The following is a 72,089-nucleotide window of genomic DNA, read 5'->3' on the forward strand; positions in this document are numbered from 1 at the left end:
GCTAAGGGACCCTTTTATAGTGGCTGGCCAAGCAACGTTCGGGGGCCGAACGTGCCTCCGCATGCATGCCATGTTCGGCGGCCGAACTTGAGGTTCGGCGGCCGAACTTGGAATTTCCTCAACCTATGCCTTCGGGGGCCTAAGGCACACCCGAAATGCATGCATGTTCGGCGGCCGAACTTGAGGTTCGGCGGCCGAACTTGGGTTTTCCTCCAAGGGTGTTTTATTCCAAAAACTCATTTCCTCTTTACTTAAAATCATCAAAACATTAAAACATTTCATGAAAACATGGTTTTACCCTTCTAGAGGTCTCCGACATCCGAGATTCCACCGGACGGTAGGAATTTCGATACCGGAGTCTAGCCGGGTATTACAGATCAAATGTTGGTACAATTTTTGAGCCAAACCTGTAAGGGTGGACGGGAACACTCGGCGCAACACAAAATCTTTGACATCCTGAAACTGCATTGTTGTTCTGAAAATCGCCAGGTGACTCTTGAGATTTACTGTCCCGTCATATTTGTTCAAACTTAAGGGTTTGAACTTGGCAGTAAAAGTCTATGCTGGGATCTCTTCTAACAGAGGCGAGGCATCTTCTAGGCCAAAGTCTTCTTCCTGCTCCTTCTAGTATCTTTGAACAGCCCGTACCAGCTTCCAGTCGACGTCCTTTGAAGCATCGTCTGATGACTCTTCTTTCTTAAACTTGACCTTCCCTTTGGATGGCGTCTAGGTCGCCTCTGTCCGAGTCCTTAGGGTATCAATGGAGGCTTCCTCCTTTCCCCTAGGAACTCTCCCCCCGAGTTTTGTATTACTCGAGAGTAGTCTACAACATTTTGATGTATTGGAGTATTTGCTCATTATCAGATTGTTGAGATCTACTTCATTGACTATAGAGGATATGTTTCATCCACTGCTAAGAGTGGAAGAAATGATAACGCCCTTATTGATAGCAACCTTAGCAGTAACTCGTGAACTGTCGGCCATTTCGAGAGAGAGAAAAGAAAGATTTCTTTTTAAGAGAAAGGGGATAAGAGATCGGCTTTAATCCAAATGAACAGAGAGAATTCAATGGATTTCTTGATAATGGAACCAAATGATGTGGCTAAAACAAAGCTATGTCGCGATTGGTCACTTTGCAAGAAAGATAACGTGAGGTGGTTGGTGTTTATGGCAGCCATTCCGACGCTCAAGTTAGTAAACTGTTATCGGTAATTTTAGGTGAAGACTCGACCTATTCAGGAGACGACGAGTTTTGATGAAGAATCAGGTGCTATGATGTTTGGGTCTTCCTTTTTATGGGTGTGACACCGTATCAATTTATTAGACTCTTGTCACGTTACCCTATTTTATGGTAACAACTCATATTTTAATTTGAGCGATTCTTGTATTTCATCAAATAAAAAATATTTTTCTAATAAAAAGTGATGTATCGTCATGTTAAGAAAAATAATTCATTTTTTAGAAAAAGTTATTTTTTGAAATTTATGAATCTTATAGCACTTATTTATAAATTTATTAATATTTTTATTTTTTAAATTATAATAAAAATAAGTTATTTTTTTAAAAAAGTTTCATAAGCAAATTATTTTCTGCAAACTAATGAACTCTAAGACTTCATTTGTTTCACAAAATATTGCAGAAAATATTTTTCATAATTTTTAATATTTAAGATATTTTTAAAAATTAGTTAACAGAATTTTTTTTTAATAAATACAAAAATTAAGTAATTTTTTAAAAAAATGAGTTTCTCTTGAGATAATTTTTTTTCATTTTAAAATTTTATTGATACCATATATATAAAAAAATATTTTTTAAATATAAATTATTTCTTACAATGGAACATAAGTTAGAATTCATTCCAATAATTTCATGCTCAAAGAAATTTTGACTTTTAATTTAAAATCGATCTACAAATACTGTACAAAATTTATACTATTTGTTGATTAGAATTGAAAGGGTGTCTTAATTCTATTTTTAAACTATATTTTTTATAAAAAAAAAAACTAAAATTTGATGAAATGAATGGAACGTATATTTTGAATTGATTTCTAAAAGCTTACGACATTTCCTTTCATGACATGAGGCTTGTCCTTTGGAAAAAAAAAAAAGACATGAGGCTTGAAGTTGCAAGAAGCTGAAGCCTGAAGAGAACCGAAGATGACTCTGCTCCCCTGGAGTCCGAAAGAAGAGACTTTGGCTATCACTACGCTAAAATAATGGGCATTTACTAACGTGTGTGTGCATGATTAATTCAGCATTATTATCTTTTAAATAAGATCAAAATTTTAATTTTTTATAAATAAAATAAATAAACATTATAAATATTTATTTTTTAATAAACTGACTCAATACAAACAAAATAATATCAGATTTATAATTTAATATCTCAAAAAATATAATAAAAATTTGAAAAATAAAATAAAACAAACACATTTTTATTGAAATAAAAAAAAATTATATTGATAATCTTAAAATCTCCCAATATAAAATATATAGATTTTTATAAGTCAAGAATAAATAATTCATTGGTGACACATAGTTGTATAAGATATTGATTTTTTTTTTTACTATAATAGGAAATATAGTCATTTCACCTCTCTTTTTGGGTGTGGGAGTTTCTCCCGCTCCTCTTCAAGAAAGAAAACAATATTTGGATTGTAGCAGTCGGGTAGGCCTGGCCATCCCGCTATGATCCTTCCACTTTCAATTAGTCTTACACTCTCTTTGTTTCAAAAAAATTTGAATTTTTTTAAATATTTTTTAATATTTAAAAAATTTAATTAACAAAAAATATTTTTTAATAAAAAAATAATTTTATAGAAAATGACTTTCTTTTAAAATTCATTTTTTGTCTTAAAATTTTTATTAATATATTTATATATAAATTATAAAAAATAAATTATTTTGTTGAAAATATTTTTTAAATATAAATATTTTTGAAACAAACGTTCTTCTTTTTCTTTTTTTTTTTTTCTTTCTTTTTAATTAGTTGTTAGTTTTGTCTCCTTCTATAAAGAGGTAGTCCTTTCTCTTGGGGGAGGGTTGTGTTTTCCTTCTGTCAGCTCTTAGTTCTCCCGAGATTGTATGCAGGTTGTGGTTGTTAAGGTTTTGGTATTGCCATGTCTATTGTTTTGGGTCACCTCGAAAAAATGTCACATCTGTTTTTGACATATTGAAAGGTAGGGATGAACAATATTGATTTAAATTGAAAAAAAATTAAAAAATTTAAATCTTTTAATGATAATAATAATAATATAAAATAAAATATTTCAATTAAATTTTAATTTATTTAATTCAGCGAATACTTAACGTATTAATAGATTTATCTCTTATTAACAGATTTATCTCTGGAGTTTTACGGTCGGTCACTATGTTTTGACTGCTTGACCTTGTGAAGGTACAGCAGCTGTATGAGATCTGGATGCGACTTTTTCGATGAGTTTTGGAGATGGTGCTTCTAGGTTGAGGGGCCTTCTTGTGCTGGTGTTGATTACTGGAAGGGGGGGTAAAGGGCTTGGAACTGATGTGGCGCTGCTACCTCCTCTCCTCCTTGTTAGCTCTAAGGTTATCAGTAGACTTAATTAGGTTATTTTTTGTTAATAAAGCTTAAGGCATGTTTGTATTTCTATAACTTTGGCCAATACTTGAGTTGCTTCCGATAACGAAATTCATATTCTAGTGATACATTTAAATTTTTTTTTATTTTTCTCGAGTCTAAGCTGCTGAAATTTGAGTGTTTGACACTATATTAATTCCATGTACGATCGTCATGATTAAAAAGAAGATTAACTAAAAAGGAGAAGTAATGATGAAGGAAAGAAAAAAACGCAGTACTTTTCACCAAACAACCAAAACAAACAATGTATTCAAATACATTCATGCATACGTATTCTACACTGTATCGTAGTCGGCAGAGGCATTGATTAAACAGCATATAAAATAATTAACAAAAATAAATAATTAAAATCCGTCCATCCACCGTAGAAGATTAATTTAAACGTATAAACTTGAACGCAGTGTCATTTGTCAAAGGAGAAGGGTGTCGAGTCAAGTTTCTCACCTCTCCAGGAGGAAGTGCCATTTGTCTTCATACCCCCCTAGCCCACGTTCTCCTTCTCAGTTTTCTATAAATATGGCTGCTTTCTTCTCTACTTTAACCCACCATTTTCACTAACTTTGAAGCTCTGGTTCGTGAAGAAAAGTATGGAAGAATCTGTTAAGCTCAGGAGGGATAGCGCCATGGATGTTTTTGTAATCGATCATGTCTCTAGATTCCTGGGTTTTGATCCTTCTGTAGCGCTATCCATCCTGAGTTCAATAGGTTCTTCTTGCTCTGCATCTCCCGCTTGCTTGCTGGTTTCTGCCATTAAAGGCTCTTTCAAAAGGTGATTTTTTGATCTGGGTACGCAATGTTATTCGAGTTTTTAGGTTTGTTTATTCTTGAATTTCATGTTGGTTTTGTTTTGTAGTTCTCCCAGCTGATCCTGCAGTTTCTTTTCTTCTTCTTCTTCTTCGTCGTCTTCTTCTTGATGGAAGAAGGAAAAGCAGAAGAAAAATCTTAAAATAATGATATGCTTCCTTTCGAGAGGACCATAATGAGACGAGGACAAACATTATTATTAGGTTTTTATTTAATTTAGATATTTGGTTCCCTGTTCATGCAACCTTGCAATCTCTGAGTGTCGCAGATTTTTCTTTTCATTATTTGTTTTTTCTTTCCATATTGGTCAAGGTGTTAGGAATCTAATTATGGATGGAAATGGCAGTTCACGTTTGCCCCATTATCTACCTCATATGTAATATAAATCAGAAAATGGCCGGTAATGATTATAAATTTATTATATAAAAAAAGCAAAAAAAAAAAAAAAAAGATATTATGAATAGTAGTAGGATAGTGCTTATCCAGTAGATTTATATTTAATTTTTATTAACTATGTATTAACTGCTAAAACAGTTAATACGGACAAGTGTCCTAGAGTTAAGTGTCTTTTTCTCTCTGGATCTCCTAAATTTGAAGGGTGTTGTGATATTTTGGCTCTTTTCAGGTGACTCTAATTCCACGCTTACCCTCTTGCTTCCACTAAAATATCTGGTATAGTGACCTTCTTTTGTTTTTATTCTCATTTCCATCCCCTTCTCTTCAGGAAAACTCTTTTTTTTTTTTTTTTTTTTTTTTTTTTTTTGAAATGGAATTTAATATTTAATTGCATTGCTATAAATAATGTTAGGTTAATAGAGTAAAGCGTTGCTTCAGCATGAGAGAATCGTACACATAAATAATAGGATTTCAGTCAGAAATGTAAAATAAATTCTGCAGTTTTATTTTTCTGTGTTTTTGAAATGAGAATGAGAATTTAGGGGTAAAACTTAAAATTTTTTAAATTTATTTAAATATATTTATCAATATCAAATTAAATCTGTGAGTGTAATATTTATAATTTAATTTATTGGGAATATTACTTCAAAATGTTGATTTCAACTGTATGGTCAACTCTTTTAATGAAATGATGATCTAATTTAATGCCTTTGTTATAATGTAAAGTGGCAAAGAAATGCAATGTTTGATTGCATATTTGTAAGGCTATAAATAAAGGGGTTAGAATTTAACCTTTGTCTCCATCTTTTTCCTGATATCCTTTTCGTCTAAATTTCAGCTCTCTTTTCAGTTGGGGTCTTCTTCGCTTTCAATATATTCTCGGATTTTTGTTTGATTGTCTTTTGAAAAATAAATATTATTTAGATTTTATGATCGATTAATATTTAAATTTTAAAAATATATTAAAATATTTTTATTTTTAAAAATTTTATTAATTAATATTTTTATTAATTTTTATTGTTGAACGCATAGAAAAAATTAAAACATTTTCGATTGAAGGAATTAATTAATTTAAATTTTTATAAATTTGAGAATTAATTAATAATTTTTTTATATTATAAAAATTAAATAGTAAAATAGTTAATGTTTAAAATTAATAAACAATCTATTAATAAATTTTTTTAATATTTTATAAATATTTTAATATATTTTTTAAAATTAAGTAACTAATTAATAATATCACTAATTTTATGGTTTATTTCATATGAAATTATTTAATTTTAATTTATTTAAGAAAAATAAAATTAACTGACTATAAATAAAAAATGATCACTTTTTTTTTATTAATTTTAAATTTATGAGCAAGTAATATAAATCACACCTAAATTTAGGAATATATAATAGTACGATATATAAATTTTAATTTGTAATATAAATATATTTAATTTAATTTAAGTAATAAAATATACCTTTAGCTTCAATAATATGTTTTTTTTTTATCATTTTTATTGATGTTATCATATAAAGAAGATTTTTTTGTCTTAATTTAACACTTGTCAAGAAAAAAAAATTAATTAATTTAAAAATTAATCCCATATAATTTGTTCACTCTCAAAACATGTGGGTTTTCTTTCAAACTAATTTCATCGTATAAAAAAAATAAATTTATATTTAAAATTTATTTTCTATGTTTTGATTGTAATTTAAAAAATAGAACATATAAAAAATGATTTTCTTAAAAAAAAAATCATTACACTTAATTTTCTCAGATTTTAAAATTATTTTTGTTAACATTTTTTAGCACCTTAACCATTAGAAAATGTCAAGAATATTTTCATTAACAAATGAAACCACTCTGTACTGCTTTCTCTCTCAATGGTTCCACATGGTTTGACTGAAGATTTGGACATATATCTCCTTCCCCACGGATCCAAAAATCAAACCACGACTGAGTGAAGAAGGAGAAGTTCCTTGCGGGGTATGTTTTGTCAATTGGGTTAGCCATTTTAGAGCTAAGGATTCATGTTAGAGCAGAGAAGAAATGGAGCTGTTAGGTGAGCACCTTAGCTTGCATGTGGAAATTTGTATTATGCTTTTGCATGTTAAACATGGTTGTTAAAAAGGCCGGAATTCAACTTTGGGGGCCGATTAAAATATACAATTTATAAAAATAATATACATACAATAAATAAATATATTTAATAATAATACTTTATAAACATTAATATAATAGTAAATCACCCATATATATATTTTTTCTTTTTCAAAATGAGATTAAGAGAGTAAAACTTGAAACTCAAATTTACTCAGATGTGTTTATCACCAGATTAAGACGCGCATGACTTCGAAAGTCATGATGATATTACGGAGGAACGTCTTTATCAGAATATTTTTGCTTCTCACTTCGGGCAATTAGCAATAATTTTTCTGTGGACTTCCGGAAATCTCTTTCATGTAGCTTGGCAAAGAAATTTTGAAGCATGGGTACAGGACCCTTTACATGTAAGACCTGCACCATCAATATAATTTTATAAGTGAGATCTATTTTATAAGTAAGATCTATCGTGATTTTAATATATATGACATGTTTGGGTTATACATTCGGTGAGAATAGAATTTCTCTCGAACAAAATGTACTTCGGCCTTAAAAGTCCCTTAAGACAAATATTGATATACAATTCATTCTAGCCTCCTTTCCCTACAATCTGCTGCGTCTAAATGTAGTGAGCTCTGTCAGTTGCCCTACAAACGCCACTCACCAATGAATCCTGCTATTCTCAAGGGCAAGATCAAATTTTGATGAACATGAGGATGCTTTGAATGAAGAGGTAATGAAGGTTATCAATTGGCTTTAATATGTTGAGCACTTCATCATGCTACGTCTTATGACCCTGCCCTCATTGAGTTATGAGCAGACTATATTAGCAAAATCAGTGTATCACTCACTTAGATCTCTTTCCTGTTCCCCTTTGGCCCAAACCAGTTTCCATGGACCAGTTTTTGTGCCCAACCTGGAAGAAAAATAAAGCATTTAGAGGAACCGGTGCAAGGTTGGAAAAATTGCAGTTCAATAGGTACATATGTAAGAAATTTCACACATCATATAATTCTAGCAAATGACTCAGCAAAATCTAAAAGTAAGCCAATAAGGAAGAGTGAGTGAGGAAATCCATGCAGTACAAGTGATGGAAGATGCTAAGGAGGGGAGCTTTAGCGTTGGCTCAAATGACATGGAATTGTTATTAGCATGGGCTGAATTAAAATCTTGATATATTTGGGCATGACCAAGAATAGTAGTATTATCATCTGCTATTGTTTAGGTTGGATAATTCTACCCATAAATATAGTCGAAATTCATTGGATATGTAATGAACTCACAAACTTTCTTCCAATTATATCAGATAAGGACATCTTCCAAGCCAAAAGAAAGTTCAGAATATAGAGGTAGAGATCTTCAATCACGATCTCAAGACAGAAACATATACCACTCTGTCTCACCTTGAAGCCATCAATGTCATCTTTGAAGGGGAAAAAGAAACGAAATGGCCTGGGAAGAAGATGCTGTATTTTGACATACAGCAGCTCATCAAACTTGGACTTGTGCTGATAACAGTGCCTATCATGCCACATTAAGATGGATACGTTGATATGGTGATGATTGGTGATTCCATATATGCACTGGAGTTGAAAAAAGGTTGGACAAGGATGTAGGATGTACATTCTACATACAGGCATCCCAGTTCATGGCAATTAATTGATAATTTAATAAAGTTAATCGGACCCCCACAAAGAGGGAAGGAATCGACTGAACATCTCAGCCATTGGCGGGACATTTGCCCGCATCCGATCCCCAATCCTTGTTCACCCCACATGATCGTGTTGGGTGAATTCTGACGTCGTACAATGTGTCGGGTGAGCAACAGCCGCTTTGTCACGGTACTTGTGGGCTAATGGGTCACATTTTGGCCAAGTATCCTACAGAGAAATATATATCCTCCTACAGAACCAAAAGTATTACCTCCACATTCCAGCCGCCACCCTCAAGGTCATGAAGAGAAACAACCCTGTCCAGACTCCAGCAAGACCAAATACAGGTGCAGCCGCAAGGATGAACAAAGAAGAGATGAGTCCTACTAGTAGCTGTGTGCATTACAAACAAGGAGCTGAGCAAGGGAATAGCACATAATATTATCATAACTACTATAACAGGAGCAAGAACACACCATAGAGTAGGCAGCAAATCCGAAGTCTGAAACGCCATAGTAAAGCCCATCAAGAACAAATGCAAGAGCATTCATTGGTTGAGACCCGGCAACAAACTGCAAAAATAGTGAACTTTTATTAAGGAAATGTTTGGTTTAGCTGTTTGAATGTAGCTTATTGTTATACTATAAATAATAAATTAAATATACTATAAATAATAATTAAGATATTTACACTATTTATATTATGTATATACATGATAAATAATTATGTTTTTAAATATTTTGTTTATTGTACAATAAAGTAATATTTTTATATTTACTTCATTAATATAATAAAGTAATAATGACCTTATTAATCATTTTACATACTGTAACAAGTAGATATAATTTGCAAAACACCTAAGTTATACTAGCTAGAATCAGTTATCAGCTATCTATTATAATTAATTATCTACTATCAGCTACCAGTAACAATTATCAGCTGCATTCAATAGCTAAATCCAACAGGCACTAAATCAACATTATACATTACAATAACCTGTTGAAATATGGTACAAAGGAGTAAAAGATGCATGTCCAAAAAAGATTGCAAAAATTACTTGATCTGCATCAGGAGACCTATTAAAGAAATCAACTCAACTATATGAAGTCTATGCAGTCTTCTAATAGCATCACTTTCTCGAGTCAAAGGATTATCAAATAATTGATACAAGATGGAAGAAAAAACAATGTGGAGGGAAAGATACCAGAAATTGACTAAACCTTAATCCCAAACTAGGTGGGATCAGCTATGCAGATATGTTTCCTCCATTCCACCCAGATTAGAGCTACATAATTAAAAAGGTATTGGGATGTTAAGTCGTTACTACTTTCCCCACAGTATCTTATGTTTTGCTCCCCCCTTATTTCCTAACACTTTAATATGCTCAGCCTTTGACATTGAACCATTTCCTAGTCTACAGTGCATGAGGAATAAACACAAATTTAAATCTAATTCACCTAACATCAAACACAATAAGTGAAACCATCATTCAACTGGAAAAACGAGTGGTTAATTACATAGCCTGAAACAGACTCCCAGATGGAAATGAGTAAAAAGTATGCTTGACACACTGTTATGCATGATCAATTCTTTGAAACTTTATTAGCAAATCCTTGTCTTGATTATTAATATTTCCTTTTGCCCAAGTACCACTTCAAATTTAAAGCTCTTGCAGCTTTCTTTTAAACCACTGTTGACAGCCACAAATGCCAATTAGTTGCCACTGTGCAAATAAAGGGAGAAAAAATATATATACAAAACAACTTGGTGCAAAAAATATACAGATGCAACAGCCTACATCTTTAGCATAAAATAAATTGAGAAGAAATTAAAAAAAAAAAAACTATGGATCCCACAAAGTGCTAGGAAAACTAATCCCACTTCCAATCCTTCCCTACCACTCCACCCCATCTTTTAGCAGTTATCTCTGTGTTAGGAGCTCTCCGTTCCTGAGTCCTGACCCTTTTTTTGGGGACCATAGCTACATAATTTGTCCTTCATCCCACATATTGATTTTAAACTTTACAAATTAAATGCTTGGAGCCTTTTCACCTTCACAACCAAGATACAACTACCACCATCCGGACTTGAAATGAGGTGTCCAGCAGTTTGTGTTTCAAACCTTATTCTGGCCTGACCATAAAGCCAAAACTGTAAGCTTTTAAAGATGGTGTAGAAGGATAATATTTGTTGTATTTCACAATAGAGATTACAATCTATTTATACATGAGAGAGGGTATCTAAATAGGAAGGAAAATCAAGTCTATGATTATACAATCCCTAGGATTAAGCAACTGACCCATCTATCAATATTTACTTCCTATATTAACATATTTACTTTCTATAACTTATAACACTCCCCCTCAAGTTGGATCATAAATGTTAATCATGCCCAACTTGTTACATATATAATCGACTCGAGTCCCATTTAGAGCTTTAGTGAAAATATCTCCTAATTGTTCTCCAGTTCGGATATGTTCTGTTGATATTATCTTTTGTTGAACCTTTTCACGAACAAAATGACAATCAATCTCGATGTGTTTGGTCCTCTCGTGAAATACTGGATTGGAGGCAATGTGGATAGCTGCTTGATTATCACACCACAACTTAGCAGGCACCGAATTTGAAAACCCAACTTCTTCCAACAGTTGACGTACCCACAAAATTTCACAAACGGCTTGTGCCATGGCTCGATATTCAGATTCAGCACTAGAACGGGAGACCACATTTTGCTTCTTACTTTTCCATGAGACCAAGTTACCTCCCACAAAAACACAATACCCAGTAGTCGACCTCCTATCAACTTTCGAACCTGCCCAATCAGCATCAGAAAAGCATTCAATATTTAAGTGCCCATGGTTACCATAGAATAGGCCTCGCCCTGGGGCCCTTTTAAGGTAACAAAGAATCTGTCCCAGAGCATCCCACTGGGCAACAGTAGGAGAGGACATAAACTGACTTACCACACTCACTGAATATGCAATATCAGGACGAGTCACAGTCAAATAATTCAGCTTACCAACTAATCTTCTGTACCTTCCAGGATTTGCAAATGGCTCACTGTCTTCTGTGGTAAGTTGAAGGTTAGGGGTCATTGGGGTACTACAAGGCTTAGCACCCAATTTTCCTGTTTCTGCCAACAAATCAAGAACATATTTTCTTTGAGATAAGAAGATGCCTTTCTTACACCGCATAACTTCAATTCCCAAGAAATATTTCAAGGAACCCAAATCCTTTGTATGAAACTGTGTTTTAAGAAATTCTTTTAGGGATGTGATGCCAGCAATGTCATTTCCTGTAATAACGATATCATCCACATATACTACAAGCAGAATTACTCCACTATCAGAATTTCTATAAAACACTGAGTGATCACACTTACTCATCTTCATTCCAAACTGTTGGACCACCTCACTAAACCTGCCAAACCATGCTCGAGGACTCTGTTTCAAGCCATAAAGGGATTTTCGAAGTCTACAAACCTTACCTGACTCCCCCTGAGCAACAAAACCAGGTGGTTGCTCAATATAAACCTCCTCCTGAAGATCACCATGAAGAAAAGTATTTTTAATATCCAGGTGATGCAAGGGCCAATCATGAGTAGCCGCCAAGGAAATAAACAATCGGACAGATGCGAGCTTGGCAACTGGAGAGAATGTATCAGAATAGTCAACTCCATAAGTTTGTGCATAACCTTTGGCCACTAAACGGGCCTTGAGGCGAGCAATAGATCCATCAGGGTTTACTTTTACTGCAAACACCCATTTGCACCCAATAGCCCACTTTCCTGGGGGCAAGGACATCAACTCCCAAGTACCATTAGTGTCAAGGGCCATCATTTCCTCTTCCATTGCAGCACGCCAACCAGGATGGGACAAAGCCTCAATAACAGTTTTGGGAATTGAAATAGAATCTAAAGCAGTGACAAAACAACGAGAAGAGGAGGATAATTGATCATAAGAGACACAAGATGAAATAGGATAAGTGTAAGTACGTTTACCTTTGCGAAGAGCAATGGGCAAATCCAAATCAGACGGTGAAGGATCAGTGGGAGCAGGATCTGTCGACGAAGAAGCAGGTAGCGGAACGGAGTCAGAGTCCTCTAAGCGTCTGGAATACACATGAAAGATGGGAGGGCGACCTGGCACATGAGCGAAAGGTGTAGGAGTAGTCTGAGGAGACAAAGAGCGAACAGTGTATAACAAGAGGTCATCTTCCTCCCCCTCGGTGTTATAAACAGATGATGGCGGAAAAAATGGAGTGGACTCAAAGAATGTTACATCCGCAGACACAAGATACCGATTCAGATCAGGAGAAAAACAACGATACCCTTTCTGACATCGAGAGTAGCCAAGGAAGACACATTTGAGTGATTTAGGATCCAATTTAGTAACCTGTGGACGAACATCACGAACAAAACATGTACAACCAAACATACGTGGCTCAATAGGAAACAAAGATTTAGTGGAAAACAAAATGTTATAAGGGATATCACCATGAAGGATGGAGGAAGGCATGCGATTGATCAAAAAACAAGCAGTGGATACAGTATCAGCCCAAAAACATTTAGGTACCTTCATTTGGAATAAGAGAGCTCTGGCTACTTCAAGAAGATGTCGATTTTTTCTTTCAGCAACTCCATTTTGTGAAGGAGTGGCAACACAAGATGACTGATGAAGAATCCCTTTTTGTAACAAATAAGATTGAAATTCCCCAGAGAGATACTCTTTAGCATTATCACTTTGCAATATACGGATGGAAGTATTGAATTGGGTTTGGATTTCAGCATAAAATGCACAAAAAACAGAAAATAATTCTGAACGACTCTTCATTAAAAATAACCAAGTAGTACGAGAGAAATCATCAACAAAAGTAACAAAATACTTAAAGCCAGACTTAGACACAACAGGACAAGGACCCCAAACATCTGAATGTACTAACTCAAAGGGGGACGAAGCCCGTTTATTGACTCGAGGCAGTGTAGGTAAACGATGATGTTTGGCAAATTGACAAGACTCACAATCTAGAGTAGACAAAGAATGAAACTGTGGATATAACTTCTTTAAAACTGAGAGAGAAGGATGCCCCAAACGACAATGAACATCAAAAGGTGTTAAACGCGTGGAGCATACCAGAGATCGAGGAGATCGAGGTAGTTGCTGATCCAAGACGTAAAGACCCTCTGACTCACTCCCTCTACCAATAATCTGCTTCGTCGAAAGATCCTGAAAAACACAGTGATCAGGAAAAAATGAGACACAACAATTCAATGCACGAGTGAGTTTACTAACGGAAAGCAAATTAAATGCGAACTTAGGGAGACATAACACAGAGGATACAGAAAGAGAAGGGGTTAAGTTGACATGACCAGAACCAATGACAGAAGATTTAGTGCCATCAGCAAGAGTAACATAAGAAGGTGATGTACGAGACTCAAGATTGGACAAAAGGGTAGAATTACCTGACATATGATCGGTAGCACCAGAATCAATAACCCATTTTGAGGATGAAGACACAAGACATGTAGTAGAGTTACCTGACTCGGCAAGTGCAGTGATAGAGGAGGAATTAGAGGATTTTAGAGATGCCTGGTATTGGACGAATTGTGCATACTCATCTGCAGATATCAAAATTCCTTGATTGGAAGATCCATTCAATTTGTGTTCCGTGATTTTAGTCATCATAGGAATCACATCAGTTACGGTGGTGGTTTTCACTTCAACCATGACAACAAACCCAAAACGACAGCAACAAAAGAAACACAGAATCAGAAAACAGTACCCGGCGTGAACAGTACCACGTGAACAGTACCGATGAACAGTACCACGTGAACAGTACCGATGAACAGTACCACGTGAACAGTGTCGATGAACAGTACTCATGAACAGTACTCATAAACAGTTCCGATGAACAGTACCGATAAAAAACACCTCCCCCAAAACCCGAACGGCAAATAAACCTCAGATCTGACAAGGGAACGATGTGGTGACTCCAGCGATGGTGAGATCCAAATAATACCCGTTATGGGTAACCCAAATAAACAGAGCCCTAAGTCTCCAAAAAAAAATTTTATTTTTTTTTTCTTAAAAAAACTTTGACGGGAGAGAAAAATTAAATCTCTACAAGAAAGGCTCTGATACCATGTAGAAGGATAATATTTGTTGTATTTCACAATAGAGATTACAATCTATTTATACATGAGAGAGGGTATCTAAATAGGAAGGAAAATCAAGTCTATGATTATACAATCCCTAGGATTAAGCAACTGACCTATCTATCAATATTTACTTCCTATATTAACATATTTACTTTCTATAACTTATAACAGTCCTAACCCTGTCTTTTTGGATTACGGTGCCCTATTTACAGTACACATTATCTTAATCATAGATAAAATAGTTCTAAGGCAGCTTGAACCAATCGTAAGATGACTGAGCAGAGGCACTAAATAACTTTCTAGAAGTACAAGCAATAACCCAAGCATGTGCTTTCACAGCAGCATTGGATTTCAAACGTGCAATACCATGAGGTGCAAGTATTTTGTACTCGAATGTCTTACCATTTTGGCAAAAGCCTGTGTGTGCAGTTTGGGTGTTGAGTGGCTGCAATTTAATTAAGGAGCTGCAAGACAGATATCAACCTAGTTGCATATTTTTCCTTGCCAGGAAGGTTTATCTTTGTTTTCTTTTTCTTCCCTCATTTTCTTTGCCATCTATGATGAATAATTTGCCTTCTCATCAAGCCACAGATTACCTCTTCTACATTTAAAGAGTAGAAATTCTAATTTTTATGGAACTCAGGATAATTTACTATTTGTCCCTAGGTATTGCTACTATTAACAATGTCATCCCTCTAGTTTGGATTAAAAAAATCTCTACAAATAGGAGTCATGTACAAAGTCCCTCTGTCCATTTTTAGTCCATTCAACCATTAGTCACATGACAACTCTAAAATAAAATCACTATTAAAAAGGATAAAATATTATTTCATCCTGAGGTTTGCCAGAATTAATATTTTTGTCTCTCTATTTTAGAAAATAAAGTAAAATATCTCTAAAGTTTGCTCTCATCTAATGGTTCCTTCACCCATTTTTAGCCCATTTAACCATTAGTGCATAATTTCATCTAATTTCAGACATAAAAATCAAATAACAAGATTGAATTATTGATTAGAAGATTTGATTGTTGATTGTAATTATTGAGAGAGTGGTGAAAGGACAAAATATATAGAGGGAGAAGGGAGAAGAGAGAAGAGAGGAGAGAGAGAGAGAGAGAGAAGAATGTGATAAAGAGATATATGGTGGGACGGAGGGAGAGAGAGAGACGAGGGAGATAGAAATAGAGAGGGAAGAAATTGTATATAATGGCAATATCTAGAGACCAAATAGTAAATCACTTTTAATGTTATAAGAACTGAGGATAAAGTAGGAATTATTAGATTTTTTTTCTCTTGAGACCTAGAGTAGACTTAAAATGGATAGAGGTACCATTTTATAAACAGAATCAAATCTTAGATGTTTTAATTTATCCTCCTAAAAACAGTGATGAAAGTAGTAATAATAACAAACCTCAGGGATGAAATAGTAATTCACCCAAGTTTTTTAAAAAGCAATTATGTTATCTGCAAATTTTGATATTACTGCTTTTTAAGTTTTTTATCAGAATTATCAGGGGCAACACCTCGCTATCAAGACTTCTGCCAAGTCTCACAAAATATTTGAATGTCTTTTTTTTACAACAACATGGACCAACCATGCTGTCTTATAACAGGATATACAAAATTCTCAAACAAGAAAAGACAAATAGAGGAATAGTCTTTACCAGAACACCAGACCAAGCAATCTCCAAAACTTCTGAATCTGTACTGAACAAGCTAGAAAATGCTCCAAATCCGATGAATAATATTGCCCCCAAACCAATTCCGGTTATTATACCGATCTGCACGACAACACCATAGAAAAAACAATTCCATTAGTTAAATTTTCCAACAGTGATAAAAACACTAACCTAACTGGAATTGCGTAAAAATTAGTGATACCATATACCTCTAAAACTCTATATGTCACTTGACGTGCTTGTTCATAATTTCCTTGGGAGTATCCACCGGCTAGAAGAGCCTGTAACATAATATCAAATTAACATGACAACAGAATCACAAAAGTTTGAATGGGAAAATTTGGCAATTGCCGCAGCATAACTTCCATCTTCTTAATAAGAAGTCAGTTACAGATTAGTCATTATATCATTTCCTTCTTAATTGTTATAGATTATAGGAAGTAAATATATTAATATAGGAAGTAAATATGGATAGATGGGTTAGTTGCTTAATCTTAGGGATTGTATAATCATAGACTTGATTTTCCTTCCTGTTTAGATACCGTCTTTTATATATAAATAGATTGTAATCTTTATTATGAAATACAACAATAAAATATTATATTTCTACATGGTATCAGAGCCAGGTTCGTAGAGATTTATTTTTTTCTCTCTCGTCAAGTCTTAAATTTTTGGAGACTCAGGACTCCTGTTTTTTTGTGTTATCCATTTAGGATAATATTTGTCTCTCACCGTTCACCTAAAGAGGATGCCAAAGTCGCCTTGCAGCTCCCTTGTCAGATTTGCAGTTCGTTTGCCGTTTGGGTGTTGGGTGGAGGCTTTTTTTGATACTATTCATTTGGGTTACCCATAAAGAGTAACTTTTGAAGACTTAGGGCTCTATTTATTTGGGTTACCCAAGAGTAACATTTGGAGACTTAGAGCTCTGTTCATTTGAGTTACTCATAAAGGGTAACATTTGGAGACCCAAGGCTCTGTTCATTTGGGTTACTCATAAAGGGTAATATTTGGAGACTTAGAGCTCTGTTCATTTGGTTTACTAATAAAGGGTAACATTTGGAGACTTAGGGCTCTATTAATTTGGGTTACTTATAAAGTGTAACATTTGGAGACTTAGGGAGAGTTCATTTGGTTATTCATAAAGGGTAACATTTGGAGACTCAGGACTCTGTTCATCAGGTATTGTTCACGGAAATTATTTATCGGGTACTGTTCACGAGTACTGTTCATCGGGTACTGTTCACGAGTACTGTTCATCGGGTACTGTTCACGAGTCACTAGTACTGTTCACGGATTCAAAATTCTATTCACAGTAAGGTGATTAGTCTTATTAATCATTCTGAATTTGTTAAAGAATTAATGGAGTATTTGAAATTTCTATATTCTGGTAAATGGAATATTTCTCGTATTTATGATGTGTGTAAGGCGTTTTACCAAACTGAGAAAATGTGGTCTCCCATTCTAGTGCTAAACCTGAATGTCGAGTCATGGCAAAAACCGTTTATGAAGTTTTGTGGGTACGTCAATTATTAGAAGAAGTTGGGTTCACAAATTCGGTGTCTGCTAAGTTGTATAGAACAAGTTGATTATATATGTAACAAGTTGGACATGATTAACATTTATTCTCCAACTTGAGGGGGAGTATTATAGATTATAGGAAGTAAATATATTAATATAGGAAGTAAATATTGATAGATGGGTTAGTTGCTTAATCTTAGGGATTGTATAATCATAGACTTGATTTTCCTTCCTGTTTAGATACCGTCTTTTATATATAAATAGATTGTAATATTTATTATGAAATACAACAATAAAATATTATATTTCTACACTAATTAATTAGTATAATTATAGAGATTTATACTATTAATTAGTTAGCACAATCAGAGAAATAGTTTTATATAAATGTGTATCCCTTTTCACTAGTAGATTATACTAAATAAATTCTCTACATGGTATCAGAGCATCATAGCAGAGAAAATTATCATTATTTTTTTTTTCATTCCATTGGAGACTCAGCTCTTTGTTCTTGCAAAATCCACTACTGTGGTTTTAGACCACTATAGGATGATGTTTGATTCTCATTGCCCACCTAGGAACACCGACAGACTAACAGTGACACTGTGCCAGTAGTTCGATCACCAAAAGACCGGCAAGTGAGCCTGACGTGCTGATCCAAAGTTCTACGACCGTCCCACTTGCCGGTGCTTGGAGGCACGTCCGAAGCCACCTGCTGCTCCAATTGCTCTCACTAGCATCGCTCTAAGCTGTACTCTCCATCCTTTGTCGTCTGTCTTACATTTGGGTGTTCGTGGAGGTATTGGATATACCTTATTATTAGTTGTTTTCTTTTGTTTAACCATGTATTTAGGAATTTTGTGACCTATTGTTAGGAGTGTACACTTTGGACAAGTGCTAATGGTTTCTTTTGTTTAATTGTGTTACATTTGGGTGTTCTAACATAATGTAGGAAGTGGAAGAAAAGAATAGAAGAAAAATAGAAAGCAACAAAAGAGAGAATTTAGTTCAAGAATTTACAGAACAACAACAAAAGGAAAAAGAAATTTCTAGAAAAGAAGGGAAGAAAATTCAAGGAAAGAAAGAATAAATAATAGAGGATGAAGGGGAAGAAATCTCATGAAGAAGGGAAAGAAATTTTTGGCAGCCACATATTATTGGCCCTTGCACCAACTGCATATCAAAAATACTTTTCTCCATGGTTTATATTGAGCAACCACTTGGTTTTATTGCTCAAGAGGAATTGGAAAATATTTGCAGACTAAAATCTCTCCATAGTTTAATACAAATCCCCAATCTTGGTTTGGCAAGTTTAATGAGGTAGGGCAAAAGTTGGCGTGTAAAAAAGTAAAAAAGTAAAAGTAATCATTTAGCATTTTATAAGAATTTTTGATGTTGGTTTAATCTTGTTAGTAGTATATATGCATGACATTATTACAACTGGCAGTGATGTTGTAGGCATTGCATCTCTAAAATTGTTTATTTAATTACAATTTCATACGAAGGACTTTGGCTCCTTAGGAATTTTATGATTACAAGATATAAAAAATGTACTTTTTCATCTCAAAGAAAATATGTTTTTGATTTATTGACAAAAATAAGAAAATTGGGCGTTAAGCTTTGCAGCGCATCAATACCCCCCGAATCTCCAATTTACTGCAAAGGACGAGGCATTTACAGATCCTAAAATGTATGGGAAGGTCGGTAAGTTTGAACTATTCATTAATATGATGTAAAACAAAAACGAACAAAGGACAACAAGGAAGAATTCCTTTAAAAGGAAAAGGAGAGAGAGAACTTGTTAACATATTAAAATATTTTATATTTATTATATTCTTCTTGTATTTAAATGATTTTTAATCTTTTATTTTATAAATCAAATATTATAATATCTCACTAGTACCGTTCTCAAAGAATTATCATGATCTAAAGCTGCCAAAGGAGTCTTAAATTAGCTCTATTAATAATGCTCAAAACCTAATCAAATTAGGAATACACACCCTAAATAATTAGAAATACTAAAAAATCCCAATCATAATAAAATTAGGAATAATAAATAACTTAAAATAAGATGAGGAAAAAAGATTTGTAAAATATATTAGGATCCTTATCTTCCCATACTGCATTATTCTTTCCTGGTTGGTGAAAACTTGACCACGAATTTTAAACTGCAGTAGCAGAAACCAAGCAAGAAGAATACATAATTTTGTTTCCTTGGAAGATAAAGTAAAGTTGAAATGAAGAATTTTGCATTTTTCTTTGCATTCATGAAAACATTTGAACCTATACAATCAACCATAATTAAGGTCATATAGGTCCACAAATTATTAGGAAGAGCTTGAAATTCTTCAATCTCTAGTCAAGTTTCCATGGCTTGAGTAAATTCATCAGCTTCTTCCCTTAGAATCGGCTCTTCAATAGGTAAAGACTCCTCAATGCGAGCTTTGGATGATTCTTCAAGATTGGGTTTCTCATGGTTCTTCTTTTGTTCAGCCCAATTGTCAAGATATTCTTTAATATTATCTTCAACTTCATGCTCAAGTTGCTTGTTAGATTCAAGCTGCTCTTGTTAGTCTTAAATTTTGAAGACTTCTCTTTTTATTGTATTTAAAATTTTTAATTGAAACATATGCGTTGTGTTCCATGCTTGAAATTCTCCAAGTTCTTTCTCCTTAACTTGTTATTGTGTTTGTTGAGTCTGATACTCATTCTTACATTGTTCCAAGGCTTTCTCCCTATATTGTAAGATCAACCGGATATCTCCATACTCATCAAATAGATCACGAGGGCATAGTTAGTACCACCATATAAATCAATCAAATAACATATTTCATCAAGTTGATAAGTACAATCATTGATTTCAGCTTGTATATTTTGAATGGTAACCCATTGTTCGTCTAATTGTACCTCATCATTGTCAACCCACAATATAGTTTTCAAATTAAAAATACTAAATTGAAGAAAACTTGAGTTTCACTTTTTCGTAGTTGTTTTTATGTGATATGAAGGCTTAAAATCGGACTCATAATGTTGAAATTAGCTAGAACACTGTCCAACTCTTTTTTTTTTTTTTTAAAGATGTGGCAAAGGATGATTTGGCAATCTGATAACATAGCAGTGACTCAACAATGACGTGGAAGCTAACATGTTGAAGGTTGAAAGAAAGATTTGATGGAACCAAGGTCACATTAACCTTTGTGAGCTTGTCTAAGTATGGGCACAAATCTGAGGCCCGACCTAACAGGTTCTTAGAGCTGGAGAATTGAAAGAAAGTTTTTAATGATAGGAATGGGAAGATCAACATTCGATAATAGGGAGATTGGGCCTAGATGCCAAAAAGAGACAAGGCATAGTTAAATTTGAGTGGGGTCATTTTTTGAGCTGATGAGATGGCACTCTTCCAGACTAGACTAGGTGTTCTAGAGTTGCTTATGGCTAGGGAGGTGATCTTGGCTGCGGCGGGTCCATTTTGGTTATTGGACGTTGACATTTGGTGAGGAACAGTGGCTAGCCTTGAGGTACGAAGCATCTTTGTCCTTTTTTAGCAACTAACGCAGAAAAGTTTTGAGGGTTAGTATAATTTTAAAGGCATTGATAAAGGTGGGTTGAAAGCTTTGATACAACTAGATGTAGAACATGGAAGAACAAAGAAAATAAGAAATCCTCGTAGAAAAAGAGAACTCATTCTCACTGGTATTTATTCAAAATAGTTATCATAATCCAAAGCTACAAAAAAAAAAAAATCTAAAATTAGCCCTGTTTATATATACAAACCTTATCAAATTAGGAATGGAAAACCTAACTAATTAGGAATACTAAAAAATCCCAACCCTAACCAACTTAGGAAAGAAATCTTAACTAATCAGAAATATTAAATAACTTATTCGGAAATAATAATAAGAAGAAGAAGACACAAACAAAGGTTAAAAATAGTAAACTTCCTATATAACTAAACCCTGCATTTCCTAATTTAAAATAAATAAAATTTCTAAATTATATTAGGAATTAGGATCCTTATCTTCTTATAAGACATCATAGTGGCTTGTTCTGATATTGTGTACTCTATAAACATCATAAGTGAGTTTATGTCATCCGCTACCGTTGCTCTTTGAAAAGCTTTGGGACAGACATTGCATTCCTTGAAGGCAGCCCAGGGCTTGGTCTCGCATACAGTGATCATGGAATTCAAACAGTAATGGCTTTTTTGAAGCAAATTGAGCAGGTTTGGAAATTGATAGGAAACGACTATAAAATATTGTATTTTTTGGGAGGCGAGTATGGTTTCTCGCTTGAGCGTTCAATTTAAATATGAAATTAAGGCACAAGCTTTGTGTGAAGTATAATGGGTACATTAATTATTAGATGAAGTTGGTTTCAATACCTCTGTTATAGGTTATAGGAGGTAAATATGTTAATATAGGAAGTAAATATTGATAGATGGGTCAGTTGCTTAATCTTAGGGATTGTATAATTATAAACTTGATTTTCATTCCTGTTTAGATACGCCTCTCATGTATAAATAGGTTGTAGTCTCTATTATGAAATACAATAACAAATATTATCTTTCTACATGGTATCAGAGCCTCACCCATACAGATTTAAATTTTTTTTTATGAGACTTAGGACTCTGTTCATTTGGGTTACCCATAAAAGGTAACATTTGGAGACTTAGGGCTCTATTCATTTGGGTTATCTATAAAGGATAACATTTGGAGGCTTAGGGCTCTTCATTTGGATTACCCATAAAGGGTAACATTTGGAGACTTAGGGCTCTGCTAATTGGGTTACCCATGAAGGGTAACATTTGGAGACTTAGAACTTTATTCATCGGGTAGTGTTCATGGGAACGGTCCACGGGTACTGTTCATCGGGTACTATTCACGGGAACTGTCCATGGGTACTGTTCATCGGGTACTGTTCTTTTGATCCTTTGTTTATTTTGATTGTTTGTTAAAACCACCGATGTGATTCTTGTAATGACTAAAATCACGGAACACAAATTAAATAGATCTAATTTTTTGGATTGGAGTAAGACCATCCGTATTTATTTACGAAGTATTAAAATGGATGATCATCTTACCAAGAATCCTCAAACTGATGAAACTCGTAGAGATTGGATGAGAGATGATGCTCGTTTGTTTCTGTAGATTCGAAATTCTATTCATAGTGAGGTGATTAGTTTTATTAATCACTGTAAATTTGTTAAAGAATTAATGGAGTATTTGGAATTTCTATATTTTGGCAAAGAGAATATTTCCCGTATTTATGATGTGTGTAAGGCGTTTTACCGAACTGAGAAAATGTGGTCTCCCGTTCCAGTACTGAACCTGAATGTCGAGCCATGGCATAAGCCGTTTGTGAAGTCTTGTGGGTACGTCAACTATTGGAAGAAGTTGGGTTCACAAATTTGGTACCTGCTAAGCTGTAGTGTGATAATCAAGCAGCTATCCACATTGCCTCCAATCCAGTATTTCACGAGAGGACTAAACACATTGTCATTTTATTTGTAAAAAAGTCTAACAAAAGATAATATCAACAGGGCATATCTGAACTAGAGAACAGTGAGAAGATATATTCACTAAAGCTCTAAATAGGATTCGAGTTGAATATATATGTAACAAGTTGGGCATGATTAACATTTATGCTCCAACTTGAAGGGGAGTGTTATAGGTTATAGGAAGTAAATATGTTAATATAGGAAGTAAATATTGATAGATGGATTAGTTGTTTAATCTTAAGGATTGTATAATTATAGACTTGATTTTCCTTTCTGTTTAGATACCGTCTCTCATGTATAAATAGGTTGTAATCTCTATTATGAAATACAATAGCAAATATTATCTTTCTACATGGTATCAGAGCCTCACCCATAGAGATTTAAATTTTTTTTTTGAGACTTAGGGCTCTGTTCATTTGGGTTACTCATAAAAGGTAACATTTGGAGACTTAGGCCTCTATTCATTTGGGTTACCCATAAAGGGTAATATTTGGAGACTTAGAGTTCTGTTCATTTGGATTACCCATAAAACGTAACATTTGGAGATCTAGGGCTCTATTCATCGGGTAGTGTTCATGGGAACTGTCCACGGGTACGGTTCATCGGGTGCTGTTCATGAGTACTATTCACGGGGTACTGTTCACAGATACTGTTCTTCTGATCCTTTGTTTATTTTGATTGTTTGTTAAAACCACCGTAACTGATGTGATTCTTGTGATGACTAAAATCACAAAACACAAATTAAATAGATCTAATTTTTTGGATTGGAGTAAGACTATCCATATTTATTTACGAAGTATTAAAATGGATGATCATCTTACCAAGGATCTTCCAACTGATGAAACTCGTAGAGATTGAATGAGGGATGATGCTCGTTTGTTTCTGCAAATTCGAAATTCTATTCATAGTGAGGTGATTAGCCTTATTAATTAATGTGAATTTGTTAAATAATTAATGGAGTATTTAGAATTTCTATATTCTGGCAAAGGGAATATTTCTCATATTTATGATGTGTAAGGTGTTTTACCGAGCTAAGAAAATATGGTCTCCCGTTCTAGTACTGAACCTGAATGTCGAGCCATGGAATAAGCCGTTTGTGAAGTCTTGTGGGTACGTCAACTATTGGAAGAAGTTGGGTTCACAAATTTGGTGCCTGCTAAGTTGTGGTGTGATAATCAAGCAGCTATCCACATTGCCTCCAATTCAGTATTTCACGAGAGGACTAAACATATCGAGATTGATTGTCATTTTATTCGTAAAAAGGTCTAACAAAAGATAATATCAACAGGACATATTTGAACTGGAGAACAATGAGGAGATATCTTCACTAAAACTCTAAAAATAGAACTCGAGTTGATTATATATATAACAAGTTGGGCATGATTAACATTTATACTCCAACTTGAAGGGGAGTGTTATAGGTTATAGGAAGTAAATATGTTACTATAGGAAGTAAATATTGATAGATGGGTCAGTTGCTTAATTTTAGGGATTGTATAATTATAGAGATTGTATAATTATAGACTTGATTTTCCTTCCTGTTTAGATACCGTCTCTCATGTATAAATAGGTTGTAATCTCTGTTATGAAATACAATAACAAATATTATCTTTCTACAACATCATTGGTTACTAAGTTGTGGTATGATAATAGGCAGCTATCCATATTACATTTAGTCAAGTATTTCATGAACTAAACATATTGAAATTGACTATTATTTTGTTCATGAAAAGATTCAATAGAAAATCATCTCAACAATACATGTCAATATTAGAAAATAATTAGCAGATATTTTTACAAAAACTATGAGTAGAGCACGGATTAATGATATTTTAACAAGTTAGACATGATTAACATATATACTCCAACTTGAGGAAAATTGTTATGAAAGTCAACTATAGTTTAGATGTTGTATTATTCTATTTCTAATTAATTAGCATAATTATAAGGTTCCATATTCCTATTTCGTTAGCCTAATTATAGGAATACTTGTTTATAAATATGAATACTTGTAGATAAATATGAACTCCTTTTCACTATTGGAATATATTAAATACATTTCCTACGCATCTATAATATGGAATATGAAGGAAATTCAACTCTTTGCCAGACAGACAATACAACCAATATTATATTTTCTGAAGGATAATAATAACATTAAATTGTGCACCTAGATATTCAAGAGCGGCAAAACAACCTTCTTTTTTGAACAGTTCTAAGCGTTGCTAAGCTATTTAGCAAATCTCTTTGTTTGTTTTTTTCTATTTTTTGCGTGTCAAACATGCTGTAAAGAGAAAATTCCCATATTTACCTGACCAGCCAGAGCTAAAGCATCATTGAGCAAAGATACAGCCAACCAAACTTGCATGCATATTTGATGACCAGCCATTGGTATGGGGCCCTCCCTAGCTGCCATGGATGTGGCTAGTGTCATTGTTAAAAGCACAGCTATGGTTCTGCCAATAAGGAGACCACCTGCAAGTTCAATAGCACATATTACCCAGTTAATTGAAAATTGAAGTTAGAGCATTCCTCAGCCAACTTTTCTATATAGCTTTTCCATGAAAATAAAATCTAATAATAAACATGAGATCAGAATATTAAAAAGACTAAAATATGTAGCATTCAGAAGAAAAACCTCAACATAGGTAAATGGATCCATCTGAAGATGAAATTCATATGAAAAGTTCATGTGATAGGGGTGAAAACAACCCAATCCAGACCCATATTTAAGGTATTCAAGCTTGCTTCAGTTTATTTTCGGCAAGCTTGAACTTACTTTTGACTGTTGAAGCTTCGTTTTGGACAAAAGTTTCTTGAGTTCAATTCCTTACTAAAGCCTAAAGCTAAAGTAATTTTTTCTGTTTCTAAATAATGTTTTTACAATATTTTTATATTTGATAAACGAAAAAAATAATATTTAACCTCCAACAGGCCCTATCACAAGTGGGTGCACCCACAAAATTCCACCAGTCTAAGATGTTCAAATGAAAGGACAGCTTATGTCCTCTTTACATCAAAGAGGCAGCTCCCTCCTTACGTGACTCACTGTTCAAGTGGGATGAATCAACATCTTCCTCACCTATTTCTTTCCTCTATTCCTTACTTGTATGCCAATATGCATTATAAGCTCTGGTAAGAGTCTATAATTGAAAGGCCAACCAATTTTCACTAAGTTCATTGTTGAAAGAGCAATTTTAATAATGTTACCAAATATTTATCAACTTTTAAATGAGTAGTTAAAGCATAGATCAGCCTACTCAGGTTAGTTCATTTGTATTCATTTGTTTACTATGGAAGCACACTAGTTTTCTTACGATTGTACATGTAAAGCATGAGGTAATCATGGATGTAGAAAGTATGCTAAGTGAACTTCTGACCTCGGCCAAAAAAAAAACTTCTGACCCGCAGAAAGAGGAAAAAAAAAGTGCAATTGTCCCTTCAAACTCCATTTATCTAAGCTGAATAACTTTTAGGAATTATTGACCAGTGAACAGAGTGTTTCTTTTTTTTTTTTGACAAAGTCCAACTGAATAATGTTTTATTCAACTACAGATGTCATATCTATCTACTATAGGCATAGGGCATGCTTAACAACTTGCTCTACCTGTGTGAAACTCACAAAACATGAGACTTCTCCAATCATCAATGATAGTAACATATCTATATCTGCATATATCTGCATAAAGTTTTCCATTGTGATACCCGGGACTTTCCTAATTGGACCAGGTACAAACCCATCATATTGCCCGAACAATTTACTAAACCAAATAAGAATTCTTGATAAATCCAATAGATGTCTTATTAATTGATGTGACACCCAACAATATTTCCTCTAAATTCCACTTTGTGCATCAGAAACCTGGATTTTTTTTACTTCAGTGTATTATTGTGAATTTTTTTCTTGGCATGCAATCAACTCGATGGCCATCAAGCTTTCCATGGTTAGAACTTTTCTAATAACCTCACTTGGATCATTGCCTTCTAAAATAACTGTCAAATTATAGAACTCAGCAAGAAAAAGTACCAGAATTTAGATAGCGGACAACTCTGCTACCATCAATATTTGGAGAAATCAAGGTCACTTCGCTATTCAACTTCCACAGAAGGATAAAAGCAATAAAATATCTGGAGCAAAATGAGCATGTATAAATTGAATGGGATTGAAAGCTCACCAAGTTCCTGAAATCAAGGCTTATCATGCATAAAGGGAATTCATATTATAAGTTTACCACATCACTTACGTACTCAGAAATAACAGTGGAAATTGCAGCACCACCAATGCCAAAACCAAACACAAAAATCAGTATTGGATCCAGTACTGCATTGAGCAAGTTGCCAGCACCTGATAATCCAGGTAATGCTACAGTTAATTCATCATATGCATGGTTTGCAATTGAACAATAGAGTCTATAGTTGGAACTTTTTCATTTCAAGCATGAAATGAATTATCAGAACAATATGATGGCATTATTAATCTTCTTGTTGAAATCGTAGCCACAAAAAAAGTCCTTTATGTAATATTGATGCACAAGTATTAACTGTGCACATTTTGACCATAACCTGTTGCAGTGTTTCGCAATAACCAAATATGAATGATCACCTGTTACCTAATGTTGACTTAGTTTCATTTGGAACTATTTATTTAACAAGAAAGAATTCAAATGAATTCTTACAAAATCATGCATGATCCCAATTTCTTTTAAAGTGAAATTTTTTTTCAAGCTGAAAAGAATTGAATTTTTTCATTCCAAACAAGAGAATTGATAGAAAAGAAGTCGATTGAGTTGAATTATTGCAAACTTCTTGATTCCAAACAGGGGGAAAGTCATACTAAAAAGAAAAAGATATTTATAGGATGTCCTCATGATAAGATATGTGGTGAGTGAAAGAGGCAAAGAAACTTTATAAGATATGCAGAGTCTTGGTTCCCAATAATGCTAATAATCATGCAGTGAGATACAAGAGGACAGTTGAATATATGGGCTTTCTGTTCCAGGCAACTCATTGGGTATCAAATTTAATAGAGCAACATAAAAACACACCAAAAAGAGAAACATCGGCTGTTAACTATAGATATAACCTGATAGCTGGATAAGTTTGTACATATAAGCATAAGGGCGAAAGAAAGAGAAAGACAGTGCTATAATACTTGCCAATGGCATATAGAGGTGTCTTTGTATCCTTAAATCCACGAAAAGTGCCTTGTGCAGCAAGTGCAATTACAATGGGTGGAGCACCAAATGCCCTCCAAGAAAGAAAATTCTCAGCTGGTACTCGCATAGGTGAATCCTATAACATAGCAAATTCCCAAGAATTCTCAGGTGACATTCTTTATCACTACTAAAATATTTCAACCAAAAATGTAGCATATATCCACAACAATTCACAATATACAATGCACATGCCCAATAATAAAGAAAAGAAGAGGGCAAGGTGCATAACCAACAATTCTATTGCTCAGGGAAAAGACGCATCAGCCTTGATAGCTAAACTTTTTCTTCTTAGGATTAACCATCTTAAATGTCAAAAATTTAAAGTGGTAAAAACTCAAACCAAAATGCAGGTCTTTCCCAACAAAATTCAAGGGTAATTAGATGTGAAGAGTACATATCCAGTCCTCAAAAGATAATCTATTTCACTCACGGACACCACATCCATATGACAGCACAACCAACTCTGGCTGGCAGACCTAGCAGAAATTTTACTGAGTGAGCGGTCACCTTAGCAAGTACTATTGTCTTGATAACCTTACATTAGATTTTAAAACAACTAGATACAAGTAAAACAAAATTAATTGTGGACCAAATTGACAAAAATAAAAGGCAGTAGAATACAATAGGGAAAATGTGTGAAGTTTAGGATATTAAGGGATTACTCCCTTATAAGTATTGTGGGAAACATAAGTGGCTGACCATCAAGATAATTTAGTATAAACAAATGATCTACTGAGCCATAACAGATGCAGAAAATTCAAAAAAGATATCATCTTTTCAAAACATTCATTTTTTAACAAAAAACAAACGCATACAAAATTCACAAATAAGAAGACATACAGCAGTTATACCCATGATATTCATTAAGAATCCTGAGCCAAGAAAGAGTGCAACAGCTTCAGCAATGCCAACAGCAGCAGCAAGTGCTAAAGAAGTAGACACAGCTGGTAAATATGTCTTGCCTTGGGGCTCATTCACACAATCTAAATACAACAAACACGAGTTAAAAACCCCAATCGCAGCAAAACGCACATTTCTCAAATAAATTTTCACGTTATCCAAATACAAATTGTTACCATCACAAATTCCACTAGGACCATTGTTACCTTTCTCTTTACTAATCAATGCCTGCTCTTCAGCAACAAATGATGTTGTGACGTTGAGCAATGGAACATTAAACAACTTTGAAACCAGATTGAATGCAGAAACGGATACCCCAACTGCCGCCAATTCAACCGGTCCTATCATGAATAAACAAAACCTTTAATGAGATTAACAAGCTCAAGGTTCAAGCCAATCAATTTTTATAGTAATACATTGTATTAAACTAAACTAAGTACGACCCACATATTTATCGTATGAAATGAAAGTACCTATATGACCAACAAAAGCTGTATCGACGAGTGACGTAATGGGGTCAGCAGCGAGAGCCAATGCAGCAGGCAATGCAATTGACAAAATTTCAAAACCAAGCTCATCAATCTTAAACCCATTTCTGCAATTAAAACATCAAAAAATTCCAATAACCTCAAAATCAAAAGGTCAAGCTATTAGCCCATTTACAGTGAACAACATGAACCATAGTAATGCACCTCAAACGGCCGGCAAGACCAGAGAACGAATTTAATAAAGATGGAGAGGAAGGCGCGCTTGGCTCGGGAGAATCAACCAGTGAGGATTTTGGTTTGGGTTTCGGTGGCGAATTCTCAAGCGAAGTGATGTCGGTGCTCTTTTGAGGGGATGATTTGGGAGCAGCGGCCAGAGAACGAACAGAGAAATTGGGGTTTGCAGTGAAAGATTGAGATTTAGGAAATGGATTAGTATGGAAAGAGTGTGTGCTTAGAAGCTTGAGAGATTGAACAGTGGCCATGCTCAGAGCAGGCGTATGTTTTGTTGAATAGCAGAGCAAAAGTCCTTCAAGCTCCTAAAAAAATCAAAGGAACAAAGCTCAGAAGCCATAGGTTTGGTATTTTGGTTTCTTCCGATCTGTATCACAACTGCATTAACGGATAGATTGCGCGCTCAGTGTTTTGGGGCCCAGCGGCTTCGATAGCTTTCATTATTTTATTTTTAATTTTTAAAGACATTCTTAGTTAAATTTAAAATGAATATATATTCTTTTTATTTCTAAAAAAAATTAATAATTTAGTTCTATTAAATTGAAATTTCTATATTTATATTTGAAAATATATATATTTTTCAATTTGATAAAATTAAATATAAATTAAATTATTTATTTGAAAAAATAAGAGATATCAGTATTAATTTTTTTTACATTATTTAATGATAAATTGTATTTCAGTTTTTTTCTCAAAACAATAAAAAATTGAAGGAAGATTGGATAAAAAAAATATTAAGTTTGATTAGTGAAAATATATTAATTTTGAGAATTTATTCAATCAAATGAATCGAGACGAGCAGTATTTTAAAGAATTTAAGTTTGTTTTATTAAATATTTTTAACTCTAAGTTAAATTTAAATTTTATTCATTTTAAAAATAAACCGAATTTAAATTTAATTCGTTTAGCAAACAAGTTTAAATGAGTTGAACACATTATCTAGTTTAATTTCGAATAGTTTATAATAAGTTTTAGTTTAAAACTAATAAGTTTAAAACTAAACAATTTTATTAACTCTCAAATTTATACAAAATGAGCTCCTAAATTTTCACAATCCGAATATTTACAAGTTTTAAAAATGTACAATGAATGTCGAAAATATGAAAAATAATACATCTAAATCCAACAAATATAATTTGTGTATAGAGTAAATAAAATTGAATTTACAAGAAATTGATGTTAAAAATCTTTAATCAATAACTATGAAAATAAACAAGAAAGTAAAAAAGGAGTTTTTGATAAGATTCAAGTAAGTTAAAAATCAAGATAATTAAAGGAAGCAATGATGAAGAGAAAATGAAATAAAAGACTTGAGAGAAAATCAATGAATATAAATTCTAGTTGAAGATTATGATCCATTTCAATTGTGAGAATTGATCATAGAAATAAAAATATCTTTATTCATTTCAATAAATTAGTTCCATTTATGAAAGACGCTCCTCATAACCAAGATAATTAATAATTTATGAAAGACGCTCCTCATAACCAATTTCTCTTTAGGTGTAAATTAATTAGAAAATATTCGCTAGTTAACCCTAGTCAATGAACAACTCAAAGAAAATTTATTGGATTTAATTTATCAACCACTTTAAGAATTAGAGAGACCTAATTCTAACCAACAATTAAACTGTGTGGTGAGTTAAAACTAGATCATGCAACTCCTTAATGGGTTACACTAATTATTAATTATTATTGAATAATTCAAGTAATTACGAATTTCAAGTATCCAAACTTACAATATAATATTTTGAAAATATGAACAACGACCCTATTGATCAATTAACAAAGTAATAATAATAGTAATAACTAAAGTTGTATAAATATTGGAATAATAAAAATGAACAATAATGTTTAGATCTCACAATCCATGAAGAAACTGAAACTTTAACCTATCTCCAACTAGAACTAAAAAAGTTAGCCACACATGACTGAAAGAAAGTATAAAAAGAAAGAAAAAAATTCAACAGAAGTGAAGATGATTGCTGCAGTCGATAAGCATGGTATTTATAGTAGTTGAACCCTAGCAGAACCCTCACTAATCTTTCCTAAAAAACTTGATTTGAATATCTTTAATGAAATAACTCCTTTGATTTGTTTTCTTGAGGGGTGGAGATTCCTTCACTTTTGGAGAGATCATGCCGCACTTTCTAGGGTGACATCGCATGGAATTTTGCATCTTTAAATGAGTAGATCTAATTTTTTTTTCTTTTCCAAGTCAGTCGCGCTTTCTATTATAGACTGGCGGTTTGCCTAAAGGTTTGGGCAAGATTTAGGTCCAATATTGATTGGGTCATTCAGCAGCTTCTACCTAGAGCCTTTGGGCAAATTTTGACTCTGGGGGAACAGGATCAGAAATCGCAGGTCAAGCCTTGTCCAGCAAATTTTCTCAGGATGTTCGTTCAGTTAGCTATTCTTATGTTTTTCTGTGAAAATATGAAAAAAGGCATAAGATTAATAAGAAAATACTCAGATTAGTGTTAAAGATATAGTATAATGTGTGCTAAAATTGTGTTTTATCAAATACCCCTACACTTAAATATTTACTTGTCCTCAATTATAGAATAATTTAGACCATCAATATCTTCCTTTTTGTTCCCACATTCCACTTAATCTACCAATCAAGACTCCAAGATTGAAGCATTACAGTGTAACCAGCATGCACCAAGATGATTCTTCCTAAGTTCCTTTTGCAAACCGTGGCTCAAAGGCGCTTTCCTCACAAGAGAGAGAGCTTGTTGTTATTCATTCAAGCATTTAAATTTTGGGGCAACTACATAGCAATTACTACACCCTGCCCTTACCATTTCCAGTGCATATTTAACTGGTTTCCTGGGTACTTTTATTTAAAGCACTTTTTCTTGCTTAAAATTTCATCAACCTTTTTACTCGAAGGTGCAAATTGTGATACCCATCCCCGGTTACTTGGTTAGTCATAATTTTCAAGTGGCTACTAGCTCTGCTCATAGTCTTAAACTAGCATAGCAAGTTTAATTTGTATTGCACACCGCCATTTTTTTTTATTCCCTTCCATGGTTTGAGAAAATTTCAGCAGCATTTACCGAGCAAGTTGCACCTATCACATAATTATAAGTTTTACTCATCTCAATTATAATTTAAGACAACCATCTAAACCACTATGAGCAAAAAGAGACTTCAAAAGAAGCACCCACTATAAGTTATACAATCAAGGTTTCGAGAGTAAGCAAATAAATGAGGTCATAAGAATGGTGTTGATGATCTAATTATCATGCTTTGGTGTTTGTGTGTGCAAAGAAAAATGTGTAAAAAGTAGTAATGGTGCAAAAAATGCACAGCATGTGCTAGTTACTATGATCCCTCATTCCCTCACCCCCACACCTAGCCTAAACATCCCTCAACAGAAAGATATAATGAGTAAGATAGTAACTTCCCTAGGCATGTTGATTTGGGCAAGCCTGTGGTGCAATCTCAAGGCTGTTGTCCTGGTTTAGGGAAAAATATTAATCAAAAGCTGTAGCAAGCCCTTCATACGTTGCATACATTCGTCTATCCTATCTAAATGGGCAACCAAGTGGGATTCTGGAGAGGGGTGCAATTTAGCAGGGTCTGTTGTAGGTGCTTTAGCATGGTCTGCAGCAGGTTGAGGAGAGGGTGGGCGATCCTAATGAAACACATGCTCGTGGCATGGAATAATTAGAACTACAGGAGTCAAAAAGTAAACGACACTAACCCTACGAAGTAACCCTATATCATCTAAGACACGTAAATCTAGAGGGGTTGATTTGCTGGCTTTGTGAAGGTCAGTATGTTCTGGGTCAAAAAGATGCAAATTTATAGCCAAAAGGGTAATCACGGGGCCAAGGATGAGAAGGCAGCAGAAGGATAGGATATTAGAGAATTGAGCTGCAACACAAAATTCAAAATTAAACTTATGCTTAGACACCATGAACCACAAGAAAAATAGCTCTGTTTTGGTGAGAATATTAGACACATCCTTATGACCAAAAAATGAGTAGGCTAAGAACCTATGTAAATAAGTGAGGTAGGGGTTCCGTAAAAATAAATCTTTGGACTTGTTTGGGCAATATGCATCAGGGGGATGGTTACAGAAATCAGCATATACAAAGGTTGTATCAAAGTCAAAAGGAAAGTCACAGGTGGGAACTTGGAGGTCAAAACCTAATGCAGAGTTAATTCAGCTATTAACATACGAAAACGGTGACCTAAAAGCCTAAAATTGACTGTGTTAGGCATGTTGATTGTGAGCATGGCATTTTTGTGAAAGAAAAATGTGCAATAAAATTTATGGGTAACCTCAATGAAAGCAGGCAACCATAAGTGAAAGAATATGTCCCATCCAATGCCACTAATCAAATCAGAGACTTCATCTCGAATTCATAGTTCATTCAGTATGTCAAGATGAAGGGACTTACCTTCCATGTAGGGGAGGGAGGAGATAGCATCATATTGGGTGCACTTAGTAAGCTTGTTGAATATTAGGGTTCACGAGGAGTCATGGACAGGCAGGGATGTGGGAAAATCCTTACCAAAGTCAGGAGTGGTGTGATCATTAGAGGATGTAGAAGAACTACTCGTTGTGAATCTATCGTGCACCTGACTAGAACGTCAGGTGGTAGGACACTGGAGAGAAGATGCAGCAGTAGGCCATTTCCGCCCGTGAGGAGATAAGGAGGAGAAAGACTTCGAGGATGTTCTGTAGTGGCTGGTGCTTGGTTCAACAATCAGTGACCTAGGTGGGGCATGCGGACGGCTCTAATAGGTAAGCACAACAGGAGGTCGTGGCCAAAGGGTCAGTGATGGTGGGGTAGACGGTGACTGGGCAATAGTGGTGGTGTCCTCGATTGGTGGTGGGTTGTTGATTGGTTCGCTGTCACTGTCGTTGTACACACTTGTACTGGTCTTGGGAGGCCGAGACAACAACAAAGGTCAGGCCTAGTGATGGCTACCATCTTCTGTCAGACTATGCTATCAGCGATAGTGAGGACCTGCAATGTGAAATTGAGAGAAAAGGCACTGAAAGTGAAAGTAAAATAAAATTAGGGTAAAAAGTGTAATAATAAAAAAATTAATCGGCGATAAAATAGGGTGATCGATTTTCCTAAGACCCTGCAAAACAGTTAATGAAGATAAACAATAAAGCATCAAGATGCTAGGATGTGAGTTGAGATTTGGGCAAATCTTCACAACTGGGTTGCCTCCCAATTAGTGCCCCAGTTTAATGTCATGGTTGGACACTCTAGACTTGGTCAAATCTCAAGACTGGGACTATCTAGTAGGATGTCCTTAATAATTTGAACCTCGCATCCTTCATAAAATAGTTTCAAACGATGTCTATTAACTTTGAAAACTTTTTCACTGTCCAGATTTTGAATCTCTACTGCACTATGAGGGAAAATGTTGGTGACGACAAAGGGACCTATCCAGTGGGACTTTAATATTTCTGGAAACATTTTAATCGTGAATCAAAAAGTAAAACTTTATAGCCAATAGTGAACTATTTTTTGGAGATCAGGCTGTCATGCAAAGCTTTGGTTTTTTCTTTGTAGATTCTGGAATTCTCGTATATTTCAAGTCTCAATTTCTCTAATTCTTACAGTTGTAACCTTTTGTGTGCACCTGTTTCATCCATGCTGAAGTTGTAGCGTTTAATAGCCTAATAAGCTTTATGTTCTAACTCAATAGGAAGGTGGAAAATTTTGCCATAAACTAGGCGATAAAGGGACATCTCAATAAGTGTTCTGTAGGCTATTCAGAAAGCCCACAGAGCATCGTCCAAGCGAAAACTCTAGTTTTTCATACTCGGGTTGACTATTTTTTCTAAGATGGCCTTGTTTTCTTTGTTGGAAACTTCAGTTTGCCTGTTTGTTAGGGGGTGGTAGGCAATGTAAGTTTTTATGAAGGATATGATATCGCTTGAAGAGCGTTTCTACGACCTTGTTGCAGAAGTGCATCCCTTGGTCATTAATGATGGCTATGGGAATTCCACACTTAGAAAAAATGTGACCCTTAACAAAATTAACTACAATTGCAGCATTGTCAGTTCGGATGGCCTTAGCTTCCACCCATTTTGACAAATAATCCATAGCAAGTATAATTTAAGTATATCCAAAAGAAAGGGGAAAGACTTCTATGAAATCTATTCCCCATATATCAAAGATCTCACAAACGAGAATAGGTGTTTGAGGCATCTAGTTTCTTTTGCCTAAATTTCCTACCTTCTGACAGTTAGAACATGACTTGCAAAACAGATATGCATCACGAGAAATGGTAGGCTAAAACAAACCACATTTAAGGATTTTGTGGGTCATCCTTCAAGGACCAAAATTTCCTTCGCATGGATGAAAATGGCAAAAAGTCATGACAAAAGTTATCTCATGGTCTGGAACATATCTTCTTATTATCTCGTTAGAACAATGTTTCCACAAGTATGGCTCATCCTAAACGTAGTACTTGAAATCACTTTTCACTTTGTCCTTCTTATGTCTAGACAACTCTTTGAGCAGCTCACCGGTCATCAAGTAATTCACAATATCAGCATACCATGGAGAAATTTGCTTGACCGAGAGTAGATGTTTATCTGGAAATTCATCATTGATTGGCCTAAGTTCTTTTGGCGAGAGGATGCAGCTTAAGTGGTCAGCTACCAGATTTTCACTCCCCTTTTATCATGAAATTCTATATTGAACTCTTGCAAGAGCATAATCCAATGAATTAGCCTTGGTTTTGCTTCCTTCTTCTTTATAAGTATTTTAATGTTGCATGGTTAGAATAAATGATCATTTTAGTTCCAATAAGATAAGAACGAAATTTTTCTAGAGCAAACACTACAGCAAGAAGTTCTTTTTCTGTTGTGGAGTAATTACATTGTGCATTGTACAAGCTATGGGAGGCATAATCTATGACATGAGAATATTTTCCAACCCTTTATCCTAAAACAGCTCCAACTATATAGTTGCTTGCATCACATATAATTTTGAAGGGCAAATCCTAGTTTGGAGCTCAGATTATGGGAGCTGTCACGAGCATTTCCTTGATTGTGTCAAAGGCTAGTTTGCACTTCTCATCAAAGTCAAAGTGTACATCCTTTTGTAGAAGTTTGCATAGGGGCTGTATAATTTTGAAAAAATCTTTGATGAATCTTCTATGGAACCCTGAATTACTAAGAAAAGGATGCATTCAATTTTCTATAATCCATGCACACTCTCTAACCATTCTGAACTTGAGTAGGAACAAACTCACCATCAGAATTTTGGACAATAGTAATTCCTGTTTTCTTGGGTACCGCATTGATTGGACTTACCTATTCGCAGTCTGATATGGGATAGATTACCCCAACGTCTAAGAATTAGACTATCTCCTTCTTGAAAACCTCCATCATTGATGGATTAAGTCTCCTTTGAGCTTCACGAACATGCTTGCAATTATCCTACATGAGAATTCGATCCATATAAGTTTATGAGAATATACCTTTTATGTCAGCGATGGTTCATCCTATTGCTTCCTTGTGTTTTTTGAGCACTTGTGGCAGTCTCTCCTCTTCATGGTGGTTTAGCATATTAGACACTATGATAGGTGGTGTATTTTCAGCCCTAAATAGGCATATTTTAAGTGATCGGGAAACTGTTTTAATTCTAGCTTTGGTGCCTTCAAGACAGATGGTGGCAATTAAGAGCTGGATTTAGGCAAATCACAAGTCAAAGTTGTATGGGTTAGATCTTGCACATATTCGAGGCTACAGACAGTTTCTCAAATTTCAACATCTACCATCGCATCCTTAGCCTCTACACTTCCAGTGTTGATGTTTCTGCATAAAACAATATTTAGTTTATCATCATGGCTCATCTCAAAGATTCTTTGACTCAAAGAATAAAAAACATCCAACCCATAAATAGGAGAATATCACAAGGGTATTTTATAGCATCATAAACATTAAATTTAATTACTTCCTCTTCAAACTCCATGGTCAATGTGCCATCATGTACATCAATTTTTATCCTCGTTGTGCTGAGAAAATACCTTCCCAAGAGGACATCAGATGTTGTATTAGTCTTATCTTCCTCCATATCGATAACGTAGAAATCTGCAAGGAAGACTAGCCCGTCGACCTTGACCAATACATCTTCAAGAACACCCTTTGGATAAATAACTGATCTGTCAACAAGCTGAATGACAATACTAGTTTTCTTCAATTTGCTAGCATTCAATGAATCATAAATGGACAAAGGCATGACATTGATCGAAGCCTAAGATCGCACATAGCTTTTTTTATGCCAATATTGTCGATTTTGCAAGAGACAGCAAATATATCTCGGTCTTTGCATTTGGTTGGCAGTTTTCTATGGATAACGACGGAGACACTCTCCTCTACACTCACCTTTTCATGCTCAGCTAATTTTCTTCAGTTGGTACACAATTCCTTCAAAAACTTTACATAATGAGGTATTTGCTTAATAGCATCGAATAAGGGAATGTTTATCTCAATTTTTCGAAAAGTTTCAAGAATTTCCTTTTCTTCTTTTTCTTTCTTGGTTTTGGCCAATCTTTCTAGAAATGGTGGATGAACTTTAAACTAATTTAGTTGTTTATTCTTGTTTGCCTTGTCTTCTTTTTGTTGCTGGTGAACTGCTTCTTTAATTTGCAGTTCCTTTTCAGTGGTTTGCCCAAGTCTCTGCTCAAATCTATCGTCTTCCAATACTTGTCCAATACTCAAAGTGATAGCACTGGTATTCTGTTTTGAATTGACCACCATTTGTAAAAGTAATTTTTCTTGAGACTCCAACCTACTCACTGATGTAGCTACTTGGCTTACCTGTTGTTCTAATTCTGAACTGAGTTAGTGAGAGACTTCATAATATCTTCAAAGGGCATACCTTATTTTTGAGGAGCTGCTTGGGGAGGATGCCTTAGCTGAAAATTTTGAAAATCATTGGATTTGGCATAGCTGAAGTTTGGGTGATCTCTCCATCCATGATTGTACATATTGGAGTATGGATCATACTTTCTTTGGCCAACGAACTCTCCAAGTGCATTGACTTGTTATTCATCCTCTTGAAAGGTAGGACACATATCTGTTGGGTGTCCCATTATGGCGTAGATTCCACAAGTTTTGATTTGTTCAACTTGCTCTACAATAAGACTTTACACTGCAGATGTCAGATCAGAAATCTTTTATTCAAGGGAGGATGTACTTACAATGTTTAGGTTGCTCTTTTTAGTCTCTAAATTGCTTTGAGGCGGCTGTCATGGTAGAGATCAACTCTCCTATGGCTTGAGGTGTTTTATCTTCAATGGATCCTTCACATGCTGCATTAATTAGCCTTGGTCAGAGATATCATGTTGCAGGCAACTTGTACATAATCTTTTAAACTTCTTTCAATATTCGTACAATTCTTTAGAATATTTATGTTTGATACCATTAATTTCTGCTCTAATGCCAATGGCCTTTGAGGTTGAGAAATATTTGCTCAAGAAGGCTTTCACCATTTCAGCCTGTGTAGTGATGGATCCAGGTGCTAAGTAAAGCAATCAATGTTTTGTGAATTCATCTAGTGAAAAGGGAAAGGCTCTCAGTTTTATTCAGTTATTCCTTGACATCTCATGCTTGAGCACTAATATGGAATTCCTTAAGGTGCTTATGTGGAACTTCATTCTTTTTCCCTCTGAACTTCTTTTTCCCTCTGAACTTCTTTTTCCCTCTGAACTTGGGAAACAAGTGGATCAGTCTGGTTTTTAGCTCAAAAGGTACTACTAGAGGTGGGTATGTAATGGATAGTGGTGCTTGATTGCCAACAGGTGCTGCCAGTTCATGCAGGGTCCTTTCTTGCACCAAGAGGGCTCTTTCTTCAATGGCGATTGGTTTAGCTACTGTAACAAGGGCTGTTTCTGAAGCTTTTTGTGCAGCGGTCTTCAATTCTTGAGTTGTTTCCTTACAAATAATAGAAGTGGATGCTAATACAGCTTGTTTTCTCAAGTTTGCGTGTTTTTGCAAGTTCTTGGCTATTCTTTCAATTTCTAAGTTGCAAAGCAAATCTTCTTCACAACCAAACCTAGTCATGAAAAGGAATAAATTAGTCTAAATCAACTCCCCCGCAACGGTGCCAATTTTTTATGGGTGTTGAAACCATAAAAAATAACCTATTGAAATCCAACAAATATAAATTGTGTATAGGATCGAATCTACAAGGAATTGATACTAAAAATCTCCAATCAATAACTAGGACAACAAACAAAAAAGTAAAAATGGAGGTTTTGATCAAGATTTAAGTAAGTTAAAAATCAAGACTATTAAAGAAAGCAATAATAAAGAGAATAAAATAAAACAATTGAGTTAATCAATGAAAATAAATTCTAGTTGAAAATTAAGATTCATTTTAATTGTGCGAATTAATCATAGAAATAAAAATATTTTTATTCATTCCAATAAATTAGTTCTAGTTATGTAAGATACTCCTCATAACCAATCTCTCCTTAGATCTAAATTAATTAGAAAACGTTCACTAGTTAACCCTAGTCAACAAATAATTTAAAAAATGTCCATTGGATTTAATTTATCAACTGTCTTAAGAATTAGAGAGACTAAATTCTAACCAATAAATCAAACAACGTGGTGAGTTTAAGCTAGATCATGCAATCCTTTAGTGGGTTACATTAATTGTTACTTATTGTTGAATAATTCAAGCAATTACGGATTTCAAGCATTCAAACTAACAATATAATACCTTAAAAATATGAACAGCGGGCCCTATTGATCAATTAACAAAGTAATAATAATAAGAAGAACTGAAATTTGTATAACAATTGGAAGAATAAAGATGAACAATAATGTTTAGATCTCACAATCCATGAAGAAACTTCAACTTCAACCTATCTCTAACTAGAACTAAAAAAGTTAACCACATATGGTTGAAAGAAAATACAAAAAGAAAGAAAAGAATTCGGCAGAAGAGAGGATGATTGCTACCGTCGACAAGCATGGTATTTATAGTAGCTGAACCCTAGCAGAACCCTCACTGATCTTTTCTAAAAAACATGATTTGAATATCTTCAATGAAATAAATTCTTTAATTTGTTTTCTTGAGGGGTAGACATTCCTTGATTTTTGAGAGAGATCATGCTGCACTTTCTGAGATGAAATCGCATGGGATTTTGCATCTTTAAATAAGTAGATTTATTTTATTTTTTCTTTTTTGAGTCAATCGCACTTTTTGTCGTGGACTAACAATTTGCTTGAAGGTTTGGGCAAAGCTCAGGTCCAATATTGACTGGGTCATTCAGTAGCCTCTGCCTGGAACCTTTGAGCAAATTTTGACTCTGGAGGAACTGGATCAACTAGCAGGTTTGCGTAAATCACAGGTCAAAGCTTATTCAATAATTTTTCTCAGGATGAATTAGATGTTCTTACGCTTTTCTATAAAAATACAACAAAAGGCATAAGATTAATAAGAAAATCCTCAGATCAATATTAAAGATAGAGTAGAATGTGTGCTAAAATTGTACCTTATCAATGCAATTAAACTATATAGGCTGAATTTTAGAAAATTTAGGTTTAACTCATGAAAGTGTATGTAAGATTTGAGTTGATTTCTGTTATGATATTAATCTTAGCTTGTTTAACAAGACTATTCACGAACTTATTTGGGAGCTTGCTCATGAGCTAAAAAACAAATCGAACTTACGAGTCTTAACGAGTCAAATATTTTAGAACTCAAATTTGATCTATTTACTAAACGAAACTAAAAATTAAACTCGAACTTAACTTGTTTAAAAATCGAATCGAGTTCGATTTAACTTTTATCGAGTTAAACTTCGAGTAGCTCACGAACAAAACCGTAGAGTAATATACCGTTTTAAACAGAACTCATTTGCCCAACCAATGTCATTCGAGTAATTTTCCATTCTAAAAATAAAAATGATTATCTCAATAATTTATGATACGCAACATATAGCAACAACGAAAGAAATGAAACTATAAATAGACAAAAATAACAGTAATTTTCTATATTATAAAAAAAAAGTCTTGATCTTATACACACCTTTACAAAGATTGATATATGGTAAAATTATGTATAAATTTTAATTTAAATAAAATTTATTTATATGAAAAAATATTTTAAATCATATGAATGCACATTCGAAATTCTATATTATATCCCCATGGATAACATAGAAATTGGAAAAAAAAATGTTAGCTGCTTTTTTTAAAGTTAGAATATTATGTGCGTTTAAATTTATAGGATGTAGATTATAAAAGGTCAAGAAATTTCTATTTAAATTCAAATATTATTTATTCTATATTTTCATTATTACCAATAGGCTAAGTATTCGGTCGGTTTGATTTTAAATCGAATCGAATCAAATAAATCAAAAATTAAAATTTTAATATTTATGAAAATCAAATCGAATCGATTTTAGTTAGAAATCGAATCGAACTGGTTTGATTCAGTTCGATTCAATTTGATTTGATCGGTTTGAAATTTTAATAAATTTTTTATTTTTACACTTTATTTTTAGTATTTTAAAATTTAATTAGAATATTTTAACCTTAATATGATATAATTTCTTTATATTATTGAAAATAATATACTATTATCACTGTAACGACCCGAAAATCGGACCGCTATCGGCGCTAGGATCCATATCGACTTAAGGTCGCTAGGACCCATAGCAAGCCTGACATACAACCTGTCATACCTGATAAAATCTCATACATGATCATAGATTTTCATAAAAACTTTAACTTTTCATACACCAAGCTTGACCTGAGCATGCACCATACAGTAAACATAAAACCCCTTACTGGAGCCCTCATCAAATGCTCCAGTTGGGTCCACATTACATACGTCAAGCTTGGTTCAACATAACTCAACATTAAAATATTTCATATAGATCATGTACAAAAGGGAATTAATATTACATTAGGGCCAAGCACAATACTAAACCTCATAACATCAATGTACAATACTTTACATCACATTATCTTTTATGTCCACAACTAACTATTACATACACTATGCCTTTACTCTTGCTGACCTCCTGATCTATCCTGAACCTGCAAGTCTGGGGGTTAAGGGAAAAGGGTGAGCTACTAAAGCCCAGTGAGCAGAACAATAAAACAATTCAATAATTATATGCTTTATGAAATGCATTACATCACAAATAATTCACATCACGGATAGATTTGTCGCCACTAACCCTCTACAAATCCAACCATGCCAGGGGCGTAGAATAGGCCTCACTGGTGTTTTTCTTATCATAACATAACATAACATATCCAATATGCCAGGGGCGTAGAATGGGCCTCACTGGACTTCCATACCGTACCGTAACATATCATCTCGAGAGCTAGTGGGTCATCCAAAATCCATCCACAACAACAACATATTATGCAATGCATCATATTCGTGAATTCTAATGCAAAACAACCTAGTACATATCATGACATTCGTGATGCATGAACATACTAAAAATTTCATTTACTTTAAAACATAGTTTTTAGTTCTACTCACCTCTGGCTGACTCTGAGACAGCTAACTCTGCTGGCCTCCTCGGTTCCTCGGGTCCGATCCTACACAGGTGGACTCAAATGAGGTACCAAATAAACTCTAACATAACTCTAAACATCTCCCCAAAAACCCTCTAAAATATCATAAACATGCAAGGAAAAATAGGCAAAGGAAGGCTGAACAGGGGACTTTCGGCGGCAAGTTCGGCGGCCGAAAGTCCTCCCAGAGCCGAAACTCAGGCACTTTCGGCGGCAGGTTCGGCGGCCAAAAGTCACCAACCTTCGGGGGCAAGTTCGGCGGCCGAAACTCCCCTCCAAAGCCGAAAGTCCAAGCTTTCGGGGGCAGGGTTCAGCAGCCAAAACTGCCTTTCCAGGCAGGTTTGGCGGCCGAACATGGTTTCGGCAGCCGAACCTGGATTCTCCAGAATGGCAGAACCCGACTCTGCTTCCTGCATTCAACCATCCCAACACCTCTCAATATGCATTCAACTATTCTAAAACATGCATAAACACTTATTTAAGCATATAGGGGCATAAAACTAGCCTATACCCCAACAAACATCACATTAAGCATGCATTTAACATAAAGGGTACATAAACTCTAACATTTTACCTCTAGCCTAAACCAACTTAAAACTTACTTAAAACATGAAAGAAGAGAAGGATCTACACTTACCTCTTGAAGATCGAGAGGAGGGTGATCCAAACTTGGAGATTTGGAGAAATTGAGCTCCGGGGTCTCCAAACTTCCAAAAACTTGATCTTAGCTTAAAAATCTTCAAAACAAAAAAAAAAACTCATCAAAACTTGAAGGGATTGAAGGAAAACAACAAAATCATCGAAAGGAGGGCGAAATCTCACCTATGCCGAAAATAGGGAGAGAAAACTCGTCCATTTTCGGACATTGGGCTTTTTATAGGTGGCTGGCCAGACCACCTTCGGGGGCCAAAGGTGTCTCCGCAAACCCCCATGTTCGGCGGCCGAACCTGGGTTTTCCTCCTTGGTCTTTTTCTTTCAAAACTCAATTCTTTCTTCCATAAAACCATAAAACATGTAAAAACATTTTATAAAACATATTTTACCCTTCTAGAGGGTTCCGACATCCAAGATTCCACCGGAAAGTAGGAATTCCGATGCCGGGGTCTAGCCGGGTATTACAATCACTAATCGATTCGATTTATTTTTTTTATTTTTTTTTATTAAAATTCAACCGAAAAAATAAAAAAATTTTAAATTAAAAATCAAATCGAATCGAAATAAATAAAAAACTAAACCAAATTTTTAAATTAATTCAGTTCGATTGGCTTTTTCAATTTAAACCAAATATTACTCACCGCTAATTAACAATAGAATTTTTACATTTCTCGTTTGTTTGTGTATATATATATATATATATATATAATTTTATATATGTGCATAATTTTATTTTATAATATAATATAATATAATATTTTATAGATAAAATAATAAGTTAGATCAAAAGACTTCAAAAAAAAAAAAAGTTAGATCAAAAGATAACATAACCAACGGAAACATTGAGTTTTTACTAATTATTCACAATAAATCCACTTTCTTTTTTTATTTAATATTATTCCTAATATTCAAATTTTTATAGTTTAATTTGTTTTAAAATGTCATAGATTATAAATTTAATTATCACGTACTTAAAATTTTTATGTTGATTTTATTATTATTATTATTATTATTTAAAAACCAATCAATGTTTCTATGGTATTTTTAATATCATTTTAAATATTATAATGAATAAAATAAAATATTTTTTTAAAAAAAATTAGCATTTGTTATATAAAAATTCATTAGTAAATTATTTAATTTTAAAAAATATATTAAAATGTTATTAATATTTTAAAAAATCTATTAATTATTTTATTTATTAATTTTAACTGTTAAATTAAAAGTAATTTTTAAATTTTTTAAAATTTTAAAGATATTTTTAAAAATTAAAGAATAATTAATAATTTTTTTATAATATAAAAAGTTAAATAATAAAATTTTTAATATTTATTGTACAAGAAACTCAAATAATAAAAAATTCCAAAAGAAAGCAGCACAAATAGAGGCCTGAGACCTAAAAATTAGAAAGCCCCAATGCTAGCTGGGAACAGAGACTCTGATCTTTGCTATCACCTGAAAAACCGCCTAGCTTCTGCTTTCTAAGAAGTCAAAGTGTATATCTATATCCCAATCCAATGGCAATTGAAAGAATACATATAATTATATTATTAATGGAAAAGTGCCCAACAGCCAACACAAGAAGTTGTTTCCTAAAGATTAAGGAATATCCACAAATAATATGGAAGTAATTAAGCAGAGATCTCCCAAAATTTGAAGAAAAAAGGGTGGTAGTACTGTAGCAGATCCTGTATGACTAATGTTTCTGCTGCTTCTTATCATGGTCATTTGACAAAATTGCTAGAATCCAAAATCCCATGGTTCCATCAATCCTAGCTCTTCCATTGAACCCCAATTAAACTCAGGTTCCCATAAGTTGAAACTACAATCCACGCTTCCCTTTGCTTCTTCTGTTTGATTCTGGCAGTCTAGAAGATCAGCTATTGGGTTCTGCTTCTGAAATTGATAAGCAAGATTGCTCTGCTGGTAATTTGCAGAACCCAATTGGAAGTGATCATGGTCATAAGTCCTCTCTGCTTGCAGTGCAGAGTTAATGCCACACTTGAGATCAAGTTCCTGATAGCAGTTCATGTCTCTGAAATCAATGCTCATATTGTCATGTCTAACTTCGAGGGGATTACAGTAACTGGACCCTTCTCCCTCCATTACTTTTCTCATCATCAGCTTCTCAACATCGTTAAAGGGCTTACAATCAATTCTCAAATCATCGTCCTTATAGATTGGCATATGCATATTGTTCAACCCATCATGTTGATTTGATTCCATACTTCTCCCAAGCTCTTCTTTTATTTCATTAGAACACTCATAATCAGTGCTTAATTCAGCTTTCACATTTTTCATCTCACTCTGCAAGTAATGTCCACGGGATTCCATAACTCTTGCAAATTCCTCTTTCGTTCCTTTCACCATTGGTTCAGCTTTAACAAGATCAGTAGAAGATCTGTAATCAGCTCTTGAAATACTTCCCTCATCTTTCAATCTTGAAATGCTCTCTGCTTCCTTTGATTTTCCATTTTGTTCTTTGAATCCGCCAACCCCACAACTATGGTTTTTCGTTTTCTCAATATGATTATCATCACGACTATTTGAAGTTGTTCTAGACTCAGTTTCCGAATTGTAGTCAGGGAAATTAAGGATGGCATTAGAACCATACATAGCTTTCGCTGCAGAGTCATAAGCTTGAGCTGCTTCAATGGCGGTAGCAAATGTACCCAACCAACGTCTATGCCCACGTGCATCATTCAATAAGCTAAACTTTCCGGCAGGTTCTCGAATTTCTGCAACCCATTTGCCCCAGACTCTCTGTCTAACACCTCTATATCTGCAACTCTGATTATCCGGCCCGCCTTTTCCTCGCATACAACCTTTTCTTGAGCCCTTAGATGGAGGCTTACGAATTTCACCAAGTTTATTTCTTTTCTTCCATTTATCAAGTGTATCCTCCAGCGATTCACAACCACCGCGTCTCCTCCGCAATTTCTTCCTACTGTTGCTACTACTCCCTGAACAAGAACTCTCCTTGGCTGCATCCCCCATTTCAGTCATGAAAGATTTCCAAGATTTTCCTATTCAAGATTGTTCTCAAATCTAAACCCACCAAAATAATGAATCAGCGTTTCTTGACAAGCAATCCCGAGTCTTAAAACTGAAGAAAAAACGAACTCATCAAACCTGTGAAGTTCTAGAAACTCTTCTAGGGTTTTGTATGTTGTGGTTGAGAGATGATTTGTGAAGAACCTACTCGACTTGTTCCCGAAGTTGTCAACTTTGTTATTTGTATTTGGGCGGAGCTTAGCTTGGGGACGAAGGAAACGAATGTACGGTAATAAGGCCATCGGGAGGAGTACGTGATGTAGCTGATGACGTGTGCCAATCAGATATGGTATTTGATACACGTGGCAGAACCACGTTACATGATACACATCATTTTCTTGGGGATGAAGACATGCCAATTTGGTTTTTGCTGAGTATTGTGTAGAGAAAAAATCAATTTGAGACAAATTGCGGCTCTCGTATTTATCCAACGAAACAAAAGAGAACAACGTTTTCTGATTCGTTTGTTTGAAGGTTCCTGTAGCTTTCAGCCGTAATAAAATTTGAAAAAGCCCACATTCAAAACTTCAAAATGAAGAGATCCTCTAGGAAACTTAGCAGCAAGGTTCCTCTCTTTTTTATTTAAATTTATTTTTAAATTTTTATTAAAAATTAAATTAAGATTATTGAAAAGTCTTCGTGGGCAGAACCTTCATAAATCGCACAAAACAATTAATATTATATGATAGCCAATTGGATAACCATTGCATCAAAGATTTATGCTAAAGGAATCCTACACTCTTAGCCAGTTCACGTCAGGTCCAAACAAGTTCTCACAAAGGAATACAGCATTCATTCAAAAAGCATAGCTTAAGGACAGAACAATTTACTCAGAAATCTAAGTAATACATTACGAGTACCATAACAACATTGGCCAGAGTCAAGTAAAAATAAAGGTTCATGTCCCCCAAAGGAAGCACAGAGTTGAACCATCCAGCCACATATCATATGTCTAAGGAGATAAAAAACAATGTAAATACTACCATAGTCGAATCTTTTTGATACCAAATCACCATTGTGATATTGCTGTCTAAATGCATGACATTGAGCTCGTCGGCAACCAAGACAAGAAGCTGGCCTTAGAATGTGGATCCATTCCATCCAAAGTTGGAACCCTGTTAACAAAATAGAGAGAGAAAAAAAGGCATCAGTGTAGTAAGGAGGCAATGAGTACCATTAATGGCTGCTGATGTGAACATTGATGGACAAATAAACAAAATTTGGATACTAAATAAAAGTTGATAACTACACACTTCCAGAACAGTAAAGATTTATTTACATGAATCTAGTGCTGGTGTAAAGCATGCAAACACTGTGCATACTCTTGACTTTGATGGGCCTAAACAAAAAGAAAGATTGCAATGAGAAGAAACATGTGCATGGCGACAACCCCATTTTTTTGACAATTAAAGGTTGAGATGGCTTGCCTTGGTGTCATAAAACTTGAGGAAGAATCGTGACTTGGGCACTGACAACTTTGTCTCAAGGATTGTCGCAATTGCAGCACTCAGCTTTTTGTTCACATCAGGGCTAAGGCCACCAATGGACACCAACTCACCATAAGCTGCTGGCTGCTCAGTTCCACCAAAAGCTATGGGAACTGATCCCTTCAACACAATCATCACATACTGCACAATAACAAACATGTAAAACATAATATGGTTAAAATCCCTTCAACACAATCATCAAACAATTACAAGTTCCCTATACAGAAACTAAAATACACGAGGGAAAATGAGAGGGAGAGGGAGAAAGAAAGGTAGCCATGAAACCAAGATTACATTCTTTCATATCAACTAGCAATTATAAGTTCTAATGTAACAAAGGTCAAGTAGAGGGTTTCGGGAGTGCAGGTCCATTGTCTAAGTATAAAAATTCTTGTACTGTATAGAAAGATGTAAAATGAAGAAACTTCCAATTACCCATGATTCACATTTCAGTTTCACACAAAACAAGTCTGACAAATAATAGCTATAACTCTAGCGATGCTAAAGATCCAACAATTGAATTACTTAAATCTGTTTATTAAAATGCTTCAAGCACCCTGCACCTTTGAACACCACAGTATTAGACATGACCACTTAGTAGAAACCCTTTAAATGTTAGGAGAGCTACTGATGAAATCCTCACACCTTATTTACCAAGCTAATCAAGTCAGAGAGAGAGAGAGAGAGAGAGAGAGAGAGAGAGAGAGACTTAGTAGAAACCCTTTAAATGTTAGGAGAGCTACAGATGAAATCCTCACACCTTACTAATCAAGCTAATCAAGTCAGAGAGAGAGAGAGAGAGAGAGAGTGGAAATAAGAATTGATTACGGAGTCCATTGAGACAAATTTGGGATCCACATTACATAAAATACTACACATTAGCATCGGATTAGATTTCTTTGGTGCCTGAGAGAGAGAGAGAGAGGGTGCTAGTGGAAATAAGAATTGATTATGGAGTCCACTGAGACAAATTTGGGATCCACATTACATAAAATACTACACACTAGCATCGGATTAGATTTCTTTGGTGCCTTCTGCTCTGCATGCTAAACCAAATTAAAACAAATTACAACCAGCTAGGATTAGCATCTTTTATCTCTTTGTTGCCCTCCTTTCATAATTTATGGCCAATTTTCCAATTTTTTTTAGATACATGATTTCTTTGGGTTCAATTTTTTCTATCACAAACAGTTAGAAACTCCAATTGCCAACTGAAAAATTAGCTATAAGGATTAAAATAGGATGTTGTCCTACCTATACACAAAGGTAACTAAAGTTTGAGGACTTCTTATGTAGTTTGTCCCAATAGAAGTTGAATAATAAACATGGGACAAGAATTACATGAAAGGATAAACAGATCATCCAAGCAACAACCAAGCCAAGTTAACATTTAAATAATTCACTTCAATGCCAAAGCATTCTTCCAGGTGATTTTAACATTATAATTGATAACATAAATTTAAAATGCTTTGGCCCCACCAGACAATGTGTTATCATAATACAAATTTTAAAAAGATATGATAACTACACTAATGGAATTCAGTGGGGCGCATAGCTGCCACGAGGCTATTACAGCATTGTTAATTTACCTGTGTCAGGACCAAGGATTAAACACAGCAAAAAAATACCAAAACTAGCTAGAGCACTAGTATTACGCAGCCAGACAGCTAATGAACATTGCTCAGAGCATCTATCAAACAAAACATTAGCCTCGCAAAAAACGTTTCATATGTCAAGCTATCCACAAAACTTGTCCATAGACGAAAACATTTTGATAAATGTGTACTACAGGCAAACCCATTTCCAAGTTGAAATAGCAACTTCACAGAACTAACAAGTATATGAGCTTAACCTGGGAACAGAAGGACAATCAGCAAAATCTAACAATAACAAAGTAGCACTGGTTTCTTAAACAATCATCATACCAACACTTCAACCACAAGAAGAAAAAGCAAGATTAGAAGTTCAAATATACATTTACAGAAAAAAAAAAAAAACAAAATAATAAAAGACCCAGATTTACATGCACCCTCACTAACCAAAACTCGCAGGGAGCGACGACAATCTCCTTGACCCTTTGCGTCAGATGGGAATAAGGGAACTAACTAAGGAAATGCTCTAAGAACCGAGAAATTTCCATCGAAATTGAGACAAAATAAAGTAATTCCGTATTAATTCAATCATCTTCAGACTTCAGCCGTCAAAATAAAATGAAAATCAACAAAAATAAAGGGCACAAGAGGGTCTTACGGACTCGGGCTTGCCGATGAGCTTGGCGACGGTGGAGGTGGCTTCAGAGAGGATGGCGGAGGTATCAACGCCGTCGAGACTAACGTTGGTTGAAAGGTTCAGACAAGGCATCTTGTCGCTTTGAGTTGGACTTCAAACTGTGGGTTACAATAGCTTAATACCGTACGAACTATGGAGAATCCGATCCATTTATATGTAGCCGAAAATTGACCCTCAAATTACTTTGTTTCGGCCCATGGCCCATTTTGCAAAATTCCCAAGGAGTAATTTTAAAAAATCATCATGAATATATATGTATTGCGATCAAATTTAATCGTGATATAGCATGAAAAAGCCCTTTGATACTAATAGTTATAACTATGATAGATAGAGATAATTTTGAGTCTATAGTTGCTAAATGTATTAAAAAAATTTAGTGTTTTTCTTCTGCTAGGGTAGGGAAGGCTGTGTTGGCAAATCTTTAATATTAATTTTTGAGAAAGGATTTCATGTCATTAAATATAAGATAGACTCTTTGCTAGTGTGTCACACATTACATATAGAACATTTTTCAATATGCTAGGATATTAATCTCACAATGACTTTAATTTTATTTGATTTCTCGAGATTTCATGTTAGGGGTGAATAGTATTCGATTCAAATTGAATCGCTTAAATTTAAAAATTCGGTTCAATTTTATTTTTTATTATTTCGATTCGTTTTAATTTTACTTTTTCAAAATTTCAATTTAATAGATTTGATTTTGATAAAAAAAATTATCAAAACTAAACCGAACTAACTTAAATTAGGAATGGTGTCGTCTCACTCTAGCCCCCATTCTATTCTACTTAGGCAGTCCCAGTCAATAGTCACTCATTGACGCTCGCGCCTCATGTATAGCAGGACCATACAGACGATCGGCGATCCCCTAGACCCAATTCCACCACTTACCTTCTTCCTCCTCGATCTCTCTCTCCCTCCCTTCTCGATCTCTCAAACTCTCAGAACCACGCCACCAGCCAGCCTGCCCTCCTTCTACCTCGATTTCTCTCTCCCTTCTCGAGCTCTTAGTCTTGCCATTAGCCACCGAGATCCTTCTTGTTGTTGTCTTGATATCAAGAGATTCGCGACCCTTCCTAACATTCATGCTTCCTCTATCTGATTGAGCAATTGATGTTGATGGTAATTTTAGTACCAATTTTATTAATTGTTTATTTTTTTTAATTATCATCAATTGAATTGATTTTGCGATTCCATATTGTTCTTACATGAAAATTAATTTTGATATTATTTTCACTATGCTGCTCAATGAAGATTAATTTTCACTATGGTATTGCTGATGTATTGGCTTTACCTTGTTGAAAAGTGGTGACATTGACTTGAATTTTCTGTATTCATATATTCATTATGCAGTATTTTGGAATTAACACTGTATTTATTAAATTTTCTGTGTTAATTCCAATTTTAATATCGGCTTGAATTAATGGTGAGATTGATAATGGTGATAGTTGCATTGTTGTTAAGTGGCCTTACCTTGCTTAATTTTGTTATTGGCTTGAATTTTATACTATGTAGTATTTTCTTATTAATTTTTGTTATTACCTTGCTTAATATACACATGGTGAGATTGATAATGGTGAATTTTCTACTTATTTTTTTATTGGCTTGAATTAGTTTTATGCTTTATAGATTTATGGCTATAGAAACTAGAAAGTAAATTGTTGTTGTGATGTGGTGTAATTGGTGTTTTATGTAACTTATTTTGATAGGTGGATTTTTGTGCATATTATGTTCATGTGTATATTTTTCCATCTCTTCTGTATTTTATGTAACTTACTAACTTATTTACACTTTACAGCATAACTAACCATACGATAATTAATTTTTTATTTATAGATGGCTCAATAAGAAGTATCAAATGTTTCTCCTTCAGGACAACATCTAACTCCTCCAGTTGCTGAAGCTAGTGATAGAGCATAATTTAGATCATTTTATCATGACATTATTAATGTTAATTTACATTTTTTCTGCCTAATTTTATGATTTTGGTATTGTTCTATGAAAATGGTGTAAAGAGACAATCTAGTGAAAATGCTCTTAAAACTGCCTAAAAAGAGACAAAAAAGAACAAGCTTGTTACACAAGTCAAGTTGCCGAAAAATGCCAAATATGGAAAGTGCCAAATATGGAAAGTGCCAAATAAGGAAAGTGTCAAATAAGGAAAGTACAGAAGCAAAGACAAATAAGGAAAGCGCAGTCAGCAGATTATTTGAAATTCAAATTGCAAATCTTTCTTTCCTTATTTTGAATGTGAAGACACCTCAGCAGTCAGTTATGCCTATTCAGGAAGCCAAATCTCAAGAATATGCACTTGCCTCTCAAGCATTCAAAATTCAGATTTTGAAATTCAAAAGAAGGCTCCACTTAATAAGGAAAGTTAGGGCGACACTCCTTCCCCTTTAAAGACCATTTGGCGCCCACTCCTTCACTGAAGCCAGCCACGCACCTCTCTCTCCCTTCAAAGGCAACTTGGGCGGCAAGTTGAGGTAGGGCAGCATCTTGGGCAGCAACTTAACAAATTGGGCAGCAAGTATCACCTAGGACAGCAAGTATCACCTAGGGCAGCTCATAAATCCTATATAAGGATCCCTAAACCAGCCGGCCACAACTTCTTCTCTTCCTCTCTTCAGATTGCGCAAGGCACACCTCCATCTTCTCCAAGGGCTTCGGCCACTCTTCTCCTTCTACCTTTCTTCTTTATTTTTGGTTTTGTATCAGCCATGAATGGCTGAAATCTTTAATTCTAGTTGAAGATTGGTTGAAACTTTAGTTGTTTTATGGATTGTGAGATCTGAACATACATTGTTTGTTTTTTGGTTATTCAATATTCATACAATTTCATGCTCGATTCCATTATTGCTTTGTTATTTTGATCAATGTGTCTACTTGATTCTTGATTGCAAGGTAATATATTGTTAGTTTGAATAATTTTGAGTCCGTAATTGCTTGGATTGTTCAAACACAAAAACTCTTGGTGTAAAAACTAAGGATATTGTATGATCTAGCGTTATCACCATACGTTTGGATAACTAAGATTAGATATCTCTATTTCTTAATGCAATTGACAGTTGTTTTGATGCCTAAGGCCCAAGGACGTTCCTTAGCAACTTGTTGATTAGTGATTAATTAGAGGACGTTCCCTAATTGATTTATGATTAAGGAGAGACATGGTGGTGAGAAGCGTGTTCCATCTCCATAACTAATCTATTGAATCAATCAAAAGAACCTAAGTATCAATGATCAATCCCAACAACTGAAGTGAATCCAATTATTCAACTAGAGCTTTCTTATTATTGATTTCTCTTTATTTTACTTAGTCGCTTGTTTTATTGCTTTCATCATTAAATTAACTGAATCAATCTCAAACCCCCCCTTTTTACTTTGCTTGTAGTTACTTTTATTTTGCTTTCAGTTATTTTTCTTTCAGTTTGTTTTCTTGGTCTTGATAAGAAAAATAGGTGAGTATCAATTCCCTGTGGATTCGATCCTTTCACCACTATCTACAATTGTAAGATTGTTGATAATCAGAAAGGTTATTTTTGACTGGTCTCGACAACTGCGAGTCAGCTAGCGAGACAACTTTTAAAATGAAGAGAAAGAATATAAGGCCTAGATCAACTGTATGAGACTATTTCACTAAATTTCTTCATGACACAGAATCTCAAAAAGTCAGTGTAACTACTGTGCAAAAGAATTTCATTGTGCCCCGAAAAGGAATGACACCACTGCACTTAGACATTATATCTCTATATGCATTAAGAACCCCTATAGTGTGACTATTAGATAATCACAATTGTCTTTACAACCAACTTCTAGTATACAAGAGGGAGGTGGGAATTACCAGTTAGACACATTAAGTTCTTAGCATTTTGATCAAGATGTGGCTAGATGAAAACTAGCTAAAATGGTAATTATTGATAAGCTATCATTTATGTTTATGGAAGGGAATGGGTTTAAGGAATGGGTTGAGTGCATATAAACTAGGTTTAGAATCCATCTTGTCGGACTGTTTCAAGAGATTGTTTTGACTTGTACTTAGAAGAGAAGAAAAGGTTGAAAAATTATTTCAAAAATTCTAGTCAAAAGATTTGCATTACCACAGACACATAGACTTCATTGCAAATGATCAATTATATGTGTATCACCGCATACTATATTGATGATAATTGGACACTGCATAACAAAATTCTTAAATTTTATCCAATTACAAGTCATAGGGGTAATGACATTGGCATGACAGTGGAGAGTTGTTTATTTGATTAGGGAATTAAGAGAGTGTTTATAGTTACAGTTGATAATGCTAGTTGCAATGATGTTGTTGCCTACTTGAAAAGAAAATTAGTTAATTGGGGAAATAACATTTTAAATTGTAAGTACCTTCCTATGAGATGTATTTGCCATATAATTAAATTGATTGCGGTTGATGGGTTGAAGGATAATATTAATCCAATTACAAAAGTTAAGGAAACAGTGAGATATGTGAGGCAATCTCTTGTTAGGTCGTAAAAATTCAAAGCATGTTATGAAATGGTGGGGATTTAAAATAAAAGTTCTGTGTGCTTAGATGTGTGCACTAGATAAAACTCCACTTATTTGATGTTGAAAACTGCATAAAAATTTGAAAATGCTTTTGATAAATATGCAACTGTTGATTCATGCTTTAAATTAGATGTTTTTTTAAAATAACGTGCTGGTGTGCCTTAAAGTTTAGATTGGGAATATATTAAAACAGTTATAGAATTTATAGGGCACTTTTATGATATTACATTAAAGATTTCTGGTTCTGGATATATTACTTCTAATATATTCTTTGATGAAACTAATTCAATTGATTATTTATTGCAAGAAAGGAAAATGAGTGATGACTTTGTGTTGCCAATATGGGTGGAAAGATAAAATTAAAATTTGATAAATATCGAGAGATTCTAATAAGATAAATAAAATTATTTATATTACAATTATGATGGATTCTAAATATAAGATGAAATTTATATATTTTACTATTTCTACTGTGTATGGAAATGAAAGAGATTTTTTTAAATTATATAAAATTAATAAAATAAATTGAAAATCATACGTTCAGTAAAGTAATTTTCAGAATCAATATATCAAACTTGCTTGATGGACGATCATAGTGTCGAACAAGTAAGTTTGACATTATGGGTGTCAAACACACTAGTTGTTTGACACTTTGAATGTTGAACAACTAGCTCCCGTGCCACATCAGCGCACGAGAGTTTATATGGTGCACACATGACATATTCGGCACTTAAAATGCTAAATATACTTCATACGAATCTATTTGGTACTTGAAATGTCCAACATCTTCTTCATCGCCAATGGCTAATTTGACACTTATAGTGTCAAACTAGTTTCCAATGGTCACTTTTCAACGTATTGAAAAATTGCTTCTAAATAATTCTTTGAAAATTTTTTTATGTATTTTTAGAGCGAGAAATTTTGTAAGAGGAAAAGAAATTTTGTAAATGATTTGAGAATAAAATTACTTAATCCAGTTGTTTCAACTGCAAATAAAAAAAGAATGCAGATAATTTTATGTATGTTTTTTTTATAAATATGAATAAAATTAATTTTACATTTTTTGTGTTAAGCTTAGTTAATAAAAATAAATTTTCAATATTAATTTTTATTTTTAAAAAAATTAAAAAATTTTATTTCGTTGATCGAATCCGTTGAAAATTTTATATGGTGATTAATCATGTAAAACGTAAGTATATTAAAAATTATAAATTTTTATTTAAATATATACATCTTATTTACTGTAATTAATTTTAATTACTTTAATTTTTAAAAAATAAAAACTTTAAATTAAAGATTATTATTAAAGAATATATTATTTAGTACTATGAATTGTTGAATTTGTAGTAAAATGTTATTGTATTTTTAGTATAAATTTAGTGAATAAAAATTTTATTAAAAATATTATTGAATTTTTATTTAACAATCATATAATAATTAATAAATTTACATATTAATTTTATTTATTATCAGAAAATAAAAATTCCTCGTAAATACAAAAACATTTTACATGAACATAATTATGATGAAAATATTTTAAGTTAAAAAAATTAAATTCTTTTATTCCAAATAAAATTATTACAAAAAGAGAAATTAATTAAATTAAATTATTACAAGATTTTTAATTTTAAACGAAGGGATATAGCTTCAAAGAAAGTTTGAAATTCAATTTTATCAAGGAAAAATATGATTCATAATCCGACGGTTGAGGAGCTACATCTGTGAATAGAACCTATGCTTGATGCTTCCGGTAGGGGTGAGCATTCGGTCGGTTCGGTTCAAAACCGAATCGAACCGAATAAACCGAAAACTGAAATTTTAGTGTTTATGAAAATCGAACCAAACCGATTTTGGTCAGAAACCGAATCGAACCGAACCGGTCTGATTCGGTTCGGTTTGATCGGTTTCAATTTTTAATAATTTTTTTATTTTTTACACTTTATTTTTAATATTTTAAAATTTAATTAAAATATTTTAATCTTAATATGATTTAATTTCTCTATATTATTGAAAAAATATATTATTATCACTAATCGGTTCGGTTCGGTTTTTTCGATTTTTTTCTGATCAAAATCTAACCGAACCGAAATAACTGAAATTTTTGAAATTAAAAATCGAACCGAATCGAAATGTATAAAAAACGGAACCAAATTTTTAAATCGATTCGATTCAGTCAATTTTTTCGATTTGAACCGAATACTGCTCACCCCTAACTTCCAGTAGTTTTAAGGGTAACAACAATTGGGTTTTATCAACTCTGACTATATTAATTTTCTTATTTTATTGTTTAACTCTACTTTAGATTTCACAAGAATTTAATTTAATTAATTTTATAATAATTTTTTATTTAAAAAAAATAATTAAATTATTTTATTTGAAAAAATTTTCCATTTTAAAATAAATTAAAATTTCATATTAAACAAAAAGGAAGATTTTTATAAAATTTTATTAAAATTTTAAGTCATGAATTAGTAATTCAAAATAAATAGAAAGAGTACTACTACTAAAGTTTTCTTTATCAAATTTAGATAGAATTTTTATTAGAAAAAGAAATTATAGTTAAAGAATCCAATTTAAAATTTTATTGATCAATTATAAAAAGAAGAATATTTTAAATGAATGTGGTCAAATAATTTTTTTTTAAATAATAATTACTGATTGTAATTATTTTTTATTAATAAATTTAAAATTAAATTTACACGAAATTATATTAAATTTTACATTTTTATTTTACTCGTAACTGATTATCATAATAAATTAAAGTGGTATTTGACAAAAATTTTTTTTTTAATATTTATGATAATTTATAATTATATTTAACATTTTAAAATTTTAAATAATAAAATCAAATCTTTTTAATTTTTGTCATCGTTATAATTAAAAATAATAAATTGAATTTAAAAAAGTTAATGAAAAATTATAATATAGTTATTAATAAAATATATAATTTTATAATTTAAATTTTGTATTAAAATTTAATATATTTTATATTTATTTTATATAATATTAAATATAATATATTAAATAAATTTTTATTATAAATAAATTTTTATTATATAAAACATCACATATAAATAATATATATTAAAGTATTTCATTCAGTGTTTACACTTAATATTATAAATTATATTTATATTTTTTATGTTAATAATGCTTTATATAAAATAAAATATTATATGTTTTTAATTGTATTTTTTAAAATTTTAAATTTTTATTAATATTTATGAAATTATATAAAAGTGAAAAATAAAAAGTGATATTATTATAATAAAAATATATATTTAAAAATTATTTTATTATTTAAATAAAATTTTAAAAATTATATTATAATTTACTATTAATTTATATAAATTTAATTCAATTTTTAATTATAATTATAATAAATTCAAAAAATTTAATTTTCTCACCTAAAATTTAAAATATTAAATAATAATATAAATTATTCTAAACATTTAGATTAATTTAAAAAAGAAACATTTGTTTTTGCTGTAATCGTTTCTCAAATGCCAATATGTTTCTCTTTCTTCTTTGACTTTCCTTGCTTTGAAGTAAAGTAGACTCTACGTTCTCTTTCATACAAAATTAGCTTTTGCTAATGATTTAAAAAGTAATTAAGAAATTTTTAAAATACAATCAAGTAAATCTTATCATAAAAAAAAAAATTCATTTTAATATTTTTTAAATTCACAGTGAGTTGAATTTCTCTGAAAATTTTTCTAATTTGAAAAATTTTAAATTTAATGAATTTTATCAGAGTTCTAAGAAGATTTTCTCTCTAACTTTCAGCCGTTGGATATTTGCCAAATATTAAAGCCTTTAGATTTGCAATGTCAAGTCTATCTCTTGTTTACTTATTCTCTAATATATGATTGCACACTTTACGGTAATTATATTAATTCATGTTTGATGAACTGAGATAGAGTGAGATCATAAATGCATATATCTTTACAGTGAATTAATTAAATAAGTTGATTGTTTATTCATGATTGAATTAATTTGATAAGTTGATTGTTTATTTGTGATTAATTTAATGACAGGTGAATATATTTAAAATTTCATATAGATTTCTTTATATTTGATTTTAAAAGAAAAAATCTGTAAAATATAAAAAAATAGTCATGCTCTATCGGAAATGTCCTAGTAAAAATTTTCCAACGATTCAGTTAAATTTAAATTTTTTTTTGAAAAATGCATTAACACAAATATGAAGCGAGACTCATCCCCTTTTTGAGTTGGTTTTGGAGTATATATATCCTGACTATTCTAACGACCTCAAACACCAAGTTCCATTAGATTGGATGTGGACACTCTTTGACAAGTGTGCCAGATAGCTCATAAATGACAGTCAATTAACTAATAAATGTAAAGTCAGTTAACTCATACCATATCTATCGTGTTTATCACATCAATTTATTTTACTGCACGTACATTTATGACTTTGACGATGTATTAAAAAAACAATTAGCGTGTTAAAGGTCAGCACATCGTGCATGACTTACTTGATCTATATACAAGTGGATTTTTTCCAATCACTGAAAATGACTGCCTCTGCACTCAATGATTCGTTGCGGTACAAGTTTTAAAGAGATTTATCAATTCACTCCAGATTTTGGCATGGTCAGGAATGTTGATGGTGGTCTGATTGGCTTTTTTACTATTCAACCCTCTAAATCGTGTGTACATGTGTCATGATTTTAATAGATTCTATTTTTTATAGGTTATCAATATTTAATTATTATAGTTTTAGCGAATTTATATTTTAATAAATTAAAAAGTAGTTTAAACATAAAATATTTTAATCCCGAATTATTTTTGTTCTAGTCAATAGCCATATGCTCCACATATTCCGGTTAATGTTCCTTAATTAATTTTATGAAGGTATTTGCATTTGAAATTTGGTTAATATATTATCGCATTCCACTTAAAATAAAAATCCAATGAGTTGTCATTGATCTCCATAAAGCTGTAAGATATGTGGTTTGAAAATTGAAGTGGAAGAAATCGAATTAAATAATAAAAAAAATATTTTATTAATTTAATATAAAATAATTATGGCAATTAAAAATCTGTATAAAAATAATTTCAGTATCGACGAACTAAAGCCCATCCGTAAAAACTAGCATTATTGAGGAAATTAAAGCATTAATGATCACAGAGATAGATTAATGAAAGAAACTGAAAAAAGGAAACATGACAAGTAGATAAAAATCATATCCATAATCATAATTTGGAAGAAGGGCTACGCCCAGCAGTGGTGTCGAAAACTTTAAGGAAGAAACGGGTCCTGGGAATAGATAGCCTGTTCTCAAGAATGGTGCCTAAAGTAGCAATCAGATCTCTTTTCACCTGCTTGTTAATTCCACCCATCGACACTACCTCAGCGTAAGCAGCTGGCTCTTTGTTTTCATTAAAAGATATGGCCACCGATCCCTTCAATATCACCATCACAAACTGCAACAACCACCAACTTAATTAAGGAGTTAGACAATCTGAACCATGTCTGAACATGCATGAGCAATCAAATCTCATTCACAAAGCTAAAATAGCAAGACCTTACTTAACAGCACTTCAATCCTGGACCTTCAAATGAAAAAATACAGCCATTACACAAAATAAAACATGTCAGATTACGACCCTTTGATGGAAAGTGTTAGAAAAAGTGACCTCCTTTCAGACAAAAAACCTAATCAAATTTCTTCACTGTAATGGGTGGCTAGCCTAGATATATATGCAGATGTCGTTTCGATAAAGCCATAATTCAATATTTATCACAAGGTCCTGCCATGAGACAGACCTTTTTGGCAACTAGTTTATTATTTAACATCTTTATTCATACCTAACTTATATTTCAGAACCACGTTCTTCATAAAAAATTCAAAAAATACAAAAAAACATAGCACTAAACCTTCACCTTCAATGCCACAGGAAGAATCAAAACTCTTCTGATCGAACAACATCATCTAATCATCTTTGTCTTTTAGAAACAATAAACAAAGAGAAGGGAAAGAGAGGACTTCACATGTTCAGGTTTTCCGATGATGGTAGCGACAGCTTTGGTGGCGTCGGTGAAGATAGGGTCGGTATCAACACCGGCGAGGTTAACATTAGTAGAGATGTAAAGGCAAGGCATCTTAATTATAGGCTTGATCCCGTGTCTTTTCTCCTCCTCTTGGCTGCTGCTTTTGCTGTATAGAAGGAAAGAAAAGTTATCAGCAGAGGTTACGGTGTCGGGGATTGATCAGAATGGTTGGTTTATATAATGGAGACCTGGCTTGGGTCTATTTAGTAAACTTTCAGCAATGGGACCAACAACAAGGACTTGATTTGGCACTTGGCAAATATGAATAGTATGAGAAAAGGCATTGGACCACTTTCCCATAACGGCTGCAGCTTCCTTTTACACCGGAAGGTAGACCCATCCCTTCTATGGAGTATGGGGACCAAGCCCACTCATAGTGTATATACGTCTTAAAGTATTTTCACTCATCACCGATGACAGCAACTAAGAATCTTAAACTAAAAATGAAAAGAAAAATTTACTATTTAGTCCATAAATATTGCTATTATTAATAAATTAGTTTTTATATTTTTAAAAATCTATTAAAACATTCTTATTTTTTTTCATATCTATTAAAACGTTCTTATCGTTTTTTTCCATCAACGAAATAGTCCCTCCTCCTCCTCCTCCTCCTCCTCCTCCTCCTCCTCCTCCTCCTCCTCCTCCTCCTCCTCCTCCTCCTCCTCCTCCTCCTCCTCCTCCTCCTCCTCCTCCTCCTCCTCCTCATCCAAAAAGAAGATAATAATGATGATGAAGGAGAAGAAAAAGAAAAAGAAGGAGAAGGAGAATAAGAAGATGATGAAGAAGAAGAATAAGAAGAAAAATCGTTTTTGCCTTCTCCTCCTCCTTCTTAAAGAAGAAGAATAAAAAGAAAAATAGAAAAAGCAAAAGAAGAACTAATGAAAAAGAGGAGGAAGAATCAATAAAGGAGGTAAAAAAGGGGTAATTTGATTTTTTGCTATATTTTTAACGGCAAAAATAAACAAAATAATTATTTTGTTGACGGAAAGAAAATATAAAGAACGTTTTAATAGATTTCTGAAAATGTAGAGACTGACTTGTTAATAATAACAATATCCAAGAACTAAATTGTAAATCTTTCAAATAAAAATTATAAAAAAATTTTAATCCAACCATAGAGATTAATTTAATATATCTAATATGTAAAGTAAGTTCTTTTGTCACTCCACTATTATATATAGAGATTGGTATTTTCGGAGCACATGTTTGAAGTTTGATTTCAAATGGAGACTTCTAAATTTGGGTTCAAACCATGAAAACCTACAGAACCATCACTATAATTGATTATTCATAAAAGCATGTGTTTTTTCTGCACTTTGTTCATAAAATACAAATAACAAAAAATAAATTAGTGTAGATAGTGAGAATGGAAATTTTATTTTTAATGGAAATATTATTATTTACTTTCAATAATATATACGAAAATTTATTAGTTAATTTTTTAATTTTAAAAAATAAATTAAAATATTTCTTAAATTTTAAAAGTATATTAATTAATTTCTTTATTAATTTTAGTCCTTAAATATTAGAGAAAAAGGCTAAAATGACTTTAATATGAAGGAGTTAATTAATAATTTTTTTAAAAAAATATTATATATATTTGGATGTATATTTTAAAATTGATGAAACAATTACAGAACAGTTTTTCATATTATGAGAATTAAATAATAAATATTTAATGGTTAAAATTAATATTAGAAGAATTAACTAGTAATTTTTTTTAAAAGTTAAGAATATTTTAATGTATATTTTTAAAAAAATATTTTAATATATTTTTTAAAATTGATATATTATTTAATTTTTTACTTATTTAAACTTTATTTTTTAAAAAAAGAAATTTAAAATTATTTACTCTACTTGAAAAAATTGATGCTTAAAATACATTATTGAAAAACATGTACTTCATTCAGTGTTTTAAATGCTCAATATAGTATGATGCTAAAACAAAATTTAATTTTGAAAAACATACTATAAGAAAATAAAAAAAAGGATAAAATTTATCGAACTAAATTATTAAAAAAGATCGTATTATCGATCCCTTACGATAATTTAAAATACTAATAATCAAATTATCTGTTTACCATAAAAAGTAATAGTTATATTTTCCTTATAATTATGAAAAATAATTTTTTATAAAATAAAAACTTAATACATATTTAAATATCTGAATTTTAGTAAAAAAATCTATGTATACCCTAAACTCTTAAAACGTTCCATTATAGAGCTGAATTTCTCTAAAGTGATATTAAGTGAACCTTATTATCATAATCTGTATCAGTATTAATGTTCAAAAATGACAGAAGTTTTCAGATTTTAAGTGCACATAGATTTTTTTTAGGTAAAGATCAAGTATATAATGAGATTTTCAAGTGCAGTTTAGGTACACTTTAAAAAAATTCAAATGTCTGATGACTGATGAGATGTTTTAAAAATTTAAAGTATATATAAATTTTTTAAATAAAATTTGGATGTTTAAATATGTACAATATTTAATGTATAAAAATTGACTTGAAAATATCAATCATCATAAATATAAAAATAAAAATAAAAAGATGTAGAAGAATACGACCAGACGATCTGGTGAACTAGACGACCACACAAAGTATAGCCAGTATAAAAGGATACTACCAGACGATCAGTCAAACAGTCGATCAAACGAAGCTATTTGGCGGACAATCAGACGATTAGATGAGGTGAAGTAAAAAGAAGACCAGACGATCACACGAGATATAAAAGGATATGATCATATTAGACGATCTGGTGATTTGATAGACGACCAAACAAACGAAATGACCTATCGACTAGATGTGTAGAAGGATATGATCAAACGACTTAGTAACTTGATGACCGGCTTGATGTCTTGACGACTGAACTAGTGATCGACCTAATACTATTAGATAACCAGACTGACGATCAGACGGCAGAACGACTCAACAACCTGATATTACCAAATGACCAAATTGACGATCAGATAGATGGCTAGACCACTTGGTGACCAATACAGAGCCTAACGACCGATAACAATTTGATTAACTGAATTATATTATTTTTAAAATTATATTATTTTGTAAAAGAATTTTGTTTAGCTCGAATTAATTTAGTTTAAGCTATTTAAAAACTTGTACAAAGAATTTTGTTTAGCTCGAATTAATTTAGTTTAAGCTATTTAAAAATTTTTGATGTTATTTTTTTTTATTTCTTTAGATCGTATATTGCACATGAATTGAATTTATAAATAAGTATAAATAGAAATTAATTTTTATAAAATTAAAAATTAATCACAGAACTAAAATAGGTTAATATAAAAAAAATATTATTCATTTCTTTTTCTTAACAAACGACACCAATATGATTTCTTTGTTGAATGTAACAGTTTAATATAATAATAATTGAAGAGTAGAAACATTTAACTTGTATAATAGTTTTCATTTTCAGTGGATGAATAAAATATTATTCATTGGAAGAATTAGAATTCAAGATAGATCAAATTTACTCATAAAATAATAGCACCACTATCAAATATTAATTTTAAAAGTAGTGGGAAACTTCTGTTCCCACATTTAAGAGGCCATGTTCTGGAGTAAATTGCCAAAACATGGGCAGCTGTCACCATGACAAGATATTAATTTATCTTGAAATTATAGGTAAAATAAAATTAAAAATAAATTAATAAATTCAGTTTTAAATATTATTATATTTGTAATAAATCTATGACGAAATTGAAGTGGCCGAAAATGAGATGAACCGCAATTAATCAATTTACAAAAGAAAAAGAGTGAGGTGGTTGGTATTTATGGGCAATCATTTTGACGTTCAAATTAGTAATTATCACAAAAAGCGAGTGTAAGAAAGTAGTTTGAACTAAAAATGAGTGTATAAGAATGGATCACTAGAACTCTGTGCATAATTACCTTTATATTGTAAGGAGATGGAGTTAGTTATCGAATCTCCTGAAAATCTAACTGATACCAATTAGTGGATAAGGGATTCCGTGATTATAAGTATAATAGAGATCTGTTATATTATATCCTTTAATAATAACATTGTTCCCTGAAAAACTCGACCGACTAAGAAGAGGGCAAGTCTTGGTAGAGAGTGAATGTTACGATGTCCTAATCTTCTTTCTTATAGGTGATATTTCTACTACCGAGTGTCAGTTTATCAGGCCCTTGCCATCTGGCCCTCCAATGGAGACATCAGTTTGGGCGATTGTTATGGTGACAACTCATGTTTTACTTTGGGTGGTTGTTATGTCATATCAAATGTTTTCCTAATGGTTTTCGACTCTTTAGATTCAAAGATTACAGTTGTTTCCACGATCTTGGACATGCGGCATGCCCGAATTGGCTTTTCGTACCCACACTTCTTCGCCTATTTTTAGATATAAATGATGATTGTCTTGCTTTTTGAGCCGCATTTAAACTTGTCGTTAAAATCACGGTATAAAAATCCTTCTTCTCCTCCAATTACCACTTTTGCTCTCAACTACTCTCTATTCTTTGAAAAAGACTCGACCACCAAGTCTTCTACTCTTGCTTTCTCTTACGATAATTCCTATTTATTTTCGACATTTTCCAAGATAAACATCTCTTTGTTGTCTTCTTCTTGTGGAAGCTCCACTTTAAGCTCTTATTCTGATGATTCCATCCGCGCACCTGCTCCTATCATTCCACTCAAGGCAGTTCATGACAACGACAGTTTCCTAGTGAACTACATCTCGTCCGTGTTAGCACAAAAGGACATGGACCGCATGTATCATCATTACCAGATTTCCCAAGAACTCTTCCAGGCTCATGCTCCAAATCCGCGCATTTGTTGTGGATGACCAAATTCCTCCCGAGGACACAATCATGGTTTATGAAGAACAACCAAATATGGGTCTCCAGTTCCCTATGGACCTGTTCTTCTTTGAAGTCCTCTGGTTCCACAAACTTATAGTCACTCAACTGCATCCAAACAGTTGGAGAATCCTGTTGGCCTTTTGGTTCCTTTGCTTTAATAATAACATTGAGCTGAGTGTTGCACTCTTCTCTCAGTTGTACCAACCGGGTACTCGACATAATGAAGAATTTTGATTCTTCAGCGAAAAGAAGCATCAGACTTTTTTTCGATCGAATACCCTCTTCATTGAAGTGCTGGAAAAACAACTTCTTTATCCTGTGTCACTAGGTATCCGAGGGTTTTGGGCGGCTCCAAATAGATTGGAATTTACATGTGGAGCTAAAAAAGGATGGGGTCCAATCACGGCGAGACGAGGAAGAGGCTTTGGACTTCCTCCAGAGGATGGCCTCGACCCAGAGGGTAGGCATTAATGTGGCAGTGAGAAATGTCTTTCTATCATGGCAAAGTCATTTCTAGGCAAAACAAGCTTGATCGTCTCATCCTCTTCACCCTCAAAACCCTTAGGAAACTGTTCCATGCACTGCAGAAGAGGTTACTTTTCTTTCTAACTTTGGCCATTTTTAAAACTGCTTTACTTACTCACTTTTGACTTTGTGCAAGTATGGCCAGAAAGAAAAAAAATTTCGCCGAAGCAGCATGTGCTGCCCGTAAAGGCAAGGCTACCACTGGCGCATCCGGCCCTCCTCCCAAATAAGCACGACAAGAGGAGATCATCATACTCCTTCCTCCCCCTTCTCCACCTGCAATCGAGGGAGCCACAGTCTCCCAGCCGGAGTCTTCTTCAAGGGGCACTCTTGTAGCAGTCCTGTCTACTCCGAATCATCACAGGAAGAGACTGGAGCTGGAGTCACATGGTCTCGGGGCATCCAACATCTGGCTTTGGCATTGACTCGGACGACCTCACTTCTCGAGGAACCCCGACTGTCAGTCCTTATTGAAAAGAATGCCCTGAGGCCTGGAGATCATCATAATTTGAATGCAGTCGAGATAAATGATCTCTACGATAATATCATCCACTCCGCAACTGAGAGTGCCCTATGCGCAAATATGGCCAAAGAGCGAGACAAGGCTTTGAGGTGAGAGTTTAGGGCACATAAGAATAAAAAAATCTCCTAGAGTAGGAGTGCTCGAGGCTGAAGGCTTGGGTTGAAGAGGTGGAAAACACCATAAAAGAGACGCTGGAGTTTGTAGATAAACTCCAAGCGGACCTAAACGAGACCAACACTTCAAATCTTACCCTTAAGAATCAGGCTAAAACCACTGAAAACCAAATGGCTATCCTTTAATGCCAAGTCCAGAAGCTACAGTCTCAGGTACATGAGACCTGGGCCGCCACACATAAAGATCAAGCATAATTTAGCCACATTTTTATTATTATAATTACTGATGAATTATGTATTTTCCTAGCTTAATTTGTGTTTTTATGATACTTTTTGTAGAAAAGGTGAAAAATGGATACTTGGTGAAAAGTAGCTTAAAATATTGAAGAATTGATTTGGCCAAATCAACCTCAAAAAATGACCAAGGAAGCTGCAAGAAGAAGAAGCCAAAATTCAAGTCTTGATATGCCTAAGTTGATTTACCCGGATCGCTGGCCAAATCACCTGAAAGACAGAGACAGTTGAAACCCGGAAGCATCTCGCAGACACAATTAGGGCGAGTGATTTACCCAAATCACTATCCCAATCGACTGTCCCTAGTAGGAAAATCTAGAAGCGCGAGAAATTGTAGAAATTCAAATGTCTAAGAGTTTAAGAGTTCTATCCTACCTCAAATACTCCAAGACTCATCCAAGACACCTCTAAACCGCGCAAAAAGAAGTCCTTTATCCTAAGAGGTCTAGATATGATGAAATACAAAGCAAAGAAGGAATCAAAGACTAAGTCAAATTAGAATTTCAATTCAAGAAGGATTAATCTAAGGTTTCTCACTTATAAAAGGGTAGCAAGCAGCAGTAAAAGGCACCACTTTTTTTAGCAAAGAGCATCAGCAACACCTCATCTTCTTCTTTTCTTCTTTCTTTTCTCTTTTATGTATTCTTTGTCCACCATGAGTGGCTAAACACCTTTTCCTCTAGTTGGAGTTAGAGAAATTTCAGTTTTATTATGAATTGGGAGATTTGAAACTACATTATTAAATTTCTATTTTTTCAGTATTTATACAAGTTGTTCTTCATGTTATTATTGCCTTGTTATTAGAATCAATAAGGGCCCGTGGTTTTTAATTGCATAGCAATATATTGTTAGTTTGAATAGTTTAGGTCTGTAATTACTTAGATTGTTTGAACATAAATGACAATTAGTTGCATGATCTAACTAAACCACACGGTTGGCAAGATTAGAGTTAGATTTCTCTATTTCTTAAAGCAGTTAACAGTTCAAAAGTGAAGAACACCAAGGACATTCATTGGCAACTTGTTAATTAGTGTTTGATTAGCGAACGTTTTCTAATCAAACTAAACTTAAGGAGGAATTTGGTTGTGTGAAGCATCTTTCATAACCTAAACTAATTTATTGAAATAAATAGAAGAATCAGAGTATCGATGATCAATTGTAAACTGAAATGGATCCTAAACTTCAACTAATCTTTTTATTATTGATTTACTCATCTTTTAATTATTGCTCTCTTTTACTATTTTAGTTTTTCACTATCATAAAAAACAACCTCCTTATTTTACTTTTATTATTAACTTGCCTAAGTCATTGTTAGAAAAATCCTTAGTTTCAAATCCCTGTGGATTCGACGCTATTGTCACTATCTGCAGTTTAATTGTTGATTACTAATAGATTTATTTTTGACAGATTCGACAACCGCTATCAATAGAGTAGCTAAATTGGAAGCTGAGCTTCAAGAGATGGTAACTCAGGACGAGGAGATGTTTGTCCAAGGTCAAGACTTTGTAAAGAAGGAGCTTACCGAGCGATTTCCTGTGAAGGAATTCTCTTGGATTGATGACATCTTTCCAGATGAAGAGGATCAAGATGAAGAAGATGAAGATGAAGATGAAGATGCAGAAGGAAAGGAACAAGCTGAGGACAATTCAACCAATCAGGTCTTTACGGATATTGTAATAAATGCAGAAAACACTAATGTAATAGAGAATTGAGAGGAAGAGTGTAATACCTGGCTAGACCCCGGCATCAGAATTCCTATTTTTCGGTGGAATCTCGGATGTCGAAAACCTCTAGAAGGGTAAAATATGTTTTTCTAAAATGTTTTCATGTGTTTTAAGGTTTTAAGTAAGAAAGAAATTGAGTTTTGAAAGAAAAGCACCAAGGAAAGAAATCCAGGTTCGGCCGCCGAACATGGTGCACTTTAGGGAGCACCTTTGGCCCTCGAAGGTGGTCTGGCCAGCCACCTATAAAAGGCCCCATGTCCAAAAATGGGCGAGTTTTCTTTTCCATTTTCGGGCAAAGGTGAGTCCATGCCCTTCCATGGTTAGTTTTGATGATTTTCTTCAAATCTTTCATGTTTTTGACGAGTTTTAGCTTGGTTTTGAAGATTTTTGAGCAAAGATCGAAGTTTGGAAGCTTGGAGACCTCTGGAACTCATTTTCCCCAAATCTCCAAGTGGGTCACGCTTTCTCTCGATCTTCAAGAGGTAAGCATCGATCCTCACCATCTTTGATGTTTTAAGCAAGTTTTATGAAGGGTTATAGGCGAAGATGCATGATTAGGCTAGTTATAAAAGTGTTAGGGTTATGTGAGTTTAATGATGAAATGCATGTTTATTGTGTTGCTATGTTATGTTTGTTGGGGTATAGGATAATTTGGGACCCCTATATACTTGTGTGCATGTTTATGCATGTTTGGGAGTCTTGTGCTTGAGTTTAGAAGGTTTGGGAGGCTGTGTGTGCATGAGAGGCTGAGTTCTGCCATTTTGGAAGAACTCAGGTTCGGCAACCGAAGCCATGTTCGGCCGCCGAACCTGCCTGGGGAGGCAGTTCTGGCTGCCGAACCCTGCCCCCGAAAGTTTGAACTTTCGACTCTGGAGGGGAGTTTCGGCTGCCGAACCTGCCCCTGAAGGTTGGTGAGTTTCGGCTTTGGAACCACTTTCGGCCGCCGAACCTGCCGCCGAAAGTGTCCTGTTCAGCCTTCCTTTGCATATTTTCTATGATTGTTTTATGGTGTTTTTGGGGGGTTTTTAGGGAGATGTTTAGAGTCTTGTTAGTGTTTGTTGGTCCCTCATTTGAGTCCACTTGTGTAGGTTCGGACCCGAGGAACCGAGGACCCCAGCAGTGAGGTAGCTACTTCAGAGTCTTCTCAGAGTCAGCCTGAGGTGAGTAGAATGGATCTTTATGTTTTAAAGCAAATAAATCTCAAGCATATTCATGCATCACGAATGCCATGATATATACTAGGTTGTTTGCATTAGAATTCATGAATATGTTGCATTGCATACTTTGATGTTGATGTGGGTGGATGTTGGATGACCCATTAGTCCTCGGTGTGATATGATGACAATGATATGGTATGGAAGTCCAGTGAGGCCCATTTTACGCCCCTGGCACAGAGTAAGAGAAAGACCAGTGAGGTCCATTCTATGCCCCTGGCATATTGGAATGTTATGTTATGTTATGTTAAGAGAAAGACCAGTGAGGCCCATTCTATGCCCCTGGCACCATTGGAATGTGTAGAGGACTATTGATGACAAGTCCATCCTTGATGTGATTTTTTTGTAATGTGATGCATTCCATGAAAGCATATGTTTTAATATATTGTTTTACTATTCTGCTCCCTGGGCTCTAGTAGCTCACCCCTTTCTCTTAACCCCCAGGTTTGCAGGTTCGGGATAGGCAAGGAAGTCAGCAAGAGTAAAAATATTGTGTATATAATAGTTAGATGTGGACATGAGAAAATAATGAAAGATATTGTAAAAGCATTGTATAAATTTGTATTGAGGATTAGTATTGTGCTTGACCCTAGAGTTTATGGTTTATCCCTTTTGTACATGATTATTATAAAATGTTTTAATGTTAAGAAATGTTAAACCAAGCTTGATGTATGATATGATGTCCCACTAGAGCATTTGATGAGGGCTCTTGTGTGGGGTTTATGTTATGGTTATGATGCATGCACAGGTCAAGCTTGGTGAATGAAAAGTTTAAAATTTTTATGTAAATATATGATCGTGTATGGGATTATCAGGTATGTCAGGTTGTATGTTAGGCTTGCTAAGGGTCCCGGCGACCTTAAGTCGATCTGGATTCTAGCGCCGGTAGCGGTCCGATTTCGGGTCGTTACAGATTGGTATCAGAGCCCTAGGTTCATATGGTCGGACCTAGAGAGTGTCGGGCT

At 33.6% G+C, this 72,089-nt stretch overlaps 4 protein-coding genes and 3 long non-coding RNA genes across 10 annotated transcripts; 1 reads left to right on the forward strand and 6 right to left on the reverse strand.

Annotated features, from left to right (window-relative positions):
* The first annotated feature begins 4,042 nt into the window (after nucleotides 1-4,042).
* LOC110621658 lies at nucleotides 4,043-4,883 on the forward strand. The gene is made up of 2 exons (XR_002489003.2): nucleotides 4,043-4,385; nucleotides 4,470-4,883. It is a non-coding gene; the product is annotated as an uncharacterized LOC110621658 (long non-coding RNA).
* Nucleotides 4,884-7,339: 2,456 nt separating this feature from the next.
* LOC110621187 (protein DETOXIFICATION 44, chloroplastic) lies at nucleotides 7,340-30,630 on the reverse strand. Of its 3 annotated transcripts, none has more exons than XM_021765338.2 (13): nucleotides 30,222-30,626; nucleotides 30,003-30,124; nucleotides 29,736-29,870; nucleotides 29,470-29,612; nucleotides 28,570-28,705; nucleotides 27,662-27,758; nucleotides 27,441-27,541; nucleotides 25,725-25,888; nucleotides 16,608-16,679; nucleotides 16,384-16,500; nucleotides 9,040-9,135; nucleotides 8,835-8,956; nucleotides 7,340-7,827 (listed from the first exon to the last, which is right to left on the reverse strand). In XM_021765338.2, exons 1-13 carry the CDS (start codon nucleotides 30,497-30,499, stop codon nucleotides 7,755-7,757), a joined length of 1,656 nt encoding a protein of 551 aa, XP_021621030.1. In that variant the 5' UTR covers nucleotides 30,500-30,626; the 3' UTR covers nucleotides 7,340-7,754. The 3 variants fall into 3 exon arrangements, 2 of the variants coding, with proteins under 2 accessions (XP_021621030.1, XP_043814917.1); XR_006351696.1 differs by having other exon boundaries at nucleotides 7,694-7,827; nucleotides 8,315-8,956; nucleotides 30,222-30,628; XM_043958982.1 differs by lacking the exon at nucleotides 8,835-8,956 and having other exon boundaries at nucleotides 30,222-30,630.
* Nucleotides 20,951-25,718, reverse strand: LOC122724355. The gene is made up of 2 exons (XR_006351697.1): nucleotides 25,034-25,718; nucleotides 20,951-22,297 (listed from the first exon to the last, which is right to left on the reverse strand). It is a non-coding gene; the product is annotated as an uncharacterized LOC122724355 (long non-coding RNA).
* Nucleotides 30,631-32,045: 1,415 nt separating the features above from the next.
* LOC122724454 lies at nucleotides 32,046-35,203 on the reverse strand. Its single transcript, XR_006351827.1, has 2 exons — nucleotides 34,661-35,203; nucleotides 32,046-32,671 (listed from the first exon to the last, which is right to left on the reverse strand). It is a non-coding gene; the product is annotated as an uncharacterized LOC122724454 (long non-coding RNA).
* Nucleotides 35,204-45,736: 10,533 nt separating this feature from the next.
* On the reverse strand, nucleotides 45,737-48,159 carry LOC110620254. The gene has a single exon (XM_021763906.2). The coding sequence runs from the start codon at nucleotides 47,446-47,448 to the stop codon at nucleotides 46,183-46,185; it is 1,266 nt and encodes a 421-aa protein (XP_021619598.1). The 5' UTR covers nucleotides 47,449-48,159; the 3' UTR covers nucleotides 45,737-46,182.
* Nucleotides 48,160-48,306: 147 nt separating this feature from the next.
* Nucleotides 48,307-51,404, reverse strand: LOC110620055 (macrophage migration inhibitory factor homolog). 2 transcript variants are annotated; one of them, XM_021763625.2, is made up of 4 exons: nucleotides 51,234-51,404; nucleotides 48,924-49,124; nucleotides 48,776-48,835; nucleotides 48,307-48,611 (listed from the first exon to the last, which is right to left on the reverse strand). In XM_021763625.2, exons 1-3 carry the CDS (start codon nucleotides 51,342-51,344, stop codon nucleotides 48,782-48,784), a joined length of 366 nt encoding a protein of 121 aa, XP_021619317.1. In that variant the 5' UTR covers nucleotides 51,345-51,404; the 3' UTR covers nucleotides 48,307-48,611; nucleotides 48,776-48,781. The 2 variants fall into 2 exon arrangements, with proteins under 2 accessions (XP_021619317.1, XP_021619318.1); XM_021763626.2 differs by lacking the exon at nucleotides 48,776-48,835.
* A 9,541-nt stretch (nucleotides 51,405-60,945) lies between these two features.
* On the reverse strand, nucleotides 60,946-62,053 carry LOC110620357 (macrophage migration inhibitory factor homolog). Its single transcript, XM_021764061.2, has 2 exons — nucleotides 61,831-62,053; nucleotides 60,946-61,262 (listed from the first exon to the last, which is right to left on the reverse strand). Exons 1-2 carry the CDS (start codon nucleotides 61,939-61,941, stop codon nucleotides 61,032-61,034), a joined length of 342 nt encoding a protein of 113 aa, XP_021619753.1. The 5' UTR covers nucleotides 61,942-62,053; the 3' UTR covers nucleotides 60,946-61,031.
* Between the last annotated feature and the right edge of the window lie 10,036 nt (nucleotides 62,054-72,089).

Source organism: Manihot esculenta, chromosome 8 (assembly GCF_001659605.2).
Source record: "Manihot esculenta cultivar AM560-2 chromosome 8, M.esculenta_v8, whole genome shotgun sequence".
Lineage (NCBI taxonomy): Eukaryota > Viridiplantae > Streptophyta > Magnoliopsida > Malpighiales > Euphorbiaceae > Manihot > Manihot esculenta.

Excerpts from the sequence above, each read along its gene's own strand:
- LOC110621187 (XM_021765338.2), bottom strand. The coding sequence starts at position 30,499 with ATGGCCACTGTTCAATCTCTCAAGCTTCTAAGCACACACTCTTTCCAT. Across the intron at positions 28,706-29,469 it reads ATATCATGGGTATAACTGCT|GATTCACCTATGCGAGTACC; the intron begins GTATGTCTTCTT and ends GCTATGTTATAG. Across the intron at positions 7,828-8,834 it reads GTGGCGGCTGGAATGTGGAG|GTTGGGCACAAAAACTGGTC; the intron begins GTAATACTTTTG and ends TTTTTCTTCCAG.
- LOC110620254 (XM_021763906.2), bottom strand. The coding sequence starts at position 47,448 with ATGACTGAAATGGGGGATGCAGCCAAGGAGAGTTCTTGTTCAGGGAGT.
- LOC110620055 (XM_021763625.2), bottom strand. The coding sequence starts at position 51,344 with ATGCCTTGTCTGAACCTTTCAACCAACGTTAGTCTCGACGGCGTTGAT. Across the intron at positions 49,125-51,233 it reads TCATCGGCAAGCCCGAGTCC|TATGTGATGATTGTGTTGAA; the intron begins GTAAGACCCTCT and ends GTTATTGTGCAG. Across the intron at positions 48,836-48,923 it reads TCAAGTTTTATGACACCAAG|GCCCATCAAAGTCAAGAGTA; the intron begins GCAAGCCATCTC and ends CTTTTTGTTTAG.
- LOC110620357 (XM_021764061.2), bottom strand. The coding sequence starts at position 61,941 with ATGCCTTGCCTTTACATCTCTACTAATGTTAACCTCGCCGGTGTTGAT. Across the intron at positions 61,263-61,830 it reads TCATCGGAAAACCTGAACAT|TTTGTGATGGTGATATTGAA; the intron begins GTGAAGTCCTCT and ends TGGTTGTTGCAG.